The 72,089-nt window shown below is 39.7% G+C and overlaps 14 non-coding genes across 14 annotated transcripts; 9 read left to right on the top strand and 5 right to left on the bottom strand.

The window, feature by feature from the left end:
• Positions 1–23,159: 23,159 nt before the first annotated feature.
• TRNAG-UCC (transfer RNA glycine (anticodon UCC)) lies at positions 23,160–23,231 on the top strand. Its single transcript has one exon. It is a non-coding gene; the product is annotated as a tRNA-Gly (tRNA).
• Positions 23,232–26,443: 3,212 nt separating this feature from the next.
• On the top strand, positions 26,444–26,515 carry TRNAG-UCC (transfer RNA glycine (anticodon UCC)). The gene has a single exon. It is a non-coding gene; the product is annotated as a tRNA-Gly (tRNA).
• Positions 26,516–28,733: 2,218 nt separating this feature from the next.
• On the bottom strand, positions 28,734–28,805 carry TRNAG-UCC (transfer RNA glycine (anticodon UCC)). The gene has a single exon. It is a non-coding gene; the product is annotated as a tRNA-Gly (tRNA).
• A 3,269-nt stretch (positions 28,806–32,074) lies between these two features.
• On the top strand, positions 32,075–32,146 carry TRNAQ-CUG (transfer RNA glutamine (anticodon CUG)). Its single transcript has one exon. It is a non-coding gene; the product is annotated as a tRNA-Gln (tRNA).
• A 1,091-nt stretch (positions 32,147–33,237) lies between these two features.
• Positions 33,238–33,309, top strand: TRNAQ-CUG (transfer RNA glutamine (anticodon CUG)). Its single transcript has one exon. It is a non-coding gene; the product is annotated as a tRNA-Gln (tRNA).
• Positions 33,310–34,531: 1,222 nt separating this feature from the next.
• Positions 34,532–34,603, top strand: TRNAE-UUC (transfer RNA glutamic acid (anticodon UUC)). Its single transcript has one exon. It is a non-coding gene; the product is annotated as a tRNA-Glu (tRNA).
• A 3,881-nt stretch (positions 34,604–38,484) lies between these two features.
• TRNAG-UCC (transfer RNA glycine (anticodon UCC)) lies at positions 38,485–38,556 on the top strand. Its single transcript has one exon. It is a non-coding gene; the product is annotated as a tRNA-Gly (tRNA).
• A 3,207-nt stretch (positions 38,557–41,763) lies between these two features.
• On the top strand, positions 41,764–41,835 carry TRNAG-UCC (transfer RNA glycine (anticodon UCC)). Its single transcript has one exon. It is a non-coding gene; the product is annotated as a tRNA-Gly (tRNA).
• A 7,509-nt stretch (positions 41,836–49,344) lies between these two features.
• Positions 49,345–49,416, top strand: TRNAE-UUC (transfer RNA glutamic acid (anticodon UUC)). The gene has a single exon. It is a non-coding gene; the product is annotated as a tRNA-Glu (tRNA).
• Positions 49,417–51,002: 1,586 nt separating this feature from the next.
• On the bottom strand, positions 51,003–51,074 carry TRNAQ-CUG (transfer RNA glutamine (anticodon CUG)). Its single transcript has one exon. It is a non-coding gene; the product is annotated as a tRNA-Gln (tRNA).
• A 1,091-nt stretch (positions 51,075–52,165) lies between these two features.
• On the bottom strand, positions 52,166–52,237 carry TRNAQ-CUG (transfer RNA glutamine (anticodon CUG)). Its single transcript has one exon. It is a non-coding gene; the product is annotated as a tRNA-Gln (tRNA).
• Positions 52,238–55,506: 3,269 nt separating this feature from the next.
• On the top strand, positions 55,507–55,578 carry TRNAG-UCC (transfer RNA glycine (anticodon UCC)). Its single transcript has one exon. It is a non-coding gene; the product is annotated as a tRNA-Gly (tRNA).
• A 2,221-nt stretch (positions 55,579–57,799) lies between these two features.
• Positions 57,800–57,871, bottom strand: TRNAG-UCC (transfer RNA glycine (anticodon UCC)). Its single transcript has one exon. It is a non-coding gene; the product is annotated as a tRNA-Gly (tRNA).
• A 3,214-nt stretch (positions 57,872–61,085) lies between these two features.
• Positions 61,086–61,157, bottom strand: TRNAG-UCC (transfer RNA glycine (anticodon UCC)). Its single transcript has one exon. It is a non-coding gene; the product is annotated as a tRNA-Gly (tRNA).
• Between the last annotated feature and the right edge of the window lie 10,932 nt (positions 61,158–72,089).

Here is a 72,089-nt window from a genome sequence, read left to right on the forward strand (position 1 = left end):
CCACGTTTCCGCGCCGTACATAGCTACGCTCCATATCAAAGTTTTTACGAGTCTTTTCTTAATGTCCTTACTCAACGTCCCTGTCATCAACTCCCTCCTCCTTGTGAAAGCCTCTTTGCCTAGCGAAATTCTTCTCCTTACGTCCTTACTACTTTGACCGTGTTGGTGCAAAACACTTCCAAGATACGTAAACAGTTCTACCTGCTCTGGTTTTCCTCTAGCACATGAACTTCTATTTAATTCCAAAGAAACTGCGGGAGATGCCGGAACAGTAACTTTTAACGGAGTCATCCGCCAATGTGCATTTCAATGCAACAGTTTCAGAGTGTAAAAATCATTCGCCTTGACTGGGATTCGAACCCAGATTGCAACAATTTCAGAGTGTAAAAATCATTCGCCTTGACTGGGATTCGAACCCAGATAGCTCGAGCAATTTCAGAGTTTAAGGGGACGCCTCGGTAGCTTAAGTGGCTAAAGCACTCGACCGGATATTGAGGAATCTGGGTTCGAATCCCAGTCAAGGCGAATGATTTTTACACTCTGAAACTGTTGCACTCCTATTTAATATTTAAATTATATTTCCTATTTCTCCGACTCGCTACTTCACTACTAATTAATTAACTCCTTCAACCATTTCGAATATGAAAAATGTGAATTATATCAGTATCCTTCCAGAAGCTTGGGGTGATAATTAATTATATGTCACCAACGTGTGCCATAGCGAGGGCGGAGCATTAAAAAAAAGAGGACTATAAAGCGATCGTCCCTTCGTCATCCGCGAGTAAATGGGAATTGACTTTATTAGCCCGATAAATCGGCGCAAAATAAATATTTTCGGAATGAATTTCATCATCTATTCATCATAATTACTTCGCTCGGTATAAACGGCGAAGTTGATTAATTAATCATTTTGCATATTCACCTGAGGAACGTGCGAATAAACAACTTCATTCGAAAGGATGCTGTTGTGCTGTTGCGCAGCTGCGCGTCTCGCCGATATCCGCAGACTATTACGCATATATCACGCCGTGAGTGGGAAAGGGATTCAGAAGTTGGATCGGGCGGATAGTATGCAAGCACCCAAGCTATTATTATTATTATTATATAAATCTCGTAGCAATAAGGCAATTGTCCTGGTGGAAACGGTCACGTCTGGTCAACGGGCACTCTTACAATGCAAATACATAGGAGTACACACACAAGGAGAACAGATAAGAGACAAAATTCTCTTCAAGCCAATGACAATTTTAGATTACCAACCCCACATTTACCATCACCCATGGGCTAGGTTCACACCATACCTACAGCGTTCCGTCCATCGCCGCACTCCGTCCATAAACATACACTCATCAATTTCAGATACCGTTCAAAACCACGCACCGTCAACACATTATTCACTTTTGCAATACAAATTCTAACGCCGTCCACATCACATACAAATATATTTTTACTAAGTACAATAGCATAACAGTAATCACTGATCAATGAAGTTTATCACCCATTGGCTGCCTTAGACCTATTCTCAAAACTCCTCAAATTGGATGGAAAGGGCTCAAACACAAACCTCCAGGCAGCTGGTTACAATCAACAATAGTTCTGTTTAAAAAAAAAGAGTATTTTTTCTTATTTTTTTTGCGTTCTTTCTTTTATTTTAAAACTGGGGTGATTTTTTTCCTTTAAAGTTAGATTTATCTATCTCTTTCCATTCATAAATCTCCCCACGCTTCGTCATTTTTAACAATTCTATAGTACATCGCGCCTAAACAACCTACTCTTTTTTTCTTATATTTTTCAAACTCTCCCATTTCAGAATATCGAACATTTCCGTGACACTCTCTGTTCTGTGGGACATGTAGCAGTGTGTACTCCCTCTTTCCATTGCAATGGAACAATATGCGCTTAGCAAAAACAGACACATACAAACACCGGAAACTCGTAAACATTCACGTCGAGGCGCCGATTCAATAGCTCATAAATCAAGGGAAAGAATACATGCGTCAGGCACAAACGATGACACTAATGAGGAATGCGAAGAGAAATAACAAAACCTGGAAAATAAAAACAAGTCTAACGACCTTAAATGCCTAGAGGTCAAAGGAGAATATATTGGAGAATATACACTGGAGGACTATATATAAAGGAGAATATACACTGTTATAACTATTGGCTTTTCTTTAAAGGAAACCATGAATCCGTAATGACAGTGACTTTTAAAATGGACGAAATTTGTGCATCAAATCAAGGGTACAAGGGTCTCGGCGATTTGACGATTCATGGAAATTTACTGAGTTCGTTTTTATATATCTTATGACACTTATGGTTTGTCCTGCGAGAAAAATCGATGCTTGGGTGAACTGAAGAGAATCGATACATATATGTGTTAATACATATATGTGTGTGTATGGGTTTGAATACGTGTGTGTATATAGTATACAGAGTGCGTTCCGAAAGTAATGCAATTAAATTTCCCGCGCCGCTCCTATTGGTCGGAGTGGAATTGAACTATTTGAAGTAGGTGGGGGAGGACGCTAAGTTTTGCCGCAAATCCGGTCTCAGTGCTCTCCAAGCTGTGAAAGCGGCAGTTATACTCAGTTATTGTAAACCTCTGCGCGCCGACCGTGGCACGAAAAAAATGGAATCGACAATCGAGCAACGTCACTCGATTATTAAGTTTTGTGCTAAACTGTAAAAATATCTTGAGAAGACTAACAAAATGATTTGTGAGGCTTACGGAGACCTGCTCTGCCTTGCTCACAAGTTTCGAGGTGGTTAAAGGTCTTTGAAGGAAAGGGGGGCTCTGGGCGGGCGTCAATCAGCAAAACCGACTACAATGTGGCTCGTGTTCGACAATTGTTGGAGTCTGACCGTCGATTGAGTATCAAGATGGTTGCCAATGAACTGAACTTGACGTCTAATGTTGTGTTTCACATTATTTCTGAAGATTTAGCGATAAGGAAAGTGTGCGCCGAGCTCGTGCCCAAGGTGTTTGCCGCAACACGCCACGAGTCCGTGAGTTCGTGGCCAAACACCAGGTGCCAACGCTGCCTTACCCTTCTTTAGTCCTGAAGTCGCCCCAACAGACTTCTTTTTGTGCCCTCGGATCAAGCAAGCCCTGAAAGGAACCCGTTTTTCGTCCACAGAAAAGTTCCTATCAGCCGTGACGAAGACCTTGCGAGAGGTCCACGAAGACGCCTTCCAGGGCGCGTACCGGTCATGGCAGAGTCGCTGGAAAATATGTGTAGAGGTCAAAGGACAGTACTTTGAAGAATTTAAAGTGTTTGCGCAAATCTGTTCAATAAATTAATTTAAAAAATAAATTCATTAATTTCGGCAAGCACCCTGTGTATACACATTTATTTATACAAAATGATGGGAATAAAAAAGAAACAATGAAATCTGCCCATTTGTTTTTAAAATAACATTACCATTACCGAAGAACTCTATAAATTGAATTAAACAAGAAATATATATCCACGACGAAGAAATTCACGCACACTAGAATCTCTGCAGCAGAAATAAATTAAGTATTGAATAATCAAAACGATGCCATGGTTAACTCAAGGGAAAAAAGCCATTTAAATATAAAACAAAATCGCTTTTTCAAAGAATTTACTCTATTCAAATTTTCGATAAAGAACCCAAAAAATAAGATGTTTAAATAAGCAAAAAAATAAAATCTCAGCTCTAAATTCAGTGTTTTTCACATGGACTCTTTCTTGTGTATGGCCTCAAAAACGCATCAGCTTTCGATCTGAGCACTAGTAATTGGTCATAACGTAACGATAAGTACGTGATTCAGTATTGGCAATTAAATTCATTAAAAATTTGAAGAATGAAAAGTTGTCAAATAAATTATCCAACAGATAATTTATCGTCCATCGCCTCTTCCAATCCAGAAGTTACGAGTTCGATTCCCACCTAAATGGCTTTTCCTCTATGAATAGAGCTTAGGCATTTGTAATTTTGCCTATTTTTGCATGTACAGGGTGCGTTGCAGATTTTTTTATAATTTAAAAAGACAAAAGTTATATGTTTACGACTAACTTACGACATCTTTCAGTAAAATCAATTGTCCTTATTGATTTTCACGAGTAATGAATCATAATTTCTTTCCATAAACGCAGAAATTCCTTCGCAATGGTGAGACATGTTCCATAATAAAAATCATTAACACGATCGTATTTCATAAGTCACTTTTCAGCAACATTAATAATAATGTTAGTAATTTCAGCACATTTAGCATTCAGCACAATCAGTTGTGGAAGTGCGAGGTGCCTACAGGGTCTAAGGGTCTACAAATGTTTCCTGACAAATTAATTAAAAGAAAAAGTTGATAATTCTGTTACTTCCCAACATAACATCCCTTTTGTGGCAACCATCCATATTTCACAAATTAGACGCCATTCAATTCAATTCGGCTTTTCCACGACTGACAAGAGCGTTTCTGTAGTAAGGGTCCCTCACGTCAACTGGAAAATTGCTGATCCTTCTGCAATCACACCCTTCCATCTAACCTCGTTCCCTGGAATACATCAGCATGTCGTCTTAAGACTTGAATATGAGTGTTATATTATTAATCTATACAAATATAAACGTTGTTGCACCGGGAAAACCTTTGTGAAAATGATTCACAGATAGATCACTTTTCATGGCCCATATCATTTTAAATTGTTCGATGTAAAGGCCAAAAGGGTGCTGTTTTCGGATTAATTCTATATAAAAAAGGTATTAAGAAGTATGCATTCGGGTAACTATGTAATGAAGGGACGTGGCCCTTGGCATTTTGTATCGATAGGAGTGTGCTCGTAGGACTGATTCGATAGCACAGAAATGCGACCGGGCACCTACATCTGCCCTTCGTAGTGACTTGAGGGGGGGCGGGAGGGGCGGGGGGTGGCTCCGGTAAATAATAACTGAAGAGGCCGGGGTGTGTGGGGACAAGGGAGAAGGACAAATGAAGTGCGCTAACGCCTGGAATCTGTGTACACATCGCCTAGTCTCCGGAAAGATGCGACCTTGGGGCCATATCCTGCGCACTGAGCACATATTTGAATGAACGAAGTCCTCCCAGTTGTGTCGACAAACCTATTGGCCAACTGCACACCCAACACCGTAATATCCCGGTAACCATAGGACAAATATTTTAGTCGAATCAAGGCAAGCAATGTTTGCTGACGCTAAGAATAATTTAACGGGACTTTTGTTTGTGCATGACGGTTGAACTGCATGCACTTTTAATTTTACTCAAGTTCTAGAAAAGGAACAACGATACGTAACACCTCAAACTATTGTAATAAATGCTGACCTAACCCGGTAAATTGTAAAGAAACCTGGCAATATAAAGTAAAATTTCACAGAGTACAAAACACATTAAATGCGATAGAGTGTAAACGTTGACCTATCACCCCCCGCAACACGCCCTTGCGGTGGCTTGCGGGGTACTGTGTAGATGTAGATGTAGCACTGAAATATTTTGTGTAGAGATGCAGGAAATAGAGAAAACAATCCAAGCTATTGCTTCAGAGGTAGGCAGGCAGAGGCAGAGGTTTGTTAGTCTATTTTATGTAACATATATTTGAACGATTAAAACCGGCAATTAATTCACAATCATTAAAGACTGTGACATACCAGTAGGACTAGCGGTGAATTGATGAGAATTGTTCAGGAAAGTGAGGTAACAAGTTTTATAATCACATAATGTACGATTCAAGTATTGTTTGCTTTAATACCAGTTTAATAAATAATTCACAACTCGTCTGTACAATAAATGCGCGAACTGGTGCACTCTGGCGGCCATGATGCGGACTATAGCCCCGCCCACTAGCGGCGCTAGTTGCCTATGACCCAATGAGCCGTCTGTGCTTAGCGGATCGTCGAGCTGTGCGTATGGTGCCAGTTATGTTAGTTTCTGTTGTCCTTGTTTTTACTGTTTGTCGAAAATGGAAATTGACGAAATCACGGAGCAACGAATCTACATCAAGTTTTTAAGTAGAAGTGCGGTAAAAGTTATGAAGAAATTACTGAAATGTAGACAGCTGTTTACGGTGATAATGCGCTGAAGAAAACATCCGTTTTCAAGTGAATTAAGCGTTTTAAAGATGGCCGAAAAGACGCCACGGATGATGCAAGACCGGGATGACCTTCAAACACCTGTATTGACGACAACATTGATCGTGTGCGGTCCCTTGTTCTTACCGATCGTTGAAAAACTGTCCGAATAATACGAGCTGATGAACTGTATTAAGGAAAATCAGCAGTGCAAACTATTTTAACCGAACATTTGGGTTTAAAAATGTGTGCAAAAAAAGGGCACAATCTTTATTGATTGTTCGCCTGTTTCTGGCAAAAAATCATTCAGTCATCATCCTTGATCATGCCCCTTATTCGACAGATCTCGCCCCCTGGGACTTCATCCTATTCCCGATGTCCCGATGAGGGGACATCACTGGGAAGATGTGGACACGAAAAAGCAACCCTAAACTGGACAACTAAAAATCCTAACTGCCGAGGACTTCCAAGGGTGCTTTAATAAACAGTGGAAAAGAAGATGGGATAAGTGCAGAGTAACAACAAATGGAGAGTACTTTGTAGGGGAAAAAATCGATGCAGACTAAATTTTGAAAATAATGTTTTTATTGCCTCAGTTCGCGTCAGAGGTGTGTCGATAAAAATTTATTGACAGACCTCTGATAGGGAACACATTTAATTGATTGGACTCAAGTACTACGTCAAGGGCAGCAGTTGTAAGTTTGAACCTGTTCAGTTCACCCGCGGGAAAAATGGAGGTGGCGCTGCTTTGACATATTGCGTTAGTCTGAATAAATTCTTAATTTCTGGTGCCTTTATTTAATGGTACGTGAAGATATACGGAGAGTCTTTTCTTACCTGCACAATAGCTGAAAGGTTTTTAATTATGCAATTATGAAATGGCTGAAGAGGGTAGAAATTCAATTTAAAAAAAAGGAACGTTGGTCCGGAACTCTCATTAAGAATACTCCTGCCATTGTGAGGGAATATCGTCGAATAACATTGAGGGCCTAATAGAAAATATTGCAGATTACACCGAGTGCTACTCGTGGTTGTCTATGGAAAAATCAGTAAAATATAATCATTCAAATTCGCTGTAGTATCATACTATTTCCCACAAAAATATAGGCAGAGAAAAAAGAAATGGGCGATATAATTTATATCTATTTAATTGATATGCTTATTCTTCACTAAAAATGTATTATTCAAGTGTTCTAAAAAATTCTACACACTCGACTGATAAATACCTCTCAATTGGTTATAATGTAAGTGGTATAAAAAATTTCCTACTAATATTGAAGCACATTGTAGAACTGCATAATGTCCTATCGCAAATCACTTTGATACATAGTACATGGACCGCAGTTGTCTATTACACTTTTTATATTCTGATCATATATTTTAATGATAGTCCTGAATTCCTGATTTACACATGTGCTCTGATTAAATCAAGAAAAATTGAAAAACGATACTCTCCTTTAAATGAACTGCACTTAAAATCTTGCGCATTCCCCCTTCCATCCCATTCATCAACATCACCACACGGTAATATATTTCCTTTACCTTTTTCGACTTCTTGGGTATTTCCTCCGAAAGGGCCCTTTTTCCATATTGTGAAAAAAGCTATAAATGCCTAATATAAGGATGAATAAGAGGAGGTAACGCGAATGAGATCGAGGGGAAAATTTGTGGGTCAAATTATGACAGATATAAGACAGAGGTGTAGTCAAGTGTTTATGGAATTAGCTTCGCACAGAAAAGACAGGCGCGGGGTGCAATCAAATTACATCTTCAATTTGAAAAGCTCATCGATCAATATAAGATGAGACCTGAATAGCTTTCAAGGTTTATGAATTTTCTATTTTATGTTCACCGTGAGCTGTTTAAATACTAAAAATCCTTATTCTTAAAAGGATTTATTGACCTTTAAAAGCATTAATACTCGTTAATTTTTAATTAAAACTCCACGCATACCAATTTTCAACCTTTATGTTTGAACGTCAGAGTCATTTTATCATGACTTGTTCTGCACACATTTTAGCTTACTTATTTTATGAAGTCCACGCGTGGAAGGCATTCATTACATTCTCTTGAGCAAATTCATTGTACCAACAAGGGGCATAACCCAGACTAATGTTTTTTTCTAAATTTCAAGGGGTTACTCAGCAAACGCTTTAATGAGAACAATTAGTCCCACAATTGGACAAGTGTAACAGCTCCACTTATTTTAATAGCTTCTGAGCTTGAGTAGGCTGGCTACCGCAAAGAAGAGATGTCCCAACTGGTATGAAATATTTCCCTTTGGTTTAACCTACTTTTTGCCTTCTCCTCATCGTCCGAAGTGTAATGATTACCCTTGGGGTTTCTCTAGAGTTGAGGAAAAAATCAAAATCGCAAGGCGCAAGATCGAGGGAATGAGGAGGGTTTTATTTGTTTTCGTCTGTGGTATCTATCGTGCACAGAATCTATGGTATCCCAATTGTTCAATAATGATATTCCAATATGGTTTGCGATACGCTTTGGAGTGATTCGCCGGTCATTTTGAATCAAATCTTCGACAATTTTGCGATGTTTATCGCCTGCGGCAGTGATCGGACGTCCTCGGCGTGTTTCATCAACAAACACGAAATTTTACCACCCATCAATTTGCAGTGGACCTATCAACAGCATCGTCACCATAAAAAGCCTTTAAACGACGATAGCTCTCAGTAGGAGTCACTTTTTCAGCTGTTGTATATTTCGATAAGAGCACGCAGTTTAACTCGCGTTGACATAGCACTAGAACGCATCTCCATGCTTCCGCTTCTCAAAATACACTGGATGGATGTAACGACCTCAAACCTTCGCATGAATGTTGAGTGGGGAATGTTACTTCCACGTGCCATCAGGATTGCTTCTGAAGGTCTTCATTTTGTTTGTGGTCTACAAGCAGCACGTGTGCATTAGTTTTCAGCCTACCCTCGTGCTATATCTGTGTGTACACATTTATTTATTCGAAATGATGGGAATAAAAAAAAACAAAAAAATCTGCCTATTTGTTATTAAAACAACATTACCATTACCGAAGAACCGTAAAAATTGGATTAAACAAGAATTATATCTACGACGAAGGCTTTCACGCACACTGGAATCTCTGCAGCAGAAATACATTCAGTAGTGAATAATCAAAGCGATGCCATGGTTAACTTAAGGCAAAAAAGCCATTTAAATATAAAACAAATTGCTTTTTCAAAGTATTTACTGCATTCAAATTTTCGATAAAGAAGCCAAAAAAATATGCGGTTTAAAAAAGCAAAAAAGTAGAGCATTCTCTTAAGCAAATGTAATTAATCAATGGGGCCTATCCGGCGCAATGTTTTTTTATCTAAATTTTAAGGGATTACTCAGCAAACGCTTTAATGAGAACAATTAGTCCCATAAATGGACAATTTTAACAGCTCCACTTATTTTAATAGCTTCTGAGCTTGAGTAGGTTGGCTACCGCAAGGAAGGGAAGAATGTCCCAGCTGTTATGAAATATTCCCCTTTGGTTTAACTTCCGCCTGAAGTATATTATTCCATTAATAGCTGTTGAATATTCATGGGTCATATTTGGTTCTCGGGGCGAATAGCATCGCCTGGAAGCTTTTGGAAATTGCCTACCGGGATTTCCGTTTCCTTTTTGACAAGCGTAAAAATATTACGCAACTGAATGGGAATTAATTTTTTATAACTGATTGAATGTCCTGAGGTAAACGTATGATTAATTTCCGAAATCCGATAAGAATGAATGAAACCAGATTCGTCGCTCATTTAGACATCTGTCACATAATGCTTACTCGGCTGCCCGCATCCCATGCCGTGTCAATAAAAAGAGGAAAATCAATGAAGTGTACAACGATAAGTATACCATAAGTGCACTTCATCAGGACATTATAAGATGATAGAAAGCAAGCGGCTTATCGAAGACGTCGGAGGCGAGTGATACAATCTGTGCATCATACTACTCAGGAAATATTTCCCCAATTTTGGATAATATACATATTATTGTTGGTATTCTACCTATCAGGGTAGGTTTTGATTGGCTGACAACCTACACAAATGGTACAGAGAAAATCTTTCTTACTTCTTCTGGGAAAAAAGGACAACATTAAGCCATTAAAATACTGTAGGTCCCTCTTAAATTCCATATATTTCTTCGCTCCCTTCATCACATCCAACACCCCTATCTATCCTATTCCCACACTGTCCTCGTTTGCCTAACATTCTCCCCTCTACGTATCACAATCTTCAACATCTCATTCCAAATAAAAACGCTCTGCCTCTGCATCTTTCCTGCCTCCTTAGGATTTCTCCCAACAATTGCCTCTCCTCCCTTTTCACCACACATAGCACTTCCTCGTTTGCTTTCCTTTCTGTCCACTTCACTTTTTCAGGGAATTGGAGGGAATATAAATAAAAGAATTTAGTTCTCTTAAAAAACAGCAATAAAATATTACTTCAATTAGCATCAAATTCATGCGAAGTGCCATCATCCATGTTCAAACATCAGCGTTCATAGTCCCGGTTTTGCAGCAATTTCAGCTACCACCACGTGATATCAGAGCACTTGATTGCTAACCTTAAGAATAAACTGTAGACATGAAAATCGTCATATGCTGATTTGCAGGCCACTTCAGAAACAATTGAATATGACAATGCGCTTGGAAAACCTACGGTATGTATCGATTCAATTTCAGGTTGTTTAACTTAGACAATGGAATACGTCAATGTTAAGAGGCACAAATTCTTTTTTTTTAATTTTTTTGCAGAACATATATTAAAATTGATGTATTACTGCCATGGGGTTATCATATCATCGCATTTGTAGTCATTCAAACCCAGAAGGTCCGGTCCTATATATAAGTATGTATGTGGACGGGAAATCCTGCGATGGGCTGGAACTCTTTCGGTGCTCTGATATCACGTGGTGGTAGCTGAAATTGCTGCAAAACCGAGACTATGAACATTCCGCTGATATTTGAAGTTGGATGATGACACTTCGCATGAATTTGATGCTAATTGAAGTAATATTTTATTGCTGTTTTTTAAGAAAACTAAATTCTTTTATTTATATTCTTTCCAATTCCCTGAAAAAGTGAAGTGGACAGAAAGTAAAGCAAACGAGGAAGTGCTATGTGTGGTGAAAAGGGAGGAGAGGGAATTGTTGGGACAAATCCTCAGTTTATTAAGTAAGGATAGACCTTACTGCTGGAATGGTATGATTTCAAAGTATTCTTCCATTTATATTGGCATAATGTGAAACCTGACTCGCCCTTGCTGTTGCAAGTTCTACGATTTTGGAAATAGTACAATTTTTCTTACTCGTAAAAAACCAAAGATTTATTTGCCATTGATATACGTCAACGGTTTAGCCCTAATGCCTGTACTTTTCGTCTTATTTAACTGTGGTGATGTGAGCGACGGCCCGAGTACACACATAAGTCAGCCCTTTCCCCGCCCCCTCCTCCCCCTCCGTGAGGGGGAGGAGGGGGGTGCAGAGGTGTCAGTGCGACCGCCATCCCATTTCTTCTGTCGACCGTGAAAAATGAGCCTCGGGATATCGTTGCTTTCTTATGTTTGGCAGAAGAGAAAGTCATTCTTTTCTTGCTTCGTTTCTTATCCTCTGGCGTAAGTTCTTGAGAAAAACTATTGAGAGGAAAAAACAGCTTCCGCTTTCTGCCATAGAGACACACACTTTTCGCGAGCATTCATCCAGTTAAAGAGTGAAAAAAAAAGACCAACCAGTTTAAGTTACATGCTTGCCTAACTAGAAAGAAGAACCCTTGCTGCTACCCCATTGGGTTATCGTACTGTGCGCACCTAAAATCACTCTCCAGCAATGGGTGTCTAACTCATATCCTTCAGAATATCCACTATCAGTTCAACGGACTTATTCTCCAGTGGATTTATGTGCAAATTTGGACTTGGCTTAGCTTCGGTTACGAAAAACTCATTTGGTAGTTGTTTACCTCGCCGACCGTTTAATAATTTGATCACTGTGAATTTCATCAACAAAAATAATCCGCATTCAGCAGTAAGATTGTCGCCATAATCATTATAGGAATACGTGTTCCATCAAGTCAACAACTGATGGTAATTGAATAATATTATGATTGAATGTAAATGAAAATTAATTAACGAAAAGTTATCATTGTTGATCAAATGATTTAGGATCAACGAGGAGTTGGTGAAAATGATAATGTTTTGACAAGTTGTGGTGTCCAATCCGTTTGCTTTCCTACAGTTCAGTGAGCACTTACTGAAGAACTGTCCTGCTCATTTCCGGCCCTCAGCCTCCGTAGAGCAGTCAAGCGAAAGACATGTCCGACTCTCAAAGTGAGTTCATAGTCCCCCCTCCTCCTGGGGGACTCGAGGGTACTGAACAGCTAAGTCCTATCTCAGCCTGCGGGCAATCCACCCTACCTCTACCGCCGTGGCCCTTTCTTCCCCTCGAACTTCAACGCCCGCCCTCTCTCCCCCCCTTTCGCTGCCTCGCTTCCCCTTTGGAACTGGGGCAGCGTGCCTCTTTCGCTCTTTGCCTTCGACCTATCGAGCGAGGAAAAGTGCACCGACCAATTAAAAATCTGGCGCGCAGGGCATTTTTAAGGGTGCCCGTGGTTTATACCAAATGCCAATATTCTTTAAAAAAAACTCCATATTCATTCCGTAAATGACTGCATATTAAAAGCCTTACATAGCTTAAGGGAGACGACTCCTTGATTGCAAAAATCCCCTAATTTCCTCCCCTGCGGTCTTCCTCCCTCCCAATGGGGAAAACCAAATATCCCCGACAACTCCAAAAATCAGTCCCTATAATACCTGTCAAAAAAAAAGATACTAAACTTCTTAAATCTACCACCCTTCACCCTAAACTAAATAAACCAAATGTACACTTCCCGCAAAAATTAAAATGCAATAAAAGCAAAACATCTTCAAAAAAGAAGAAAGCTGGTCCTGGCTCATCTGAACTCCCTCACCTTAAACCACCCAACCCTGCCTGACTTACTGACCCAATTAACTTCAACCCAAACACACCCACCGTCCAACCACCTTCCCAAACAATCCCAACTTGTCATTAAAAAAAGGGAAAATATTGTAAAAAATAATTTAAAAAATGAATGAATAATATAATTTGTGCGTCGCCGAAGAGCGTTCCATATATATATATAATTATATATATATATATGTATGTATATATATGTATATATATGTGTATATATATATATATATATATATATATATATATATATATATAATGAGGAAGGCAACGGGAAACCACCTCAATTATCATTCCCTAGAAAAATATGATGGACAATAGAGATAATTTGAGTCCTGCCAACCACGGGGCTCGGCCCAATCGGCCGTGTGTCGTGCCCGGCAGCGGGGGAGGCAAGGCTTCCGCGGTCGTCATCCCACGAAACCCTTGCAAGGGAAAACCAGCAGCAGCAGGACAGAAGACGCAGGAGAAGAAAACCAAATTAGTTAGAATAGGAACGTGGAATGTTAGGACAATGATGAGGACAGGGAAATTGGAGAATGTTAAGCGAGAGATGGAAAGGGGAAATATAGATATTTTAGGTCTATGCGAGGTGAGATGGAAAGATAGCGGGGATTACTGGAGTGATAAGTGTAGAATAATATACAGCGGTGGGGACGAGAGCCAACGAGGGGTTGCCATAGTATTAAATGAAGAGGTAGGAAGAAGCGTAGTCAACATAGAGCAGGTAACGGATAGAATACTACTAGTGGAGATAAAAGCAGAACCGACGAACTTAGTTATTATTCAGGTATACATGCCACCGAGCAACCATAAGGAAGAAGAGGTCGATAGGATATACGATCAGTTAGAGGACATGATCGCGTGTGTTCCTGCAGGGAAACATTTGATAGTGATGGGGGATTGGAATGCGACGGTAGGCGAAGGAAGAGATGGTGATGAGGTGGGCGACTACGGTTTAGGCACGAGGAATGACCGCGGGGAGAAAGCAGTTGAGTTCTGCAGGAGACAGGGGTTAGTCATCACCAACACTTGGTTTAGACACCACAAAAGACGCAGGTATACATGGAAAATGCCAGGTGACTCAGGAAGATATCAGCTAGATTATATCCTGGTTAGACACAGGTTTAGGAACAGTGTGATAAATTCGCACAGCTTCCCGGGAGCGGATGCGGACTCAGACCACAATTTAGTTGTTATGAAATGTAGCGTACGTTTCAAAAAGATAAGGCAGGGGCGGCGAGTTAGAAAATGGAATGTAGAAGCATTAAATGGGTTGAAAAGGAAGGAATACAAACAGGCGGTAGAGAAAATCATGGAGGATGGTAAAGAGCTAAGTACTATCGAAGAAAAATGGGAAATGATCAAAAAAGGGTTGTCTAAAGCCGCAAAAGACACTATTGGAACCGTTAACGCTAAAAGGACTAGGAAACCATGGATCACGGATGAGATGATTACAAATATGGATGAGCGGCGAAAATGGAAGAATATAAATACAGAATTAGGCAAAATGAAGTACAAAGAATTGAACAATAAATTGAGGCGGGCAACAAATAAGGCAAAAGACGCATGGTGGAAGACGCAGTGCGAGGATATGGAAAGTCTGCAGAGGAAGGGTGAAATCGGTGCGCTGTACAGCAAAGTTAAATCGTTATCGGGAAGTAAGAAAGGAAGAGCTACGCTAAGAGTTACAGATAAGGCGGGTAAGGTAATAGTTGACGCAGGAAAGATCCAAGAGAGATGGAAGGAGTATATAGAAGAACTGTATAGTAAAGAACTCAGACCAACAAAGTTAGACATTGAAAAAGAAAATGACGTAGAGGAAGACAGCTTAGGTCCAGGCATACTAGACAATGAGATAGAAAGGCCATTAAGGGAGATGAAACTAAATAAGGCCGTGGGGGTAGATAACATTCCCGTGGAACTTTTAAAATGCTTAGGAAAATGTGAAAGGAAGAGGCTATATGGGCTGATCCGTAGCATTTATGTGGAGGGAATCTGGCCGGAAGACTTTGTGAGAGCAGTTTTAGTTCCGATTCCGAAAAAGGTAAAGGCCACATCATGTGAGGACTATAGGACAATTAGTTTGATATCCCACGCAGCTAAAGTTGTTCTCAGGATCATAAACAAAAGGACAGAGAGTAGGGCAAATGATTACTTAGGGGATGATCAGTTTGGGTTTAGGAAGGGGAGAGGTACGCGTGATGCCATTGCAGTAATGAGATTATTAATCGAGAGGAATATAGAACACAACCAGGAGGTATTTGCCTGTTTCGTAGATTTCGAAAAAGCGTTTGATAGAGTGAATTGGGAAAAACTAATGAGTATATTGCAGAAAATAGGAATAGATTGGAGGGAAAGGAGGCTAATCCGCAACCTGTACATGTCTCAGACTGCTCAGGTGCGGGTGGGAAACGGGGAGTCAGGATGGGCAGTGTTAGGAAGGCGTGTAAGGCAGGGTTGCCCATTATCACCATTGCTGTTCAACCTGTATGCAGAGGAAATGATCAAAGAGGCATGGGAAGAACTCGAGGTAGGAATGAAAGTGGGCGGGGGATTCGTAAAATCAGTTAGGTTTGCTGATGACCAAGCTTTAGTTTGTCAGTCAGCCAAGGGGCTGCAAGCATTGTTGAGTGAATTGGAAATTCAGTGCGACAGGTATGGGATGAGAATCAATATTAATAAAACAAAGGTTATGCGATTTTCTAGAAAGAAAAAGGCCAAGCTTAACATTAAAATAGGAGGGCAAAAACTAGAGCAGGTAGAACAGTTTACGTATCTCGGTAGTGTTTTGGACCAACACGGTCAAAGTAGTAGGGACGTAAAGAGAAGAATTGCGCTAGGCAAAGAGGCTTTCACAAGGAGGAGGGAGTTGATGACGGGGACTTTGAGTAAGGATGTTAAGAAAAGACTCGTAAAAACTTTGATATGGAGCGTAGCTATGTACGGCGCGGAAACGTGGTCATTGAAGCAGGAGGATAGACGTAGACTGGAGGCTTTTGAAATGTGGGTGTGGAGAAGAATGGAGAAGGTGAAATGGACAGAGAAGAAAACAAATGAGGAAGTACTTGGTATGGTGGGCGAAGAGAGGGGTTTGTTGGGAGCAATCCTATGGAGGCAGGAAAAGTGGATGAAGGGGGTATTGACCGGCAGTGGGATGTTGAAGACTGTGATAGAGGTTAGAATGTTGGGCAAAAGAGGAAAGGGAAGGAACAGGATAGGGATGTTGGACGGGATGAAGGGAGGAAGAAAGTACTCAGAGATGAAGAGGGACCTGATATAGAGTAGGATGATGGATTTTGTGTTTTGTTAGGAGTAATAAAATATTTGTTTGGTAGTTGTGTCCATCGAAAAACCTACCTTGACCGGTAGATTACCTAAAAAAAAAATATATAAATATACGAGGGTCATCCGGAAAGTAGTACCCGTTCGTGAAATAAAGACACAAAAGTAAATATTAACAAACATAAAAAATTTTATTTGAAAGAGGATACTTTAAACTACTTCTCAACATAATCTCCAAGCAAATTAAGGCATTTGTCATAACGTGTGACAAGTTTCTGTATTCCTGCTGCATAGTCCTTCGCCGCCAGCTCATTGAGATACGCGAGGGACCCATCTTGCACAAATTTTTGCATAATGCAGATGGTGTTTAACAATTTCATGAACAATTGTTCGAGAAACATTGGGAAAATGCTCACAGATGTCATCAATTGTGACGCGCCGATCGTTCCTCACGAATTCGTCAACTGAGCTCACCAGTTGGTCTGTAATGACAGACGGTCTCCCCTAACGCTCATCGTTGTGTGTGTTCCCCCTCCCCATGTTGAAGTTGCGACACCACCGCCGAACAGACGACTCGTCCATTACATTGTCTCCATACACCTCCTTTAATTGGCGATGAATATCACATGGGCGAACGTTTCTTGCATTGAGGAATTTAATCACTGCCCTCACTTCACAACTGGCGGCGTTCTCAATTTTTTTAAACATTGTAAACAATCACAGAAACAACACAGGCAATGTTGCAGGCAACGCAACTTGGCTCAGAGAAGGCAGACAAGCCACTGAAGCTATCTGACCTCGTCCAGCGGCTACTCGCGTCGTGTGCACTTCATGCGGCACGAACGGGTACTACTTTCCGGATGACCATCGTGTGTGTGTGTGTATATATATATATATATATATATATATATATATATATATATATATATATATATATATATATATATATATATATATATATATATATATATATATATATATATATATATATATATGTATATATATATATATATATATATATATATATATATATATATATATATATGTATATATATATATATATATATATGCTTTCATAGACGTAACACGGAAGTGCCGAATAGTACAATACACAGTAACACATAATATAGAAACACAAAAAAAAGAGAACACTCACACGTATTTTCTTGATATTTCGATGGAAACAATCCGTCTTCCTCGATATAGAAGTAATGCATTACTTCTATATCTTCAGAGGAAGACGGATTGTTTCCGTCGAAATATCAAGAAAATACGTGTGAGTGTTCTCTTTTTTTGTGTTTCTATATTATATATATATATATATATATATATACATACTACCTTGATCAAAAAGTTCCCGGAATAACCACCGTGTGGCGCTCCCATTGTTCCGATTTGAGTTCTGTTTTTTTTTGTTAAATTGGTACATCTGTTGTTGATATTCCCTTTAAATCTTAGTGTCATAACTTGACATTTGCAAAAGTTACGTAGCCAAGAGTACATCTATCTCTGTGTGTGTTGGCGATTTTTTACAATTTCAGAAATGGATTTAAATTTGCAACAACGAACTTGTATTAAATTTTGCGTAAAAAACGGATTTAGTGGCGCACGGACGTTGGAAATGTTGGAAAAGTGTTTCGGCAACGATTCTCTAAAAAAAACGGTCGTTTACCAGTGGCACGAGCGGTTCAGAAGTGGTCGTGAGTCAATCGAAGATGATGAACGCAGTGGCAGACCATCGACATCGAAAGTCGGTGAAAAAATTGATAAAGTAAAAGAAATGTTGGTCAATAACCGCAAATTAACCATCAGAGAAATAGCGGAGGACTTGAACATTGCCTATGGATCCGCCCAAGACATTGTGGTTAATGATTTGGGTTTCCGTCGTGTAGCAGCAAAGTTGGTGCCAAAAGACCTCAATTTCATGCAAAAAAGAGACCGTGTTGACGTCGCAAAAGACATGATTTGCGAGGCTGAATCCCATCCCACATTCATCAAAAGGATCATTACTGGAGACGAGACGTGGGTTTATGAGTACGACACGCAATCCAGACATCAGGCAAGTGAATGGCGTTCACCAAATGAGCCGAGACCAAAAAAACCACGTCGTTTTCAGTCAAAAAAGAAGGCAATGCTGACGGTTTTCATGGATTACAACGGTGTAGTGCATCATGAATTTTTGCCAGAAGGCCAGACAGTAAACAAAGAGTATTATTTGGGCGTTATGAGACGTTTGCGTGAAGCAATTCGCCGAAAGAGACCAGAAATGTGGGCAGAAAACTCGTGGATTTTGCACCATGATAACGCACCGTCGCACAGTGCTATCATTATTCGTAATTTTTTGACGAAAAATGCAACAAATACCATCCAACAGCCACCGAATTCACCTGATTTGGCTCCCTGTGACTTCTTTCTGTTCAATCGAGTTAAAAAACCATTACGGGGAACGCGTTTTAGCAGCCGAGAGGAAGTAATGGAAAAATCGCAGGAAGCACTGATGGACATACCGAAAACCGAATATAAAAAATGTTTCGAGGATTGGATCAAGCGCTGGCATAAGTGTGTTGCAGTCGATGGGGATTACTTTGAAGGGGACAATATAGATTTAGATGAATAAACTTGTATTTTTAATTTTCTGAATAAATTCCGGGAAATTTTTGATCAAGGTAGTATATATAATTATATATAATAATATTTATACTTATATATACAAGTGCGTGTATATTTATATAATTTTAAGTATATATTTATATGAACAAAATAAAAAAACAAAAAACATCCATTAAACAAAATAATCCCTGAAACAAAACGAAATAATTACAATTTAAAATCAAATATATATATAGAAAATAATAATAATTAAAAAAACAACACTCCTAATAATCAAGATCACTGGGCCCATCTATTAACACTTCTAAATGCACTCCATGCCTCCGGTGGAGTCTGGTCCCGAGGGAGTAGAAAAAGTAACGCTAACTTCGCTCTGGCTCCGGCGTAGGAGGGTGTGGTAGGTCCAGTGGCTTTGGTGCTCGACTCTCGGCCAGAGGAGGCTCTAGGTTGAATTCTGCTGGACGCCTATTCCCGAAAGCTACGGGGCAATTCACAATACCTTGATCTACTGCCATCACAGTGAAGCATGTTGTCATTTCAATCATCATTTAGATCCCTACGATATATCGACCGCAAGCGGACCACTATTTCAATGTTGGCTACATTGAATTGCAAAGTAGCCAGGGTTAAAATTTGACAAGTTTCACAAAGGTCGGTGAGCGGTCACTGGCTCGCTGAGAATAATGTAAAGGTGATATTTTGGCATTCAGTGATTGGCAGGCACTGCGGTCCTTTAGAGCGAGAAACCTCACTCTCAGTGCCCAACTGCCGTGAATGTCAGTGCGACTAATGCCTTTGCCAAAATCTCAGCGTTTAGCTGACAGTGTCAGACTTTGGTAATTTACATGTTTTCCGTATAAATTATCGGGAAAAATTTAGGAAAATTAGATTCATTTCAGATATTGCTACAATGCCTCATATTTCTTCAAATTACATCCCTTGAGTGCCAACACACTTATGCCGGCGGCTTTTCCACGAGTCGAAGGTTCTCTGGCAAGCGGATTATTCCGGAAGGTCCTTAAGGATACACGTGCTAACCTCTTTGACAGCTTGACTCAGGGTGCCATGGTGGTGTCCTTGGAGGGAGAATTTCACTTTTATACAGAATAAGAAATACTATGCTGGTGCCAATTGGGGACTTTTAGGGAGTTGGGGAATCGTCGCGATACCGTAGCAGAATGACTTCGCAAGCAGGTACTCGACTCTGTTACTTTGGTCCTCCGTCAAGACCTTGGGGATGAGTGTATCGCAGATCTTTCGCATCGCCAAATTTTCAGGGATAATGGTGTGTGCACTGCCATCTTATCAATGTTAATATTATATTTGCAATAATACGCTAACTTAACCGACGATCTGAATTCTGCACTTCACGCACACGTTGCACGTTGTCGTCCGTTCTTGGCATCGACAGCCATCTAGAATGGGGCTCGTCCTCCACACTCTCTCGGCCATCTCTGAAGAGCTTGTGCCACTTAAAAATTGCAGTTTTTTGACATGCTTTCATTCTGGAACACTTGGTAAATCATGCCCAACATTTCCGTACCCAATTTCTTTAGTCTGACACAAAATTTGATGGCATACCACTGTTCAATCGTTCGTTGCACCGAGTCGCTCGACACAGGTTCACTAAAAATACGATCTAGGATGAACGAACTCTCGCAGGCGATTGGCGCTTGGCGCGTGTTTTAGGTCAGACTGTCCACCACCGAGTCCGCGTGGTGCGAGCGCACTGCATCATACTATTTACTTGGATTGAATTGTTTTAATTGGTCTCTTGGTCCTTCCCTACCCTACCAAACCCTGCCTTGCCGGCCTCGGTGGCGGCGGGGTAACGTCCTCGCCTACCAACCCAGAGTTCGTGGGTTCGATTCCCACCTAGGTGGATTTCCCTCCATCTAGGGCTTGGTTGTATGTGATTGTCGTCAAATGTCTGTAATGTAGGGTTAGGTGGAAGAAGGGACTAATAGTCCCAACATCGCCCAAATAAGTCGATATTAATAATAATATGAAAATAATAATAATACCATACCACCCTCTGCCATGGTGATAACACATACAATTCGCCTCAAAATGTGGCCAAGCGATCCGGTTATTGCTTCGCAACTCGTACACCACTACGCATTCTTATCAATACACTTCTTTATTCAATTGTAGATTTTTGAAGTTCCAAAACTACAAATTGAGTATCTTCAGGCATGAAGTGGTGGAAGTCGAACATAGTGAATAACTGATCAAAGCACTTGATAAAGTGGAAAAGTTCTACGATCAGTTATTCATTCCAAAACTACTATTTGTATCGCGATAACTTTCTTCCTTCCTTCCGTCTTCATTTGTTTTTCTTCAACGCACAATGTTTCTGCCCTCGTATTTCGTGTCAACATGTTCCTCAGGAGGATATGTTTTCGCATCTTACATTTTAGAGGAAGAACATTTTTGTTAATTGGCGGTTTTCTTTTTAGCACCATATAACTACTTTTCAACGCTTTTAAAGACAATTCATGGATTCGCCTTCTTGTATTTAACTCGAAATAATAATAATTATTATTATTATTATCATTATTACAGAGATTTCGACGAATACGGTCGAACAAATTTTTCTCAAATGGCGTGCATCCTTAATTATTCATTTTTATTCCCGAGGTCACATTTGTTTTTGTTGACATTCGGTCTCCCTCTGCATTCCCCCCCCCCCCCGCCTCGGGATGGGCTTACGTGATACTCTCACCCCAATCCCACGGACGCGGCCCACCCCCCCCACCCCAAACCACTCTCGCCACACCCTCTCCCCCACCCCATCCCCGTTTCATCCCCCATGTTTACCGGCTCTGGGGAGGGGCGGGAGGAGGGGAGAGGGCGGGAGATGGAGCCGTCTCCTCCTCCCCAGTGCAAAGCGGGATGCAAGGCGCCCAGGGGGGGTTGGGAAGAGGGGGTTGGAGGGGTCGAGAGTCGAGGCCCCTTCATCACATCCTTTCGACCCCTCCGACCGACCCCATCTCCTCTCGCCCCCGCCCTCCTTCCGTGGGCGTGGATTTAAAGTGGCCCCGCCGCGAACCGACAGCAGACTGATGCCGACGCTGGGTTTCTCTCCACCCTATTATTATCATTATTATTGCATAGCACCCGTCAAGCCACCACTAGGGTGTGTGGCAGGGAATGATTACACACCAGACTAATTTGACGCAAAACACTTTTCTCCCATGCAGGTCGGACAACATCATTCTGATTCCTTCTCGTTCGTGGGAAAAATTAAATTTTAAATCTGATCTACGCTTAATCCCTCCATTTTTATTGACATGGTCGCTCCTGCCTTAATGCGATGGGGCTAATAATGATTTCCCATATTACTACTGAAGACTTCCTTCCACTTTATGCATGATATTGAATCTGTACTTAACCTTTGTTCCATTGATTGATTCCAATCCTAGCTCCCCTGATATTTTGGATATGCTACTAAGTTTATCAACACATGGCTTTGAAAACCTGACTCCTCTCGGCTGAACGCGATCCAATTCGAAATATCTTTTAATTTTAGTATCTTCTTTCGTGTGAGTGCATGTACGAACTGATATCTCCGCCCTGCAACGGCTTTTGTATTATGGAGATGCATGTAGATGAGAGAATTTTGAAGCATATTTACGGGGCATCCAAAACAAATCAGTTATTTCCTTCGATGGAACGTTTTATCTGTCGTTGAATCTTGTGACAAGAAGGTAACTACTGGACCCTTTCAACGCATTATAATTCCCTCCTACGTATGATTACCCCCATATACTGCGTGTCAGTTTTCTTCCATATTAACTCTTAATTTTTTTAAATAACAAGTTTCTTTCTCTTCTTAAGTTACTATGTTGAAAAATCACTTTATATACAAAAATACTTTAATCGAAGAAATGTTTATCGTCCAAACCATGAATAACTGTCAACCCTAAAGTGAATATGGCGCCGTGAAGGGAGTGCGTGATAACATTCACGAAGTGTGTGGAACCCCGTGCATTAGAAATGTGAGCAGTGAACATTTGAATTCATTCGTCACTCATTCTTTCGGAAGAGCACTCCCTTTTGGCGACGGAGCCTCAATGACCCGAGCACCCTCTCTTGAAAAGTTACGATTTTCTGAAATTGGAAAATAATCGCGATTTTTCTCCTCACTGAACAGGAATATACGCACTACTAGTGGGAAACATGAAACTCTAATGTAATTTGTTACTTGGTCACCACGGCGTCGGTGGTGTAATGGTCAGCATAGTTGCCTTCCAAGCAGTTGATCCGGGTTCGATTCCCGGCCGACGCACTTTTTTGCAACATTGGGCTTCTATTGGAGTTTTTAGATTGACTATTTGAAAACATTTTTCTTTTGACCGTAAAGGGTTTCCCAGAACGTTCTATAAGGAAGGTGAAAAAATTAAACTGGACGTGGTGATTAATCCCTCGTCAGTGATCAAGTGACCAAGTGTGGTATTTCTTGAGTCACAGAAAAGCACCTATCAATATTCAGAAATTCGGTTTACTCAAATTAAAGAGCGTAAAAAATTTACATAGATATTTCTTGCATTCATATAAAAGCAACAGAGGTCAAATAAGCCAATGCAAATGACAACTGATGTTAGTTGACCTAACTTACTACACATGTAGGCAAAGTCAGTAATGTACTACTGATGTGCGTAATGTCAGTATAGCTAATGTCAAAAGGCCTAAATGTCAATTACTTCAAGTAATTAGTGACTTTAAATTAAATTATGAAGAGTCAGTTCAAAACTTCTTTCGAGATAAGGAAATAGGAACTTCATGATGAGGGAAACCGATTGGATGTAGCAATTTGTTTTGTACAAATTTTCTTAAGCTCCATATGCCGACCAAAATAAAATAGCTTTATTGAAAAAACCCCAGCTCCAGTCATAACATTCGAAAATATAGTCTGGCGCCCATCCTGGAATGAACATACAAGTATTTATTGCGTAAACCGAGGTGCAAAAGTTTAATAAGTAATAATTTTTAAATTTATATTTGAAAATCACTACGAGAGAGTCGTTATTCAACCACGCCCTCGTGTTTATTTGAAATTTCATATTTTATGGACATTGCTGCCATCCAAGCAACTGGGAGCAATCATTAAAAAAAAGGAAAAAAAGTTTTCCTGATGGAAATACATTACTAATTCCACAAATAAAATAAATACACTGAATTTTTGAGAGATCAGTTATCTATCAGTTTAATATCCCATCCCCGAATCATTTTAATATGATGAATTAGATGATTCATTTACAAAATGTGTATTGAACCCTGTATACAAGAGTTCAAAAATTAAATTAACCTTTTCCTTGCACTTTGAACCTTTTGTGAATATTAATACATTCTTATATTCTTCTTGAATAATGATCTGGGGCGGGAAACAAATAGAGCGAAAGAGCGAGATGGAACTCTCCTTTTTAGAGTATGGGAAATTCACCGTGGATTGATGAAATCGATGCGCTTGATACGAATGTATGAAGCGCATCGATTGTTAGTAAGTAAGGATAGACTGTTAGGAAGTAAGCAGTGATGACAAGCAAAAAGATTATTCAGGAAAATTATCGGTGGAGTAAAAGAAAATTGAAGAGAGATGGAAGGAATATATAGAAGAACGTTATGTTATGAACTTAGACCAACAAAGTTAGACATAGAAAAGGAAAAAGACGTAGAGGAAGATAGCTTAGGTCCGGGCATACTCGACGATGAGATGGAAGGGGTATTCAGAGAGAATAAATCACATAATGCCGGTGGGTGGATAACAATCCTGTGGAACTATCAAAATGTTTAGGAAAATGTGGGAAGAAGAGGCTATATGGGCTGATCCGTAGTATTTATGAGGAAGGAATCTGGCCGGAAGACTTCATGAGATCAGTTTTAGTTCCTATTCCGAAAAAGGCAAAGGCTACATCATGTGAGGACTATAGGACAATTAGTTTGATATCCCACGCAGCTAAAGTTTTTCTCAGTACCATAAATAAAAGGATAGAGATTAGGGCAAATGATTACTTAGGGGATGATCAGTTTGGGTTTAGGAAGGGAAGAGGTACGCGTGATGCCATTGCAGTAATGAGATTATTAATCGAGAGGAATGTAGAACACAACCGAGAGGTATTTGCCTGTTTCGTAGATTTCGAAAAAGCGTTTGATAGAGTGAATTGGGAAAAACTAATGAGTATATTGCAGAAAATAGGAATAGATTGGAGGGAAAGGAGGCTAATCCGCAAACTGTGCTTTATAATCGGTTATGGATATGTGGAGGAAACTGTTGTTTTAGAACTAGAGATAGAAATGATTTTCGGTGGGAAATGTATTAAATTAGGTTTTCTCATGATCAACCTTTAGTTTATCAGTCAGCCAAGGGTTTGCAATATATAGGCAATGGGTCATTATCATTTATTGGTCGTTCAATCCTAAGATTGGTTGACTGCAGCCCTCCACATCCTATCCTATATGATTCCAATTGGCTTACTTCCTGGTATTTTTTGCAATGTACTTTCTTCTTTATTGGTCTCATGCATTTATCACTTGGCCTTCCTCTTGGGAGTTTTCTCTCTATTTTTCCTTCTATTATATTCTTCACGAAACCATTGTGCCTCAGGGTGCGGCCAATCCATCTGGTTCTTCTTTCCTCTATGGTAGTCCATAAGGTCCGTTATTCGTCTGTTCTTCAGTGTACTTCTTCATTTCTTATTTCTTCAAGTGCGCTAGTAATGGGATTTGAATAAATGCCAGCGAGATGAAAGTAATGCGGTTCTATAGGAAGAGAAACTCTGAATAACTATTAAAATAAGAGTTTATAAATTATAGTATGTGTAACAGTTCATCTATCTCGGAAGAGGTCTGGACCAAAACGATCAAAGTAAAAAGAGATACGACGAAGAATTACGTTGCCACATGTGAGGGCTACAGAATAATTAGTGTGATTTAGACACAAAATTAAAGAAGTCATCAACAAAGGATAGAGGAGTGGGCAAATGTTTGTTAGGGTTATAATCAGTTTCAATTGAGGAAGGCGAAGGGCATGCGTGATGCCATAGCAGTATTTACGAGACTAATAGACAGGAATATAGCACACAATCAGTATGTAGTTCTTTTTTTCGGTTTGGAAGAGGCGTTCAATAGGGGGAATAGGAAAAGGACAAAGGGGAAGTTAAGAAGAACGAAAACAGGGAAGCTATTGGGGGGGTGGGTGTGGGAATTAGTATGAAATGAATGATCGCATCAAACCAATCTTAGGAATGGAATGCTGATGATGTTGACAAGAAATTATGGTGTGTGTTGGACGTAATTTATTGCAGTTACATATTCGCCCCTGCTTCTACATCTAGCGGAGCTAATTACCTCAATGGATGGATGAGACAGCGCACGTCGCCTTAATTAGGTGATGGACTCCACACAAATCGGCTTTCCCAGAAAGCAATTGCTTCCTCGAAAAAATCACGCCTCTCTCAAGATATGATGCAGAGAGCATAGACTATGGCATTAAGGCGTGCAGCGTCGGTGGTGTAATGGTCAGCATAGTTGCCTTCCAAGCAGTTGATCCGGGTTCGATTCCCGGGCGACGCACATTTTTATACATAGTTATTTCAATTCTTAGTTGTTATGATTTGCTCGCAGATATACGCGTCTGAGACATAAAAGGAACACGATGGCATTAGTCGGTTTATGATTAGTTAATAGGGGAAGTGTGTACTGTATCATTTTTACCTAATATGTGACGACGGTATTTCATCAAAAAATTCGGAAAAAACTGAATTCAGAATGACTACAGAAGCATAATTTGTACAATAGCAACGAATATTGTAACACTCGTGACTTTGTCACAGCTGAACCTCTTTAAAAAGTCAGGCACTGATAACTTTGAGATGTGAGACATTGATTCAAAGAATTGAAATTCGAACTTTTTGACAACTTATTCGCTATGGTACTGGAAAATATTTCGTTTCGTTTTCATCACCCGTACTGTCGTAATAATGCTCGCTTTTGGCGACGGAGCCTTAATGTCTCGAGGAAGCTCTCTTAAAAAGTTAAGGTTTTCCGAAATCGGAAAATAATCACGATATGTCTCCTCACTCAACGGGGCTATGCGAGCTGGGTATAGTCCTGGGCGAGCTGGGGACTATGAGAAATAGGTCGTAACAAAAAATACTCCATGCGGTAAAGCAAAGTGTCTTCTTTCATAATTAATGCATTAAAATTAACAATAAATCAACGTCATTAACCTGGGATCACTTAAAATGTAATGCAACTCCTGACTATTGACCAAGTACATGTGGAAACGTCAAAAACCTGGCGCGCTGACCTGACCGCGCTCAAGCAAAAACGTAAGAAAATCGGTCGTGATCATTTGGAGCGTCACCGTGACAGTAAGAGTGGAGCGAGCGGCTGTCGAAGACCTCCCCACACCCCTCCCCTCTTTTCGATCGACGGGATAAGTATCCATCTCATGCGTGGGGGGGGGTCATTCTCTACTTAGCCTGATCAACACTTTGACACCTTCGATGGTACCTCAAGCGACATATGCTTCGGATATTCATTGCTGAGCTGTAATCATTCGCTCGGTGGAATTGCCGGCTATCACTTTACGTGGCGGATTCGTCCTCCTACGATGAACGCGCATATTTCATCCGAGAAATCGTCGAATCATAGCTTTTGTGGCGATCGAGCTATCTATAATTAGACTGCTGGTAATGTACTCTTTCTTTCCCATTTCATACCGCAATCAAGAGAGAGAGTGAGAGAGAGAGTACGCCGTCAGAAAAAAATGTTATTTTTAATTTTATAATAATATGGCCTGGAGGAATCACGAATGCGTTGTGGATAAATTACCACCGTGTTGTTTTTCAAATAAGTAAATGACGATTCACGCGGGATTAATCCTTCAACTCCCCTCTGGGCTAAAGCGCCGTTTCCAGGGTTACCTACTTCAGCCGCGATGTCATCTGTGGCATCGTAATATTAGCAAAATGTCAATTTGATATTTTCGCGAATTGAGAACCGGATAACTTTTGTTTTTACCACCGTGAACTTTTACCAGCAAAAGGCTTTCCATCCCTTCCTTGCAAGGAAGTTTTAAGTAGAGACACATTTAATGACATAAAAGGAGGAATAAATATGTATGGTTAAAAAGATCTAGACGTTGGGAAATTTAGTGTGTGGTGTCTCAGCAATAGTGGATCTAGATAACCTCTAAGACGGTGCTATTTTCATTTACGAACACATAATTGAATTAATATTGTTCCTGCGGAGAATATTGAAATTCTTTATCGTAAACCTATGTGCACCGACCGTGCCACCGAAGACGCCTTCCAGTGTGCGTACCGGTCACGGCAGAATCTATGGTAAAAATGTGTAGAGGCCCAAGGACAGTACTTTGAAGAACTTTAAGTGTTTGTGCAATTCTGTTCAATAAATTACTTTAAAGAAACAATTGCATTACTTTTGGAACGCACCCTGTATGTAAGCAGACTTTGGAACGAGTAACCTGCTAGCAGTACAATATTCGTCTCATCTATTATTTTTCCCCATTTTTTTCGTCTTGTTCAGGGGGACCTTGCAGAATAGGGTTAAGTAATAGATTTTTATAATTTTATCACTTTCTAATCTTGATTATCTGTCAAATTCGCATTGCTGATTAGTATTTATAAAAAAAATGATACGAACGGTATCATATTTCAAGAGCAACCTGCATAATCAATCGCTAATGGATGCATAAAAATGACAGCAAGGAGGAGTTCGTGGACATTCCCCAAAAATTAATTTTTTTTAATTCCGGAAAAAAGTGTGCGTCGGCCGGGAATCGAACCCGGATCAACTGCTTGGAAGGCAACTATGCTGACCATTACACCACCGACGCATGAATGTATATCGGCGAGAGATATTTATTGATAGCACTTTCTACCTCTTCAAAAATCCTTACTATCCCTGTTATTCATCGTTCCGTTAAATACCGTCTATGCTATACGGTATACTATATATCGCATCGGAGGCACATTAAGTTAAAACAGCATTTTAATGGCAGAAGTTGAAAGTTTTTATTTTTACCATAACTTTTCTTCTCTTGATTAATAGAAAAAAGAGGTTACATACTAGAGAAAGAGTATTTTAGAGGGAAACCCGGCTCTATAGGCAATGACAGGTATCAGGATATCTTTTGCAGTATTATATTTTAACATATTCACCCTATGTTTCATCACATTATACGATGTAAGTATTATCTTAGGGACAATGTACCATGTGAAAACGGCGCTTTATTATACAATGACATATATAAAAATTTCGATTTTGAAATTTTTTTTCATCTTATCGATTAGTTGAATTTGAGTTATGGGTGCATAAAATAGATTGAACATTTGAGGAGGGAAACGCAGCTCGAGAGTAATGACGTGTATAAACGGCACGGAAAGGTAAACAAATCTAATTCAGGGAGTGTCTTGGCTTTAGGAAGCCAATTCAATCCCTTATCTTATAACTTTTAATATGGGGATCGAGATGGTGCGGGGGCTAACGTACTGGCTTCCCACCATGAGGGCGCGGGTTCAAATCCCGGCGGTGTTGAATATTTTTCAGAGGTATCTCGATCCCTACTTGAGGTGCTTTGTGGAGGGCACTTTGAGTGAGTACGCCGTCCGTCGGATGGGACGTTAAACTGCGGACCCCTTGGCGCCTTTCGTAAAGAGTAGGCTAATGCCGACGCCGGGTTTCTCTCCACCCTTCATCCTTTCCTATCCATCCCCTATGGCGCAAATGACCTTAGCTGTCGGTCGCCTCCCCTCAAAACTACTACTACTACTACTACTACTAACTTTTAATATGACCTTCGTCAAATAGCTAAGCGAAAAATAATAACAGCCTAAATATATTGCCTATTTTCTAAACACAAAACTCTTTAAAATAGAAGCACACCAAGTCCACTGAAGAATTGCTCATGCCCTGTCCAACAGAGAAAAATACAAATGTAACCGTCCTAACTCCTCCAATACCATTCTCTGGAGGACTTCGTTTTCCTCCAGCGCCCATATTATTTTCTTTTTGCTGCCATACACCTTATGCATAGAAGCACCTGTTCGATTGTATTCCGTTTGATCCATTTTATTTTCTTCGCTCATACCAACCAATCAGCATCCATTCTACGCCAATCCCTTCGCATTAAGGATTGAGTCTCGGAGCCAAGGAACACCCCCATCAAACAGGGTTCGTCTTAAAATTAATTCAATTAATTTCTAAAAGTAATATTTTGATAAAATGTCCACAAACACTTGAAATTCTTCAAAGTACTGTCCTTTGACCTCATTTACACATTTTTTCCAGCGACTCTGCCATGACCGGTACGCGCCCTGGAAGGCATCTTCGGGGACCTCTCGCAAGGTCTTCGTTACGGCTGATTGGATCACTTCTGTGGACGAAAAACGGGTTCCTTTCAGGGCTGACTAAATCCGAAGGAACAAAAAGAAGTCTGCTGGGACGACATCAGGACTATAGGGGGGTTGGGCAGCGTTGGCAATTGTTATTTAGCCAGGAACTCGCGGACTCGTTGAGCGTTGTGGCAAACAAACACCTTGGGCACGAGCTCGGCACACACTTTCCTCATCGCTGAATCTTCAGCAAAAATACAATATAAAAAAGTAGACGAAAAGTTCAGTTCATTGGCAACCATCTTAATACTCAATGGACGGTCAGAGTCCAACAATTGTCGAACACGAGCCACATTGTTGTCGGTTTTGCTAGTAAACGGCGTCATTCGTCGTGAACCTCTTCCCGGCCCTCCTTTAAGGCCTTAAACACCTCGAAATTTGTGAGTGGGACAGAGCAGAGTCCTCGTTATCCTCAAAAATCATTTGATTAGTCTTCTAAAGATATTCCTGACATCCTGCAGCTTTCAAAGCTTGGAGAGCACTGAGACCGGTTTTGCGGCAAAGCTTAGCGCCCCTACCCACCTACTCCAAGCAGTTTGATTCCACTCCAACCAATAGGAGCAGCGCGGGAAATTTAATTGCGCGACTTATGGAACGCACCCTGTAGATAGCGCCTGCAGAGTCCATAAAAAAATCTGGAGAATGGGCAAGAAATGCACTCAAAACACCGATTCAACTACAACACGAGTATGATCTTCAATTCCGCATAATTTCCATCTCCCTTCATTCCGTCCACACGCATATTACGTTTCAACCCCTTCCTCGCCTTCTCCCCTCCATCAGATTCTTCAGAATTCCATCGCAAATCAAAATGATTTTCATCCACTGCCTACGAATTATTAGAGATTCAGTTCCTCCACCGAATTGGCGTCGTAAGCGTGCAAGTATGAAGACTCTCGCACTGCAAGCTTAATTCTTCATGCATCCAAATTAAAGTGTTGAATTTTGGACAAAACTTTTAGAAAGTAAAATTGACGAACAGCTGACCAAATCCCTGTTTTAATTGAGGCGAGGTAAAGGAGTTATTACAGCACAATCAGCATTGAACCTCATACTAGAAAAGGAAATGAAACTTCTGTTCAGGAGAAGGAGGCGTAGAGAAAATTAAAGGGGTGGTAAGAGGGTAGGTCAAAAGATAATTTAAAAAATGAAAAAAATTTTATCTCGTCACTTCTTGAATACTTAAGGCTATCACTCATACAATTTATATGTGTATTCTTCTTGACGTACAATAGAAGTACTTAAAGGCTTCGAAAGTTCACGAATATCTCTGGATAAACCAGGTCTTCAACTTCTCCAAGAGCCTCTGCTGTCACAACATGGTGTGTGCCTGACCTATTTAAGGGGAACCTTATACGGAAATAGCACAGTTTATGAACTATTGGCCCAGACTTCATCGCTCAAGTGAGATAGGGGAAATCACATTTATGAACTTTTATTCGTCGATGAATTTAAATATGTTTAACCCTCCTTAATACTGAATGAACAAATGACAAATCGCTGTTTCTTCTTGCTACATGTTAAAGGTGGAGTGGCCATGTTTACAATATTGTTGCAATGTAATTCTTGGTTCTGGTATCATGCTGCAAGTTGTAGGCCACTCGTCAAACTATGGCTATTACTGTGAGAAACGAAAATTGGTTTGGTACGTTGTTTCGTAAGTTTTTTTCGTATTTTTAAGGTTCTCAATTAACTCATCCTCATACATTGAGGTCCCATGGTGTAACGGTTAGCACTCTGGACTCTGAATCCAGCGATCCGAGTTCAAATCTCGGTGGGACCTCGCATCAATATTTTTGCCGACCCCGATGGCGGCGGGGTAGGACCTCGAAAATTGGTTTGGTACGTTGTTTCGCAAGTTTTTTTCGTATTTTTTAAGGTTCTCAAATAACTCACCCTCGTACATTGGAACATGATTCGACCAGCGGAAGATAATGCGCTTTGGGCAAAGAATGACAGAGAGACCACAAGATTCCATTTCGTTTCAAATATATATTGTTGAACTAAATAAGGAACGGGCAAAGAATTTTGACAAGACACAAAGAGATGGAAATCCAAAAGCTTCACAAGGCCATATCACGATGCCTGAAGGACCTAAGGAGACTTAGAAAGCTTAAAATTATTAAAACTTTCTCATTAATACCTTATATTTATATATTATTAAAATGTTTTCCAATGTAGTGATGGCTAACTCTGCATATCGGAAAAATCTGATTCAAATGACAACAGAAAATATTCTTAACGAGAGTCGTACGCCATATTCACGTTTGAAACTAATTTTGTATGGACTCTTATGGAGTATTCAATTGAAAGATGAGCAGTTCAAACATTGAAAATATCGTAAATACCATAATTGGAGAGAAAACAGTGGCATGCATAAAGATTTAAAATATAAAAGACTAGCCTTAGATCACTGATATAATTTATGAAGTGCAAAGTAATATGGGCAGAATTTTGAAATATTATGCTCGATCCCGCTCTGTGGGGCTTCCATCTCTAAAATATTTGCCACCCTTATTCCTTATCGCGTAACTTATTGAACAGACTCTCTTGCCGAAACTCAAGTTGCTTATAATATTATTGGGATAAAATAAAAGAATGAATGAGATTATACATAGATAAATAAATAAATATATGAGCAAAGAAAATTAAAAAGGTCCGAAAAAGGACAAAGACCTTCAAGATATGGCACAAGGAGCAGCGATAGAATTAACTACGTCAGTAGGATATCATAAACCGACAGTCATCCCTTCGGACTTAAAATGGTGCCGTGTTTCACATGAAAGTTTCTTCTGTGAATAACTTAAAGTAAAATAAGGAAGTGTGTACTAGGAGACCATTCTATACATATTTCATCATCTAGAGACTTACGTCGGTCCCATGGTGTAACGGTTAGCACTCTGGACTCTGAATCCAGCGATCCGAGTTCAAATCTCGGTGGGACCTTACGTTTATATTTTTGCCGACCCCGATGGCGGCGGGGTAGGACCTCCCATTGTAGGGACCGCGGGTTCGATTCCCAACTAGGTGCTTGTATCACTACGTAGTGGGTAGGTTCTTGTAATTGTCATTAATGTAAAATCTAAAGATTAGTTGGGAGACGGAAATCTAAAGTCTCAATCTTGCCCCAATAAAGTTTTTTAAACAAATACAATGCAATGTAAACAACAATTTCTTACGTTTACACTTATAACTACACAACTCCGATTCCCTTCAAATATAGGAAGGATGGAAATGATCTGGATAAACGCTTTTACGTATTCTGTATCACTTTGCAGCATCCTGCCATTTCTGGGAAGGTTTCATTATTATTGTTAGTTACATTTGCTACAATTAGGCAAATGGCCCAGTGGTAACGGTCTAGTAATGCACACTTTTGATGCAAAAGATGGAATACACACCAGGCTAATCTAGACCCGAATATTGTTCTTTATTTTTTCTACATCTTTGTTTAAACCTTATCCTTTATACTTGCAGAGTATTCTAAATGAGTCATAACCCTATCCCCGCTTCCCCGGACCAGCCTCTCTACGTAAGGGTTCGGTCCCTTCCTCACCGATACCTTCAGACCAGCTCGCTCGAGTTACCGGTCTACATCCCATCCCCCGGCCGGTTCCTTCCGACGACTCGACGCCGACGACGCCTCTGGTCACCCTTCAGCCCGGTCAATCCTCTTGTCCTCCTGTAAGTACCTACCCAAGTCTTCCCTTCACTTCCTACTCTCTCGCGGCATTGTCTCATGAGCTGTGTACCGCCATACTGTCAAACCTTCTGTTACGCACATAAAAATACCCGTACCGAAGACCGCTCTTGTTATTTAATTAATACCCTCAACCCTTGTTGTCGCGGATTCGGAGCGCTGCGACAATACCTTTATTTGCCGATGATATAGTGGTTTACCGTGACATCCGTGATATTGAGGATACAGCAGCTCCGTTAGAAAACCTTAATACTATTCAACGCTGGTGCGACACTTGGGAATTAGAATTAAACTTAAAAAAGTTTGTAGTGATGAGTTTTTGGAAAAAAGCAAATCCCACCAGAACGATTACTGCATCGGGAACTTCGGGAATGGCATGTGTAGACTCGATTAAATACCTAGGCGTTACCCTCATTCACGATCTCTCCTGGGTGAAACACATACGGGGAATATGTGGTCATTATTCATGCGTCGGTGGTGTAATGGTCAGCATAGTTGCCTTTCAAGTAGTTGATCCGGGTTCGATTCCCGGCCGACGCACGTTTTTTCCGGGATTTTAGAAAAATTAATTTTCGGCGAATGTCCATGAGGTCCTTTTTGCTGTTATTTTTATGCATATATTAGCGATTGATTATGCAGGTTGCTCTTGAAATATTCGTATCAATTTTTTTATAAATACTAATAAGCAAATGCGAATTTGACTGATAATCAAGATTAGAAAGTGATAAAATAATAAAAATCTATTACGTAGCCCTATTCTGCAAAGCCCCTCTAAGAATGACGATTAAATAGGGAAGAATAATAGATGAGACAGAGTTTGTATTCCTAGTGGATTACTCGTTCCAACGTCTGCTAACACACAGGGTGAGTTCCAAAATTAATGCAATTAAACAGTCCGCGGCCCTCCTTATTGGTTGATAAAGGGTCAAATCACTCAGAGTATGCGGGGATAACACAAAGCTTTGCCGCAAAACCGGTCTCAGTGATCTCCAAACTGTGGACGCGACAGGATACTGCGCGCCGACCGCATCACGAAAACAATGGAATCGACGATCCATGTCGGCTACGAAGACTAGTGATAGATGTAATTAGCTCAAATGCAGTAGAAGTTACTTCCGGTGTTTCCCAGGGATGTGTCAATGGACCCCTTTTATTCCCACTCTACGTTAACGGTAGACGGTGTAGACTCGATTAAATACCTAGGCGTTACTCTCACTCCTCATGTCTCTCCTGGGTGAAACACATACGGGGAATGTGTGGACAAGCTAACAAAAAATTAGGATTGATTAGAAAAGCACTTGTTAAATGTGATGAAAAAGTCAAAGAGAAATGTTATCTGTCGTTGGTTATGACTCATTTAGAATACTCTGCAAGTATAAAGGATAAGGTTTAAACAAAGATGTAGAAAAAATAAAGAACAATATTCGGGTCTAGATTAGTCTGGTGTGTATTCCATCTTTTGCATCAAAAGTGTGCATTACTAGACCGTTACCACTGGGCCATTTGCCTAATTGTAGCAAATGTAACTAATAATAATAATTAAACCTTCCCAAAAATGGCAGGATGCTGCAAAATGATGCGTAATACGTAAAAGCGTTTATTCAATTCATTTCCATCCTTCCTATATTTGAAGGGAATCGGAATTGTGCAGTTATAAATGTAAACGTAAGAAATTGTTGTTTACATTGCATTACATTTGTTTAATAAAACTTTATTGGGGCAAGATTGTGACTTTAGATTTCCGTCTCCCAACTAATCTTTAGATTTTACATTAATGACAATTACAAGAACCTACCCACTACGTAGTGATACAAGCACCTAGTTTGGAATCGAACCCGCGGTCCCTGCAATGGGAGGCCCTACCCCGTCGCCATCGGGGTCGGCAAAAATATTGATGCGAGGTCCCACCGAGATTTGAACTCGGATCGCTGGATTTAGAGTACAGAGTGCTAACCGTTACACCATGGGACCGCAACGTACGAACCTTACAAAATTCGAAAAAACTTACGAAACAACGTACCAAACCAATTTTCGTTTCTCACAGTAATAGCCATAGTTTGACGAGTGGCCTACAACTGGCAGCATGATACCAGAACCAAGAATTACATTGCAACAATATTGTAAACATGGCCATTCCACCTTTAACATATGGAGCAAGAAGAAACAGCGATCTTTCATTTGTTCATTCAGTATTAAGGAGGGTTAAACATATTTAAATGCATCGACGAATGAAAGTTCATAAATGTGATTTCTCCTATCTCACTTGAGCGATGAAGTCTGGGCCAATAGTTCATAAACTGTGTTATTTCCGTTTAAGGTTCCCCTTAACTTGGTCAGGCACACACCATGTTGTGACAGCAGAGGCTCTTGGGGAAGTTGAAGACCTGGTTTATCCAGAGATATTCGTGGACTTTCGAAGCGTTTAAGTACTTCTATTGTACGTCAAGAAGAATACACATATAAATTGTATGAGTGATAGCCTTAAGTATTCAAGAAATGACGAGATAAAAAATTTTTTTCAGTTTTAAAATTTATCATTTGACCTACCCTCTTACCACCCCTTTAATTTTCCACACGCTTCCTTCTCCTGAATAGAAGTTTCGTTTCATTTTCTAGTATGAGGTTCAATGCAGATTGTGTTGTTATAACTCCTTTACCTCGCCTCAATTAAAACAGGGATTTGGTCAGCTGTTCGTCAATTATATTTTCTAAAATTTTAAGTTTTATCCAAAATTCAACACTTTAATTTGGATGCATGAAAAATTAAGCTTGCAGTGCGAGAGTCTTCATACTTGCACGCTTACGACGCCAATTCGGTGGAGGAACTCTGAATCTCTAATAATTCGTAGGCAGTGGATGAAAATAATTTTGATTGGCGATGGAATTCTGAAGAATGTGATGGAGGGGAGAAGGCGAGGAAGGGGTAGACACGTAATATGCGTGTGGACGGAATGAAGGGAGATGGAAATTATGCTGAATTGAAGATCATACTCGTGGAGTAGTTTGAATCGGTGTTTTGAGAGCATTTCTTGCCCAGCCGCCAGATATTTTATGGACTCTGTAGGCGCTATCAACAGGGTGCATTCCAAAGGTAATGAAATTATATTGTCCGCGAAGCTCCTATTGGTTGAATTTAACGTAATAGTTATTTGTAGTTGCAGCTTTAATATTCTCTGACGCGTACCTACCCTATGGGATGGATTGATTGTTAACGGTTTTTTTCATCGGATGTTTACGAATTTGCGCCCCCCGCCAAGAAAACAAAACCACTCCTCCAGTCAGATTTTTTTTTTCGGTCCACTTTGTCCGACTGATTCCTTTCATTGCCTCTGGAGCTGGGTTTCCCTCTCAAATACCGTTCATCTAGTAAGCAACCTCTTTTTTCTATGAATCAAGATAGCAAAAGTTATGGTGAAAACTAAAATTTTCAACTTCTACCAGTAAAATGCTCTTTTCACATAATACGTCTCCGATGCGATGCATAGTACATCGTCGGTGGTGTAATGGTCAGCATAGTTGGCTTTGAAGTAGTTGATTTGGGTTCGTCTACCGGCCGACGCGGTTTTTTTCGATCATATTTTATTTATTAAGCGTCAAGTAATCCCCGAGACTCGAAAACATTAATGACCGTGAACAGGTAGAAACGGAAATATATTTTAGACGGCAAATTTGTGTTTTTCTTGATCTTAAAATATTTCTTTAATCTTAAAACCTTGCATGACTCTAAGATATTTTTTCTTAAAATGTATCCTTGGTATCAATTTACTAAGGAATCATAAATAGTCATTGAAATATATGCAAAAATCTGTGTCTTCTAATAAGCTCATACTAAGAATGTTTCTTCCGCTTATTGAAATAGTAATGATTGTGAATTGAGACGGTTTGTAATTTTCTATTTGTCATTATATTTGTTTTTTTTCCTATTAAAACAAACTACCGGATTTACCCAAAACGATATGACCACTGAAGCGTCATATTTCATTTTCTACAATATTTAACAAAAACCGTGACAGTTAATATATCGCCGGTTTACGCTGGTATCACCATTTTTGCCTCAGGAGAATTGGACCCTGGCGCGATTCTCTGCCATATTATGTTCTTTACGAGGAACGTTTTATTTATTTATTCATATTATTTCATCTTGTTATTTTACATTGGTTAAATGCATCGTATAAAACATATTAACAAAAAATGTATTCATGAATTTTGAGAAGTGGTTATGAGAAACGGTTTGCCATACCTCGACGAAAAATATGCATATGGAGCCTCAATGACCCGAGCACCCTCTCTTGAAAAGTTACGATTTTCTGCAATTGGAAAATAATAATAAATATAATAAATTTCTCCTCACTGAACAGGAATATACGCACTCCTAGTGGGAAACATGAAACTCTAATGTAATTTGTTACTTATTCATAACGGCGTCGGTGGTGTAATGGTCAGCATAGTTGCCTTCCAAGCAGTTGATCCGGGTTCGATTCCCGGCCGACGCACTTTTTTGCAACATTGGGCTTCTATTGGAGTTTTTAGATTGACTATTTGAAAACATTTTTCTTTTGACCGTAAAGGGTTTCCCAGAACGTTCTATAAGGAAGGTGAAAAAATTAAACTGGGCGTGGTGATTAATCCCTCGTCAGTGATCAAGTGACCAAGTGTGGTATTTTTTGAGTCACAGAAAAGCACCTAGCAATATTCAGAAATTCGGTTTACTCAAATTAAAGAGCGTAAAAAATTTACATAGATATTTCTTGCATTCATATAAAAGCAACAGAGGTCAAATAAGCCAATGCAAATGACAACTGATGTTAGTTGACCTAACTTACTACACATGTAGGCAAAGTCAGTAATGTACTACTGATGTGCGTAATGTCAGTATAGCTAATGTCAAAAGGCCTAAATGTCAATTACTTCAAGTAATTAGTGACTTTAAATTAAATTATGAAGAGTCAGTTCAAAACTTCTTTCGAGATAAGGAAATAGGAACTTCATGATGAGGGAAACCGATTGGATGTAGCAATTTGTTTTGTACAAATTTTCTTAAGCTCCATATGCCGACCAAAATAAAATAGCTTTATTGAAAAAACCCCAGCTCCAGTCATAACATTCGAAAATATAGTCTGGCGCCCATCCTGGAATGAACATACAAGTATTTATTGCGTAAACCGAGGTGCAAAAGTTTAATAAGTAATAATTTTTAAATTTATATTTGAAAATCACTACGAGAGAGTCGTTATTCAACCACGCCCTCGTGTTTATTTGAAATTTCATATTTTATGGACATTGCTGCCATCCAAGCAACTGGGAGCAATCATTAAAAAAAAGGAAAAAAAGTTTTCCTGATGGAAATACATTACTAATTCCACAAATAAAATAAATACACTGAATTTTTGAGAGATCAGTTATCTATCAGTTTAATATCCCATCCCCGAATCATTTTAATATGATGAATTAGATGATTCATTTACAAAATGTGTATTGAACCCTGTATACAAGAGTTCAAAAATTAAATTAAGCTTTTCCTTGCACTTTGAACCTTTTGTGAATATTAATGCATTCTTATATTCTTCTTGAATAATGATCTGGGGCGGGAAACAAATAGAGCGAAACAGCGAGATGGAAGTCTTCGTTTTAGGGCATGGGAAATTCACCGTGGATTGATGAAATTGATGCGCTTGATAGAAATGTGAAAGCACTGTTAGGAAGTAAGCAGTGATGACAAACAAAAAGATAATTCAGGAAAATTATCGGTAGAGTAAAAGAAAATTGAAGAGAGATGGATAGAATGTATAGAGGAACTGTATGGTTAAGAAATTAGGCCAGCAAGTTTGGACATAGAAAGAGAATATGGTGTAGCTAAGGAATGCTTAGGTCCAGGCATACTTGACGATGAGATGGAAGGGACAATAAGAGAGTTGAAATCAAATAATGCCGGTGGGTGGATATAAATCCTGTGTAACTACCAAAAGGTTTAGGAAAATATGGGAGGAAGAGGCTATATGGGCTGATCCGTAGTATCTACGAGGAAGAAATCTGGCCGGAAGACTTTGTGAGATCAATTTTAGTTCCTATTCCGAAAAAGGTAAAGGCCACGTCATGTGAGGATTACAGGACAATTAGTTTGATATCCCACATAGCTAAAGTTGTTCTTAGGATCATAAACAAAAGGATAGAGAGCAGGGCAAATGATTACTTAGGGGATGATCAGTTTGGGTTTAGGAAGGGGAGAGGTACGCGTGATGCCGTTGCAGTAATGAGATTATTAATCGAGAGGATTATAGAACACAATCAGGAGGTATTTGCCTGTTTCGTAGATGTCGAAAAAGCGTTTGATAGAGTGAATTGGGAAAAACTAATGAGTATTCTGCAGAAAATAGGAATAGATTGGAGGGACAGGAGGCTAATTCGCAACCTGTGCCGTATAACCGGTTACGCATATGTGGAGGAAACCGTTGAATTTGAACTAGAAATGGAAATGATTTTCGGTGGGGAATGTATTAAATTAGATTTTCTCATGATCTAGCTTTAGTTTATCAATCAGCCAAGGGCTTACGATATTTGCCGAGCGTATTTAGTCAGTGCTATGGGTCATTATCATTTATTGGCTGTTCAATGTTGGATTGGTTGACAGCAGCCCTCCACATCCTATCCTATATGATTACAATTGGCAGTTCACTTCCTGGTATTTTTTGCAATGTACTTTCTTCTTTGTTGGTCTCATGTATTTATCACTTGGCCTTCCTCTTGGGAGTTTTCTCTCTATTTTTGCTTCTATTATATTCTTCACGTAACCATTGTGCCTCAGGGTGCGGCCAATCCATCTGGTTCTTCTTTTCTCTATGGTATTCCATAAGGTCCGTTCTTCGTCTGTTCTTCTGTGTACTTCTTCATTTCTTATTTCTTCAAGTGCGCTAGTTATGGGATTTGAATAAATGCCAGCGAGATGAAAGTAATGCGGTTCTATAGGAAGAGAAACTCTGAATAACTATTAAAATAAGAGTTTATAAATTATAGTATGTGTAACAGTTCATCTATCTCGGAAGAGGTCTGGACCGAAACGATCAAAGTAAAAAGAGATACGACGAAGAATTACGTTGCCACATGTGAGGGCTACAGAAAAATAATTTTGATTTAAACGCATAAATAAAGTGGTAATTAATAAAGGATAGAGGAGTGGGCAAATGTTTGGTAGGGTTATAATCAGTTTCAATTGAGGAAGGCGAAGGGCATGCGTGATGCCATAGCAGTATTTACGAGACTAATAGACAGGAATATAGCACACAATCAGTATGTAGTTCTTTTTTTTCGGTTTGGAAGAGGCGTTCAATAGGGGGAATAGGAAAAGGACAAAGGGGAAGTTAAGAAGAACGAAAACAGGGAAGCTATTGGGGGGGTGGGTGTGGGAATTAGTATGAAATGAATGATCGCATCAAACCAATCTTAGGAATGGAATGCTGATGATGTTGACAAGAAATTATGGCGTGCGTTGGATGTAATTTATTGCAGTTACATATTCGCCCCTGCTTCTACATCTAGCGGAGCTAATTACCTCAATGGATGGATGAGACAGCGCACGCCGCCTTAATTAGGTGATGGACTCCACACAAATCGGCTTTCCCAGAAAGCAATTGCTTCCTCGAAAAAAATCGCCCCTCTCTCAAGATATGATGCAGACAGCATAGACTATAACAATAATTCGTGCAGCGTCGGTGGTGTAATGGTCAGCATAGTTGCCTTCCAAGCAGTTGATCCGGGTTCGATTCACGGCCGACGCCCTATTTTATGTACAGTTATTTTAATTCTTAGTTGTTATGATTTGCTCGCAGATATCCGCGTCTGAGACATAAAAGGAACACGATGGAATTAGTCGAGTTATGATTAGTTAATAGGGGAAGTGGTTACTGTATCATTTTTACTTAATATGTGACGAAGGTATTTTCATAAAAAAATTCACATAAAACTGATTTTAGAATGACTGCAGAAACACAATTTGTACAATAGCAACGAAATTTTTAACACTCGCGACTGTTTGACAGCTTAACCTCTTTAAAAAGTCAGACACTAATAACTTTGAAATGTGAGACATTGATTCAAAGAATTGAAATTCAAACTTTTTGACAACTTATTCGCCACGGAACTGGAAAATATTTCGTTTTAATTTAGAGAAATGGAGTTCAAGGCTATTCAACGAAGTCAATTTTCATTTTTAGTAAAAAAAGAAAAAAACGAACTTAACTTATGAACAAAAATGCTTCGAAAAAGTACATCGACGCCGTTGAAAGCCAAGCAAACTGCTTTTCAATCTAAGGAACTGGTAAAAAAGCGGAAAGACAAAAAAAATAGAAACTCACTACCTATTTATTGTGCATTCCGACACAATAAAATCGCAGTTAACCTTTCGCGAGGATGGCATTGTTGGGCGCGGAAGAAAACAAAACACTCACGGTGGGCGGTAAATGTTTTCTGGAGCGGCGATAAGTGTGTCGCGAAGCGCCGGACAAGTCGTCGAGAGAGGCCGGAAAGTGATGGTCTGATCTTACAAACAGACTTTAACCAAAAAGAAAATAAAAATTCCCCCTCGACCGATTTGCCATTTCCAGACTCTGACCGCGGGACGGACATCGACTCTCAGCGCCGCGACTGGATTACTATTTTAAATTTTTTTTCAAAAAAGACTACACAGTCCCTCATTTTCCACAAAAGGGTGGAAAAATCCTTCACTCCCTCTCCCTCCCCACCTTCTTCGAAAATCCCCCCCTTCCCCCTCCGTACGCTATAGTATTTCAGAAATAGCGGGTCGCGATGTTGTTTTTTTTTCTCTCCCCCTCGTGATATTTCGGAAAATCGTGCCCTCATCGCAGAAGGAGCGAGAGGAGTTTCAAGGTCGCAATCTGATTTGTAGTGCGGTCCATGTCGATCGGAATCAATTCTCTACGAACGAGATAGAGTTCCGGGAATCGTTTATGAGGAATAACACCCATCCAAGTCTTAAAAAAAGAAACGAGCCAACAGTAATTTCAGATTCATAGCACAGCAAAAAGTGACATGTTCGCAACCAACAGGGACTGTGTGGTATTGCCGGGATTACTATGATTCCCGTCTTCACTATTTTAAATAAATAGTCAATGATATTGTAGTAAAAAACATATTCCACTTGAAAATCGATGTTTTCTTCAGAGCATTATCATCGTTAACAGCTGTCAACATTTCAGTGATTTCTTGATAACTTGTACCGTGCTTCACCAAAAAACTTGATGTTGATTCGTTGCTCCGTGATTTCGCCATTTTCCATTTTCGACAAACAGTAAAAACAAGGGCAATAGAGACTAATATAAGCGGCACCATACGCACAGCTCGACGATCCGCCAAGCAAAGACAGCTCATTGGATCTCAGGCAACTAGCGCCGCAAGTGGGTGGGGCTATAGTCCGCGCCATGGTCACCAGATTGCACCAGTTCGCGTATTTATCGGGCAGACCACAAGCCTTCCGATCCTTTTCCCTAAAAAATGATAAAACAGAAACCAATACCGAAATCAAGGCATTTAGGACTGTTCATGGTGTTTATACGTGAAATATTTTTTAAGCCCAAAATGGACGGCGTATGATATCATATTTACCCCTTCCATGATTAAAAGGCTGTGAATTAAAACACACAATATGCCGCAAAAAACGTTTTAGGTCCGTAATTCTCTTATTAAATATTTTCAAAAGGAAATAATAGTTCAATTGTGAATAAAAATTTGTCGCCTTTGAGAAGTTACCATCGTTTGGAGATTTTCGCATATGAGATGTTTTACTGTACCGTTTTAGGGTATTTCGAAAGGTGATATTGGAGCGCAGTCCATTATTACAAATTATCCATTTCAGGAACCGTAAGTACACTGTCTATACTGTAATAAGGTAGGGTAAATGTGACGTAAATTCATTAAGTAAAATTTGCCTGATTTTTTAGGCACTATGATATTGTGTTTCTAGGTATTTCATTCCGAGTGCTTATTTAGGGAGATTACTGATAAACGACTGTGCTCAGGAGAAATTCAAATCTTTATGGCCTCGCAAATAGACGATGCCCAGTGCCCATAAAACTGTTGGCCATAAAAATTGCAAGTGCGCAATAAAGCGATAAATCACAAATATACGGAAAAATTTAGACGATTAATACTCGCCATTAGTTTGCCGAGGTATTCCGACGACACCGAGGTCATTTCGCTCGTAAACTCAACCCGAAAAAAAATCCATAACAGGAAAGCAGAGCATCCGAACTACCAACCTTCGAAATGGCCAAGAAGAATGGTTTACTACTAAACTTCTCGGGTTAGAAAGTTACAAGAATTCATACTACCATCTTGTGTTTTTAGCATGGAGTACTTTTCCGTTGTTTTAAATCCTGGTGACTGAGCAAAAAGGAAAAACTCCTTGAAATATTGCCCGTGAGCTCCTAAAAAAATTACTATAATACCCATAGACTCAATAAAATGTCTACATTCAGAAGGCAATAGACGGTATCAAGGAAAAAATAAGTGATTTATGAATGCGAGGAGAAAAGAAAAGAAAGCACCTATTTTCTAAGGAAGTATAGGCAGAGAAATAAAAATAACTTACAAGAATATTAGTAAAAATTGAAATAAAAAAGTATAATCACAAGATGATTATGATTTATTTATTAAAATCCTTCGATTCCTTTATCTATCTACGTGTCACGATAAGATTACAGTCATAACTCGAGAACAGCGACAGATACGGAGATGAGGTTTTCAAGGGGCGTTTTCAAATTTTGCTTATATTTTCCCATTTTAATTCAATGGGTGCATAATTTCCCATTTTCCCACCAAAAGTGGGCAAAATACTCGGTTTACATAGCGAGAACAAATATCCTCGCCATTTAAAATGTATTGAGAAGGGTGAAAATGCAAAATGTTGTGAGCGGAAACGGTTTTTATTTCACTGCCTTGATGTTCTAACGCAGAGATTGATTTAGTTCTAACGCTCATAATACGTACCTGCGATTTTTGTTGGCCCCTCGTGAGAAATATTAGAGTTTAAAACGACTGAAAATGTTATCAATTCTCATTGAGAATCTATGATTGCGATATTTTTAATAGTCTGATATAATTTTTTTCCATGAAGTTTTCTCGGGTCTTCCATCGGGTCAGGGGTTCCATATATTTCATCTACCCTGCGGATGATGCCCGAGTCGGGCATCGAAACGTCGGCCAACATGGAACCCCTGATCCGGTGGAAGACCCGAGAAGTCTTACTTCAGTCTGATATAAGTTCTGTGAAAACGTCTACAGTGACATTGAACGAATTATTTTGGAACTTAGAAAGCATATAAATAAGGAAGCGATTCTTTAAATATTGCACATCGGATCTACTTTTCAACGGCTGTGAATGCTGGAAGGATGGAAGAAGTATAGCGAAGAATTTAGCTGCCTATGGCAAGGGGATTTAAGGACAGAATAAAATTGAAAAAATAAGTCGAATGATGAAGTACCTCGATGGACGCTTGCAGAGATAAGCCTATGGAGGACACTTTCTAGAAAAAGAAGGAAATTGATTGGAAATATCCTGTAGCATGATATTTTACTGAAGATCATAGCTGAAGTACAAGGTAAGGCCAAGGAGGAGTCAAAGTTTTACTTAATTTCCTGAGTATTTATTCATGTCTGTGAGGTACAGTTTATAAAATAATAGATATTGCGTCAAAGAAATCAGGAATCAAAATGATAAGAAACCAAAGTCACTATAGATATGCATTCAATTTGCAAGTCAGGACATAATTAAACGTTGCGCAACCATAAGGTACATTCGTTGGTGCCTGTGTATATTAAGTGATAACATACCTGTATGTATTTCTATGCGTGTGAGTTATAAAATGTTTTTCGTAAATATATGCGCCTCTGTGGGGGTAGGTTTGCATGAGTTGGTTGGTTTTGCGTGTGGTTTTATTCTCTTTAATGGTTGATGATCCAACGCCCCCGCTACACGCTCTTTTGGGGTATTTTGCAGATGCATACCAGTTTGGGAGGAATGATTGGATCGATAAATTTGCGATGGTCGAAGGAACTGCCGAGACATGGAATATAAAAAGTATCAGGAAAATAAAAAAGGGTGTATCAAATAAAAGATATGACTGAAAGGAAAGGAGAACTTTAGTCAGAGAGGAAGAGAGAGTTCTCCACGAACGATCAAAGATTACGCCTGTTTTGACAACACTGTGCTGGAATGAGACAAGGGACAAGGACTAGGTCCTTTTGTTTGAATTTTTGACTCGTTCAACATCTAATGCATATTTTTTATGATAACAGAGTTATCAATCCAAAGGTTGGTTTGATAGGTAATGGTAGAGCTCCCCCATTACTATACCATCATGCCATAAGTCCTTTACGGCGTGTGAAATTCGCACATTGGCAGGGTAGGGGGGGCAGTTCCTTTCACTGTGCCAGTTACAGTTTCTCAGGAAGATCCGGTACCCGAAACACCACGCAGCTGGTGTGAACCCGAGGGTACACAGAGGTTTCTTCGGAATCCAAACCTGAATCCTCCGGTCAGTAGTCCAGCGCTATACCCACAGAAATAACATATAGTATTCTCTATTTAGCATAATTATTATGTATAATTTTTATGGACGGTCAAGGAGGCAGGCAGTGTGAGCAACTGAAAAACGTGAGAAAAAAGGCTCCAAAAAAGTGTTTTTAAGCCCACGAATAATGCGGATGGATGATCAAATAACCTTCCGAAAGGTAAATCTCATTATTAGTGCGATTATACTAATGGTGATTCGATGCGATCCCCAAGAACCATCGCAATTTTTCGACGCTTGCCACTCACTAATGTACAGGTATTTCTGTTTTTAAAACGGGAATATAATTAGACCCCAATGTTATAGTATGATAAACTAATTTTATTCTAATCGCAAGTACCCTTTCAGAGTACTCCCGGTTGGCCGACGCAAACGACGGGCCATTCGGCGCCAGGAGAGACAACAGAGATGTTAGAAGCGCTCCGTAGTTAGGGGAACACAAAGCACATCGTATTGTACCGCTATAAATTTATATAATCCATGCTAAAGGCTTTTTCCAACTGTAATTACATTTGCTAACGATGAAATATGAGCGAAAAATAAACTTACGGCGAGAAAGGCTGAAGTTTACTTGATTCATCCAACGAATGAAAAAAAAACAGATAAAACGCACTTCGGTATCGGGATGTCCCTTCGAAAAGACAATGCGCGGAGAGTTGGCGAGAAACATTTATTAACCAATTTAGTCACAGCACATCGATCACTTAGTTTTTTTTATAGGATAAAGCAACATCACAATTTTTTAGCTACCAACTTTATTTTTTTCTTAATTTCTGGATTTGTTTGACAAAAGCTTCATAAGAGTGTTGCAAATATTCATCAGATTCCCTAATAACTTGTCAATGGCTATTAATCGCTCAAAAACCTGGCAAAAAGAAAATTATTTCCTTGAATTCATTCGCCTATAGGATCGCGAATACAGAATTAGAGTGACGGATTCACTAACCATGTGTGGGGGTTGATCCTTAACCGTTCACCTAAATTTTTTGCACTTGTCAGTCAAAAAAGTGAAGTACTCTTCGGAGCATTTTCATAATTACATTCAATATCGTTCACACGTCAAGTCCCTTTGTCAATTCTCGACCATCAGTTGTCCTGTTTTAATCACATTAGGAGAAATGGACCGAAAACTAAATGAAAATCCGCTCGTGTAACTATAAGCGGAAACTCTACGGGAGATGAGTCTTTATTTCCTTACGTCATTAGATGACTTGTGACTGCGTTGATTCCTCAAGACTCGAATCACGACGGCGTCATCACTCTGCAGTGCATTCTGGGATGGTCTCACGCGGACGTGTCTCCGGAGACCACAAGGGGTGAGAAAGGGAAAGAGAGAGAGAGAGAGAGAAAGAGTGTGCGTGTCTTTTAATCCAACCCCTTCGCGAGGTCCTCACGTGTGCTCGCGGCAACCGCAGACTCATGCGAGGGTGTTGAAGAGAGAGGGGAATAGGGAAGGGGGAGAGGGATGTCAGGGGTTCGAGGATGCTCCATAGAGGGGGGGGGGGGAGAGCGGAACACTCGTGGAGTTCCACACCAGGGGATGTGCAAGGAGAACACCCTCGAGATGAGAAAGGTAAGGAAAGAATAACGAGGGGTGGAAAAAACACAATCGAGGCGAGGCAAAGGGGAATGGTGGGGTGAGGTAGTGGATGGGGGGGGTGGAGAGAGAGAGAAGGGGTCACGAGTGTGTCCTGGACCAAGGCACACTGCCAGAGCAGGTGCAGGCGATGCGCAGTTGCCATGGCGATGACCGCGTTGCAATTAAGGCGCAGCAGCGTCTCGCGAGAGAGAGGGGGGGAGGGAAGGAGGCTTCTTTAATGAAACCGTCGGAACACACACACAACGGCGCCCCTGATAACGCCAAGGCAATTATCTGCGAGGGGCATCTGCACGTGTGCTATACGAAGGTGCACGGTGAATGTAGTGCGAAGAACGGCGCCAAAGGGCCGGGAATGCAGGGACCGCTTCAGGGATCTCTTCAGGACGGGGGAAGGTTAAAGTTGCTAAATATATTGTTCAGTTCTAAAAGAAAAAAAATAAAAATATTCGCAAAACTTTTATCTCAGGAAAAATTAAAAACACTTCATTCTTTTGAGAGGCACGTAGGTATTTTAGATAAAAAAATACCCAGGGTCTATGTTTATAAGTATACACAATGCTATGGGTATCCAATTCTCTAACTCTATGCACTCTCGTGGTCCCATTGGAAGGTGCAATTAATAAATATCTCTCGCCCAATTGTATTAATGCACTCTCTCGCGGCATTGTCTCATGAGCTGTGTACCGCCATACTGTCAAACCTTCTGTTACGCACATAAAAATACCCGTACCGAAGACCGCTCTTGTTATTTAATTAATACCCTCAACCCTTGTTGTCGCGGATTCGGAGCGCTGCGACAATACCTTTATTTGCCGATGATATAGTGGTTTACCGTGACATCCGTGATATTGAGGATACAGCAGCTCCGTTAGAAAACCTTAATACTATTCAACGCTGGTGCGACACTTGGGAATTAGAATTAAACTTAAAAAAGTTTGTAGTGATGAGTTTTTGGAAAAAAGCAAATCCCACCAGAACGATTACTGCATCGGGAACTTCGGGAATGGCATGTGTAGACTCGATTAAATACCTAGGCGTTACCCTCATTCACGATCTCTCCTGGGTGAAACACATACGGGGAATATGTGGACATTATTCATGCGTCGGTGGTGTAATGGTCAGCATAGTTGCCTTTCAAGTAGTTGATCCGGGTTCGATTCCCGGCCGACGCACGTTTTTTCCGGGATTTTAGAAAAATTAATTTTCGGCGAATGTCCATGAGGTCCTTTTTGCTGTTATTTTTATGCATATATTAGCGATTGATTATGCAGGTTGCTCTTGAAATATTCGTATCAATTTTTTTATAAATACTAATAAGCAAATGCGAATTTGACTGATAATCAAGATTAGAAAGTGATAAAATAATAAAAATCTATTACGTAGCCCTATTCTGCAAAGCCCCTCTAAGAATGACGATTAAATAGGGAAGAATAATAGATGAGACAGAGTTTGTATTCCTAGTGGATTACTCGTTCCAACGTCTGCTAACACACAGGGTGAGTTCCAAAATTAATGCAATTAAACAGTCCGCGGCCCTCCTTATTGGTTGATAAAGGGTCAAATCACTCAGAGTATGCGGGGATAACACAAAGCTTTGCCGCAAAACCGGTCTCAGTGATCTCCAAACTGTGGACGCGACAGGATACTGCGCGCCGACCGCATCACGAAAACAATGGAATCGACGATCCATGTCGGCTACGAAGACTAGTGATAGATGTAATTAGCTCAAATGCAGTAGAAGTTACTTCCGGTGTTTCCCAGGGATGTGTCAATGGACCCCTTTTATTCCCACTCTACGTTAACGGCATTGACTCCGTAGTCACTAGAAAGATACCTTTATTTACCGATGATATAGTGGTTTACATTGACATCCGTGATATTGAGGACACAGCAGCTCCGTTAGATAACCTTAATGCTATTCAACGCTGGTGCACTTGGCAATTAGAATTAAACTTCAAAAAGTGTGTAGTGATGAGTTTTTGGAAAAAAAGCGATTACCACCCGAACGCGTACTGCATCCGGAACTTCGGGAGTGGCATGTGTAGACTCGATTAAATACCTAGGCGTTACTCTCACTCCTCCTGTCTCTCCTGGGTGAAACACATACGGGGAATATGTGGACAAGCTAACAAAAAATTAGGATTGATTAGAAAAGTACTTGTTAAATGTGATGAAAAACTCAAAGAGAAATGTTATCTGTCGTTGGTTATGACTCATTTAGAATACTCTGCAAGTATAAAGGATAAGGTATAAACAAAGATGTAAAAAAAATAAAGAACAATATTCGGGTCTAGATTAGTCTGGTGTGTATTCCATCTTTTGCATCAAAAGTGTGCATTACTAGACCGTTACCACTGGGCCATTTGCCTAATTGTAGCAAATGTAACTAACAATAATAATGAAACCTTCCCAGAAATGGCAGGATGCTGCAAAGTGATACAGAATACGTAAAAGCGTTTATCCAGATCATTTCCATCCTTCCTATATTTGAAGGGAATCGGAGTTGTGTAGTTATAAGTGTAAACGTAAGAAATTGTTGTTTACATTGCATTGTATTTGTTTAAAAAACTTTATTGGGGCAAGATTGAGACTTTAGATTTCCGTCTCCCAACTAATCTTTAGATTTTACATTAATGACAATTACAAGAACCTACCCACTACGTAGTGATACAAGCACCTAGTTGGGAATCGAACCCGCGGTCCCTACAATGGGAGGTCCTACCCCGCCGCCATCGGGGTCGGCAAAAATATAAACGTAAGGTCCCACCGAGATTTGAACTCGGATCGCTGGATTCAGAGTCCAGAGTGCTAACCGTTACACCATGGGACCGACGTAAGTCTCTAGATGATGAAATATGTATAGAATGGTCTCCTAGTACACACTTCCTTATTTTACTTTAAGTTATTCACAGAAGAAACTTTCATGTGAAACACGGCACCATTTTAAGTCCGAAGGGATGACTGTCGGTTTATGATATCCTACTGACGTAGTTAATTCTATCGCTGCTCCTTGTGCCATATCTTGAAGGTCTTTGTCCTTTTTCGGACCTTTTTAATTTTCTTTGCTCATATATTTATTTATTTATCTATGTATAATCTCATTCATTCTTTTATTTTATCCCAATAATATTATAAGCAACTTGAGTTTCGGCAAGAGAGTCTGTTCAATAAGTTACGCGATAAGGAATAAGGGTGGCAAATATTTTAGAGATGGAAGCCCCACAGAGCGGGATCGAGCATAATATTTCAAAATTCTGCCCATATTACTTTGCACTTCATAAATTATATCAGTGATCTAAGGCTAGTCTTTTATATTTTAAATCTTTATGCATGCCACTGTTTTCTCTCCAATTATGGTATTTACGATATTTTCAATGTTTGAACTGCTCATCTTTCAATTGAATACTCCATAAGAGTCCATACAAAATTAGTTTCAAACGTGAATATGGCGTACGACTCTCGTTAAGAATATTTTCTGTTGTCATTTGAATCAGATTTTTCCGATATGCAGAGTTAGCCATCACTACATTGGAAAACATTTTAATAATATATAAATATAAGGTATTAATGAGAAAGTTTTAATAATTTTAAGCTTTCTAAGTCTCCTTAGGTCCTTCAGGCATCGTGATATGGCCTTGTGAAGCTTTTGGATTTCCATCTCTTTGTGTCTTGTCAAAATTCTTTGCCCGTTCCTTATTTAGTTCAACAATATATATTTGAAACGAAATGGAATCTTGTGGTCTCTCTGTCATTCTTTGCCCAAAGCGCATTATCTTCCGCTGGTCGAATCATGTTCCAATGTACGAGGGTGAGTTATTTGAGAACCTTAAAAAATACGAAAAAAACTTGCGAAACAACGTACCAAACCAATTTTCGAGGTCCTACCCCGCCGCCATCGGGGTCGGCAAAAATATTGATGCGAGGTCCCACCGAGATTTGAACTCGGATCGCTGGATTCAGAGTCCAGAGTGCTAACCGTTACACCATGGGACCTCAATGTATGAGGATGAGTTAATTGAGAACCTTAAAAATACGAAAAAAACTTACGAAACAACGTACCAAACCAATTTTCGTTTCTCACAGTAATAGCCATAGTTTGACGAGTGGCCTACAACTTGCAGCATGATACCAGAACCAAGAATTACATTGCAACAATATTGTAAACATGGCCACTCCACCTTTAACATGTAGCAAGAAGAAACAGCGATTTGTCATTTGTTCATTCAGTATTAAGGAGGGTTAAACATATTTAAATTCATCGACGAATAAAAGTTCATAAATGTGATTTCCCCTATCTCACTTGAGCGATGAAGTCTGGGCCAATAGTTCATAAACTGTGCTATTTCCGTATAAGGTTCCCCTTAAATAGGTCAGGCACACACCATGTTGTGACAGCAGAGGCTCTTGGAGAAGTTGAAGACCTGGTTTATCCAGAGATATTCGTGAACTTTCGAAGCCTTTAAGTACTTCTATTGTACGTCAAGAAGAATACACATATAAATTGTATGAGTGATAGCCTTAAGTATTCAAGAAGTGACGAGATAAAATTTTTTTCATTTTTTAAATTATCTTTTGACCTACCCTCTTACCACCCCTTTAATTTTCTCTACGCCTCCTTCTCCTGAACAGAAGTTTCATTTCCTTTTCTAGTATGAGGTTCAATGCTGATTGTGCTGTTATAACTCCTTTACCTCGCCTCAATTAAAACAGGGATTTGGTCAGCTGTTCGTCAATTTTACTTTCTAAAAGTTTTGTCCAAAATTCAACACTTTAATTTGGATGCATGAAGAATTAAGCTTGCAGTGCGAGAGTCTTCATACTTGCACGCTTACGACGCCAATTCGGTGGAGGAACTGAATCTCTAATAATTCGTAGGCAGTGGATGAAAATCATTTTGATTTGCGATGGAATTCTGAAGAATCTGATGGAGGGGAGAAGGCGAGGAAGGGGTTGAAACGTAATATGCGTGTGGACGGAATGAAGGGAGATGGAAATTATGCGGAATTGAAGATCATACTCGTGTTGTAGTTGAATCGGTGTTTTGAGTGCATTTCTTGCCCATTCTCCAGATTTTTTTATGGACTCTGCAGGCGCTATCTACAGGGTGCGTTCCATAAGTCGCGCAATTAAATTTCCCGCGCTGCTCCTATTGGTTGGAGTGGAATCAAACTGCTTGGAGTAGGTGGGTAGGGGCGCTAAGCTTTGCCGCAAAACCGGTCTCAGTGCTCTCCAAGCTTTGAAAGCTGCAGGATGTCAGGAATATCTTTAGAAGACTAATCAAATGATTTTTGAGGATAACGAGGACTCTGCTCTGTCCCACTCACAAATTTCGAGGTGTTTAAGGCCTTAAAGGAGGGCCGGGAAGAGGTTCACGACGAATGACGCCGTTTACTAGCAAAACCGACAACAATGTGGCTCGTGTTCGACAATTGTTGGACTCTGACCGTCCATTGAGTATTAAGATGGTTGCCAATGAACTGAACTTTTCGTCTACTTTTTTATATTGTATTTTTGCTGAAGATTCAGCGATGAGGAAAGTGTGTGCCGAGCTCGTGCCCAAGGTGTTTGTTTGCCACAACGCTCAACGAGTCCGCGAGTTCCTGGCTAAATAACAATTGCCAACGCTGCCCAACCCCCCTATAGTCCTGATGTCGTCCCAGCAGACTTCTTTTTGTTCCTTCGGATTTAGTCAGCCCTGAAAGGAACCCGTTTTTCGTCCACAGAAGTGATCCAATCAGCCGTAACGAAGACCTTGCGAGAGGTCCCCGAAGATGCCTTCCAGGGCGCGTACCGGTCATGGCAGAGTCGCTGGAAAAAATGTGTAAATGAGGTCAAAGGACAGTACTTTGAAGAATTTCAAGTGTTTGTGGACATTTTATCAAAATATTACTTTTAGAAATTAATTGAATTAATTTTAAGACGAACCCTGTTTGATGGGGGTGTTCCTTGGCTCCGAGACTCAATCCTTAATGCGAAGGGATTGGCGTAGAATGGATGCTGATTGGTTGGTATGAGCGAAGAAAATAAAATGGATCAAACGGAATACAATCGAACAGGTGCTTCTATGCATAAGGTGTATGGCAGCAAAAAGAAAATAATATGGGCGCTGGAGGAAAACGAAGTCCTCCAGAGAATGGTATTGGAGGAGTTAGGACGGTTACATTTGTATTTTTCTCTGTTGGACAGGGCATGAGCAATTCTTCAGTGGACTTGGTGTGCTTCTATTTTAAAGAGTTTTGTGTTTAGAAAATAGGCAATATATTTAGGCTGTTATTATTTTTCGCTTAGCTATTTGACGAAGGTCATATTAAAAGTTAGTAGTAGTAGTAGTAGTAGTAGTTTTGAGGGGAGGCGACCGACAGCTAAGGTCATTTGCGCCATAGGGGATGGATAGGAAAGGATGAAGGGTGGAGAGAAACCCGGCGTCGGCATTAGCCTACTCTTTACGAAAGGCGCCAAGGGGTCCGCAGTTTAACGTCCCATCCGACGGACGGCGTACTCACTCAAAGTGCCCTCCACAAAGCACCTCAAGTAGGGATCGAGATACCTCTGAAAAATATTCAACACCGCCGGGATTTGAACCCGCGCCCTCATGGTGGGAAGCCAGTACGTTAGCCCCCGCACCATCTCGATCCCCATATTAAAAGTTATAAGATAAGGGATTGAATTGGCTTCCTAAAGCCAAGACACTCCCTGAATTAGATTTGTTTACCTTTCCGTGCCGTTTATACACGTCATTACTCTCGAGCTGCGTTTCCCTCCTCAAATGTTCAATCTATTTTATGCACCCATAACTCAAATTCAACTAATCGATAAGATGAAAAAAAATTTCAAAATCGAAATTTTTATATATGTCATTGTATAATAAAGCGCCGTTTTCACATGGTACATTGTCCCTAAGATAATACTTACATCGTATAATGTGATGAAACATAGGGTGAATATGTTAAAATATAATACTGCAAAAGATATCCTGATACCTGTCATTGCCTATAGAGCCGGGTTTCCCTCTAAAATACTCTTTCTCTAGTATGTAACCTCTTTTTTCTATTAATCAAGAGAAGAAAAGTTATGGTAAAAATAAAAACTTTCAACTTCTGCCATTAAAATGCTGTTTTAACTTAATGTGCCTCCGATGCGATATATAGTATACCGTATAGCATAGACGGTATTTAACGGAACGATGAATAACAGGGATAGTAAGGATTTTTGAAGAGGTAGAAAGTGCTATCAATAAATATCTCTCGCCGATATACATTCATGCGTCGGTGGTGTAATGGTCAGCATAGTTGCCTTCCAAGCAGTTGATCCGGGTTCGATTCCCGGCCGACGCACACTTTTTTCCGGAATTAAAAAAAAATTAATTTTTGGGGAATGTCCACGAACTCCTCCTTGCTGTCATTTTTATGCATCCATTAGCGATTGATTATGCAGGTTGCTCTTGAAATATGATACCGTTCGTATCATTTTTTTTATAAATACTAATCAGCAATGCGAATTTGACAGATAATCAAGATTAGAAAGTGATAAAATTATAAAAATCTATTACTTAACCCTATTCTGCAAGGTCCCCCTGAACAAGACGAAAAAAATGGGGAAAAATAATAGATGAGACGAATATTGTACTGCTAGCAGGTTACTCGTTCCAAAGTCTGCTTACATACAGGGTGCGTTCCAAAAGTAATGCAATTGTTTCTTTAAAGTAATTTATTGAACAGAATTGCACAAACACTTAAAGTTCTTCAAAGTACTGTCCTTGGGCCTCTACACATTTTTACCATAGATTCTGCCGTGACCGGTACGCACACTGGAAGGCGTCTTCGGTGGCACGGTCGGTGCACATAGGTTTACGATAAAGAATTTCAATATTCTCCGCAGGAACAATATTAATTCAATTATGTGTTCGTAAATGAAAATAGCACCGTCTTAGAGGTTATCTAGATCCACTATTGCTGAGACACCACACACTAAATTTCCCAACGTCTAGATCTTTTTAACCATACATATTTATTCCTCCTTTTATGTCATTAAATGTGTCTCTACTTAAAACTTCCTTGCAAGGAAGGGATGGAAAGCCTTTTGCTGGTAAAAGTTCACGGTGGTAAAAACAAAAGTTATCCGGTTCTCAATTCGCGAAAATATCAAATTGACATTTTGCTAATATTACGATGCCACAGATGACATCGCGGCTGAAGTAGGTAACCCTGGAAACGGCGCTTTAGCCCAGAGGGGAGTTGAAGGACTAATCCCGCGTGAATCGTCATTTACTTATTTGAAAAACAACACGGTGGTAATTTATCCACAACGCATTCGTGATTCCTCCAGGCCATATTATTATAAAATTAAAAATAACATTTTTTTCTGACGGCGTACTCTCTCTCTCACTCTCTCTCTTGATTGCGGTGTGAAATGGGAAAGAAAGAGTACATTACCAGCAGTCTAATTATAGATAGCTCGATCGCCACAAAAGCTATGATTCGACGATTTCTCGGATGAAATATGCGCGTTCATCGCAGGAGGACGAATCCGCCACGTAAAGTGATAGCCGGCAATTCCACCGAGCGAATGATTACAGCTCAGCAATGAATATCCGAAGCATATGTCGCTTGAGGTACCATCGAAGGTGTCAAAGTGTTGATCAGGCTAAGTAGAGAATGACCCCCCCCCCCCCGCATGAGATGGATACTTATCCCGTCGATCGAAAAGAGGGGAGGGGGGTGGGGAGGTCTTCGACAGCCGCTCGCTCCACTCTTACTGTCACGGTGACGCTCCAAATGATCACGACCGATTTTCTTACGTTTTTGCTTGAGCGCGGTCAGGTCAGCGCGCCAGGTTTTTGACGTTTCCACATGTACTTGGTCAATAGTCAGGAGTTGCATTACATTTTAAGTGATCCCAGGTTAATGACGTTGATTTATTGTTAATTTTAATGCATTAATTATGAAAGAAGACACTTTGCTTTACCGCATGGAGTATTTTTTGTTACGACCTATTTCTCATAGTCCCCAGCTCGCCCAGGACTATACCCAGCTCGCATAGCCCCGTTGAGTGAGGAGACATATCGTGATTATTTTCCGATTTCGGAAAACCTTAACTTTTTAAGAGAGCTTCCTCGAGACATTAAGGCTCCGTCGCCAAAAGCGAGCATTATTACGACAGTACGGGTGATGAAAACGAAACGAAATATTTTCCAGTACCATAGCGAATAAGTTGTCAAAAAGTTCGAATTTCAATTCTTTGAATCAATGTCTCACATCTCAAAGTTATCAGTGCCTGACTTTTTAAAGAGGTTCAGCTGTGACAAAGTCACGAGTGTTACAATATTCGTTGCTATTGTACAAATTATGCTTCTGTAGTCATTCTGAATTCAGTTTTTTCCGAATTTTTTGATGAAATACCGTCGTCACATATTAGGTAAAAAGGATACAGTACAAACTTCCCCTATTAACTAATCATAAACCGACTAATGCCATCGTGTTCCTTTTATGTCTCAGACGCGTATATCTGCGAGCAAATCATAACAACTAAGAATTAAAATAACTATGTATAAAAATGTGCGTCGGCCGGGAATCGAACCCGGATCAACTGCTTGGAAGGCAACTATGCTGACCATTACACCACCGACGCTGCACGAATTATTGTTATAGTCTATGCTGTCTGCATCATATCTTGAGAGAGGGGCGATTTTTTTCGAGGAAGCAATTGCTTTCTGGGAAAGCCGATTTGTGTGGAGTCCATCACCTAATTAAGGCGACGTGCGCTGTCTCATCCATCCATTGAGGTAATTAGCTCCGCTAGATGTAGAAGCAGGGGCGAATATGTAACTGCAATAAATTACGTCCAACACACACCATAATTTCTTGTCAACATCATCAGCATTCCATTCCTAAGATTGGTTTGATGCGATCATTCATTTCATACTAATTCCCACCCCCACCCCCCCAATAGCTTCCCTGTTTTCGTTCTTCTTAACTTCCCCTTTGTCCTTTTCCTATTCCCCCTATTGAACGCCTCTTCCAAACCGAAAAAAAAGAACTACATACTGATTGTGTGCTATATTCCTGTCTATTAGTCTCGTAAATACTGCTATGGCATCACGCATGCCCTTCGCCTTCCTCAATTGAAACTGATTATAACCCTAACAAACATTTGCCCACTCCTCTATCCTTTGTTGATGACTTCTTTAATTTTGTGTCTAAATCACACTAATTATTCTGTAGCCCTCACATGTGGCAACGTAATTCTTCGTCGTATCTCTTTTTACTTTGATCGTTTTGGTCCAGACCTCTTCCGAGATAGATGAACTGTTACACATACTATAATTTATAAACTCTTATTTTAATAGTTATTCAGAGTTTCTCTTCCTATAGAACCGCATTACTTTCATCTCGCTGGCATTTATTCAAATCCCATTACTAGCGCACTTGAAGAAATAAGAAATGAAGAAGTACACTGAAGAACAGACGAATAACGGACCTTATGGACTACCATAGAGGAAAGAAGAACCAGATGGATTGGCCGCACCCTGAGGCACAATGGTTTCGTGAAGAATATAATAGAAGGAAAAATAGAGAGAAAACTCCCAAGAGGAAGGCCAAGTGATAAATGCATGAGACCAATAAAGAAGAAAGTACATTGCAAAAAATACCAGGAAGTAAGCCAATTGGAATCATATAGGATAGGATGTGGAGGGCTGCAGTCAACCAATCTTAGGATTGAACGACCAATAAATGATAATGACCCATTGCCTATATATTGCAAACCCTTGGCTGACTGATAAACTAAAGGTTGATCATGAGAAAACCTAATTTAATACATTTCCCACCGAAAATCATTTCTATCTCTAGTTCTAAAACAACAGTTTCCTCCACATATCCATAACCGATTATAAAGCACAGTTTGCGGATTAGCCTCCTTTCCCTCCAATCTATTCCTATTTTCTGCAATATACTCATTAGTTTTTCCCAATTCACTCTATCAAACGCTTTTTCGAAATCTACGAAACAGGCAAATACCTCTCGGTTGTGTTCTACATTCCTCTCGATTAATAATCTCATTACTGCAATGGCATCACGCGTTCCTCTTCCCTTCCTAAACCCAAACTGATCATCCCCTAAGTAATCATTTGCCCTAATCTCTATCCTTTTATTTATGGTACTGAGAAAAACTTTAGCTGCGTGGGATATCAAACTAATTGTCCTATAGTCCTCACATGATGTAGCCTTTGCCTTTTTCGGAATAGGAACTAAAACTGATCTCATGAAGTCTTCCGGCCAGATTCCTTCCTCATAAATACTACGGATCAGCCCATATAGCCTCTTCTTCCCACATTTTCCTAAACATTTTGATAGTTCCACAGGATTGTTATCCACCCACCGGCATTATGTGATTTATTCTCTCTGAATACCCCTTCCATCTCATCGTCGAGTATGCCCGGACCTAAGCTATCTTCCTCTACGCCTTTTTCCTTTTCTATGTCTAACTTTGTTGGTCTAAGTTCATAACATAACGTTCTTCTATATATTCCTTCCATCTCTCTTCAATTTTCTTTTACTCCACCGATAATTTTCCTGAATAATCTTTTTGCTTGTCATCACTGCTTACCTCCTAACAGTCTATCCTTACTTACTAACAATCGATGCGCTTCATACATTTGTATCAAGCGCATCGATTTCATCAATCCACGGTGAATTTCCCATACTCTAAAAAGGAGAGTTCCATCTCGCTCTTTCGCTCTATTTGTTTCCCGCCCCAGATCATTATTCAAGAAGAATATAAGAATGTATTAATATTCACAAAAGGTTCAAAGTGCAAGGAAAAGGTTAATTTAATTTTTGAACTCTTGTATACAGGGTTCAATACACATTTTGTAAATGAATCATCTAATTCATCATATTAAAATGATTCGGGGATGGGATATTAAACTGATAGATAACTGATCTCTCAAAAATTCAGTTTATTTATTTTATTTGTGGAATTAGTGCTGTATTTCCATCAGGAAAACTTTTTTTCGTTTTTTATTATGATTGCTTCCAGTTGCTTGGATGGCAGCAATGTCCATAAAATATGAAATTTCAAATAAACACGAGGGCGTGTTTGAATAACGACTCTCTCGTAGTGATTTTCAAATATAAATTTAAAAATTATTACTTATTAAACTTTTGCACCTCGGTTTACGCAATAAATACTTGTATGTTCATTCCAGGATGGGCGCCAGACTATATTTTCGAATGTTATGACTGGAGCTGGGGTTTTTTCAATAAAGCTATTTTATTTTGGTCGGCATATGGAGCTTAAGAAAATTTGTACAAAACAAATTGCTACATCCAATCGGTTTCCCTCATCATGAAGTTCCTATTTCCTTATCTCGAAAGAAGTTTTGAACTGACTCTTCATAATTTAATTTAAAGTCACTAATTACTTGAAGTAATTGACATTTAGGCCTTTTGACATTAGCTATACTGACATTACGCACATCAGTAGTACATTACTGACTTTGCCTACATGTGTAGTAAGTTAGGTCAACTAACATCAGTTGTCATTTGCATTGGCTTATTTGACCTCTGTTGCTTTTATATGAATGCAAGAAATATCTATGTAAATTTTTTACGCTCTTTAATTTGAGTAAACCGAATTTCTGAATATTGATAGGTGCTTTTCTGTGACTCAAGAAATACCACACTTGGTCACTTGATCACTGACGAGGGATTAATCACCACGTCCAGTTTAATTTTTTCACCTTCCTTATAGAACGTTCTGGGAAACCCTTTACGGTCAAAAGAAAAATGTTTTCAAATAGTCAATCTAAAAACTCCAATAGAAGCCCAATGTTGCAAAAAAGTGCGTCGGCCGGGAATCGAACCCGGATCAACTGCTTGGAAGGCAACTATGCTGACCATTACACCACCGACGCCGTGGTGACCAAGTAACAAATTACATTAGAGTTTCATGTTTCCCACTAGTAGTGCGTATATTCCTGTTCAGTGAGGAGAAAAATCGCGATTATTTTCCAATTTCAGAAAATCGTAACTTTTCAAGAGAGGGTGCTCGGGTCATTGAGGCTCCGTCGCCAAAAGGGAGTGCTCTTCCGAATGAATGAGTGACGAATGAATTCAAATGTTCACTGCTCACATTTCTAATGCACGGGGTTCCACGCACTGCGTGAATGTTATCACGCACTCCCTTCACGGCGCCATATTCACTTTAGGGTTGACAGTTTTATATGGTTTGGACTATAAACAGTTCTTTAAAGTAACTACAAGTGCATAAACAAACCATTTAAACTCAAAGCCATTTCACAAAATATTTGATAGACTTTTTATGCAATCGCCCAGGGAAAATGAAAGAAAAAGAAAAAATATATTTTTACAATCCGTATTTTCTTCCAAATTTTCTTTTCTTTAATTGCACTCGAGCTCTTTCTTCTTTAAAAAAATGCTGTAATGATTTGGATGGAGATTTCCCCCATCGTAATTATGAAAACACCATCCAACTTTTATACCAAACATCAACATTTTGTTAGCGTCCAAGATTCAAGAAGCAAGAGTAATCTATATTTTTAATTTGATGTATTGATGGATGATGAAGTCATCAATATAGGTTAGAGAAAGACGTTAATCGTACCTTAAGGACAATTCATATAAACTAAAAACATAGCAGAGCTCGTTATGCCGTATTATTTATTCAGAAGATTTTCCAGAATTCCAAGTGTCGTGATAAGCCTAGGGAAGTTTGCAGATGAAGTAGTTTTAAAAACAGCCAATTTGGTAATTGATACCATCTCGAGTGTGCTTCGGAATTATTTTTTAGGGTATTCATTAGGTAAGAAAGAGTAATTAGATATATGGCCAAAATTCCGAAATGATGAATGATGTTTATAAACATTGAAATCTTACCTGCAAACCTGTTTGTGCATAAATCGTAAATCATAAATCATTTAACTGGAGGCATAAAAGATAAGCAACTCATATAATATGTTTACATCTAGGTCAAAATCTCTTTTAATCAAGATTTGTTTGCATGACCTAAATGCATATTTTTCGTCGAGGTATGACAAACCGTTTCTCATAACCACTTCTCAAAATTCATGAATACATTTTTTGTAAATATGTTTTATACGATGCATTTAACCAATGTAAAATAACAAGATGAAATAATATGAATAAATAAATAAAACGTTCCTCGTAAAGAACATAATATGGCAGAGAATCGCGCCAGGGTCCAATTCTCCTGAGGCAAAAATGGTGATACCAGCGTAAACCGACGATATATTAACTGTCACGGTTTTTGTTAAATATTGTAGAAAATGAAATATGACGCTTCAGTGGTCATATCGTTTTGGGTAAATCCGGTAGTTTGTTTTAATAGGAAAAAAAACAAATATAATGACAAATAGAAAATTACAAACCGTCTCAATTGACAATCATTACTATTTCAATAAGCGGAAGAAACATTCTTAGTATGAGCTTATTAGAAGACACAGATTTTTGCATATATTTCAATGACTTTTTATGATTCCTTAGTAAATTGATACCAAGGATACATTTTAAGAAGAAATATCTTAGAGTCATGCAAGGTTTTAAGATTAAAGAAATATTTTAAGATCAAGATAAACACAAATTTGCCGTCTAAAATATATTTCCGTTTCTACCTGTTCACGGTCATTAATGTTTTCGAGTCTCGGGGATTACTTGACGCTTAATAAATAAAATATGATCGAAAAAAACCGCATCGGCCGGTAGACGAACCCAAATCAACTACTTCAAAGCCAACTATGCTGACCATTACACCACCGACGATGTACTATGCATCGCATCGGAGACGTATTATGTGAAAAGAGCATTTTACTGGTAGAAGTTGAAAATTTTAGTTTTCACCATAACTTTTGCTATCTTGATTCATAGAAAAAAGAGGTTGCTTACTAGATGAACGGTATTTGAGAGGGAAACCCAGCTCCAGAGGCAATGAAAGGAATCAGTCGGACAAAGTGGACCGAAAAAAAAAATCTGACTGGAGGAGTGGTTTTGTTTTCTTGGCGGGGGGCGCAAATTCGTAAACATCCGATGAAAAAAACCGTTAACAATCAATCCATCCCATAGGGTAGGTACGCGTCAGAGAATATTAAAGCTGCAACTACAAATAACTATTACGTTAAATTCAACCAATAGGAGCTTCGCGGACAATATAATTTCATTACCTTTGGAATGCACCCTGTTGATAGCGCCTACAGAGTCCATAAAATATCTGGCGGCTGGGCAAGAAATGCTCTCAAAACACCGATTCAAACTACTCCACGAGTATGATCTTCAATTCAGCATAATTTCCATCTCCCTTCATTCCGTCCACACGCATATTACGTGTCTACCCCTTCCTCGCCTTCTCCCCTCCATCACATTCTTCAGAATTCCATCGCCAATCAAAATTATTTTCATCCACTGCCTACGAATTATTAGAGATTCAGAGTTCCTCCACCGAATTGGCGTCGTAAGCGTGCAAGTATGAAGACTCTCGCACTGCAAGCTTAATTTTTCATGCATCCAAATTAAAGTGTTGAATTTTGGATAAAACTTAAAATTTTAGAAAATATAATTGACGAACAGCTGACCAAATCCCTGTTTTAATTGAGGCGAGGTAAAGGAGTTATAACAACACAATCTGCATTGAACCTCATACTAGAAAATGAAACGAAACTTCTATTCAGGAGAAGGAAGCGTGTGGAAAATTAAAGGGGTGGTAAGAGGGTAGGTCAAATGATAAATTTTAAAACTGAAAAAAATTTTATCTCGTCATTTCTTGAATACTTAAGGCTATCACTCATACAATTTATATGTGTATTCTTCTTGACGTACAATAGAAGTACTTAAACGCTTCGAAAGTTCACGAATATCTCTGGATAAACCAGGTCTTCAACTTCCCCAAGAGCCTCTGCTGTCACAACATGGTGTGTGCCTGACCAAGTTAAGGGGAACCTTAAACGGAAATAACACAGTTTATGAACTATTGGCCCAGACTTCATCGCTCAAGTGAGATAGGAGAAATCACATTTATGAACTTTCATTCGTCGATGCATTTAAATATGTTTAACCCTCCTTAATACTGAATGAACAAATGAAAGATCGCTGTTTCTTCTTGCTCCATATGTTAAAGGTGGAGTGGCCATGTTTACACTATTGTTGCAATGTAATTCTTGGTTCTGGTATCATGCTGCCAGTTGTAGGCCACTCGTCAAACTATGGCTATTACTGTGAGAAACGAAAATTGGTTGGGTACGTTGTTTCGTAAGTTTTTTCGAATTTTGTAAGGTTCGTACGTTGCGGTCCCATGGTGTAACGGTTAGCACTCTGTACTCTAAATCCAGCGATCCGAGTTCAAATCTCGGTGGGACCTTACGTATATATTTTTGCCGACCCCGATGGCGGCGGGGTAGGGCCTCCCATTGCAGGGACCGCGGGTTCGATTCCCAACTAGGTGCTTGTATCACTACGTAGTGGGTAGGTTCTTGTAATTGTCATTAATGTAAAATCTAAAGATTAGTTGGGAGACGGAAATCTAAAGTCACAATCTTGCCCCAATAAAGTTTTATTAAACAAATGTAATGCAATGTAAACAACAATTTCTTACGTTTACATTTATAACTACACAATTCCGATTTCCTTCAAATATAGGAAGGATGGAAATGAATTGGATAAAGGCTTTTACGTATTACGCATCATTTTGCAGCATCCTGCCATTTTTGGGAAGGTTTAATTATTATTATTAGTTACATTTGCTACAATTAGGCAAATGGCCCAGTGGTAACGGTCTAGTAATGCACACTTTTGATGCAAAAGATGGAATACACACCAGACTAATCTAGACCCGAATATTGTTCTTTATTTTTTTTACATCTTTGTTTATACCTTATCCTTTATACTTGCAGAGTATTCTAAATGAGTCATAACCAACGACAGATAACATTTCTCTTTGACATTTTCATCACATTTAACAAGTGCTTTTCTAATCAATCCTAATTTTTTGTTAGCTTGTCCACACATTCCCCGTATGTGTTTCACCCAGGAGAGACATGAGGAGTGAGGGTAACGCCTAGGTATTTAATCGAGTCTACACCGTCTACCGTTAACGTAGAGTGGGAATAAAAGGGGTCCATTGACACTTCCCTGGGAAATACCGGAAGTAACTTCTACTGCATTTGAGCTAATTACATCTATCACTAGTCTTCGTAGCCGACATGCATCGTCGATTCCATTGTTTTCGTGATGCGGTCGGCGCGCAGCATCCTGTCGCGTCCACAGTTTGGAGATCACTGAGACCGGTTTTGCGGCAAAGCTTTGTGTTATCCCCGCATACTCTGAGTGATTTGACCCTTAATCAACCAATAAGGACTGTTTATTTGCATTACTTTTGGAACTCACCCTGTGTGTTAGCAGACGTTGGAACGAGTAATCCGCTAGGAATACAAACTCTGTCTCATCTATTATTCTTCCCCATTTAATCGTCATTCTTAAAGGGGCTTTGCAGAATAGGGCTACGTAATAGATTTTTTACAATTTTATCACTTTCTAATCTCGATTATCAGTCAAATTCGCATTTGCTTATTAGTATTTATAAAAAAATTGATACGAATATTTCAAGAGCAGCCTGCATAATCAATCGCTAATAGATGCATAAAAATGACAGCAAAAAGGACCTCATGGACATTCCCCGAAAATTAATTTTCTCGCTCTGGAAGGCAACTATGCTGACCATTACACCACCGACGCATGAATATTGTTCACATATTCCCCATATGTGTTTCACCCAGGAGAGATCGTGAGTGAGGGTAACGCCTAGGTATTTAATCGAGTCTACACATGCCATTCCCGAAGTTCCCGATGCAGTAATCGTTCTGGTGGGATTCGCTTTTTTCCAAAAACTCATCACTACACACTTTTTTAAGTTTAATTCTAATTCCCAAGTGTCGCACCAGCGTTGAATAGTATTAAGGTTATCTAACGGAGCTGCTGTATCCTCAATTTCACGGATGTCACGGTAAACCACTATATCATCGGCAAATAAAGGTATCTTCCTAGTGACTACGGAGTCAATGCTGTTAACATAGAGTGGGAATAAAAGTGGTCCATTGACACTTCCCTGGGGAACACCGGAAGTAGCTTCTACCGCATTTGAGCTAACTACATCTATCACTACTCTTCGTAACAGACCTGATCGTCGATTCCATTGTTTTATCTAGCTCCATCTATCGCTACTCTTTGAGCCGACCATTCAAAAAGTATTTAATCCAACCACGTATATTTTTATCTATGCCATGGGCTTCTTGCTTTGCGAGTAGTTTACTATGAGGAACTATGTCGAAAGGTTTCTTAAAATCCAGAAAAAACACTTCCAATGGAAAATTGCTCTCTCCCGAAATAAGAATATCATGAACAAAAAGCGCAAGTTGTGTCTCACCGGATCTACCTTTTCGGAAAACGTGTTGATTTTTCATTAATAACTTCTGGTCAGCGAGGTTAAAGAACCTCGTATTTCCCATCCGCGCCTGTATGATCACATATGACCCAATTTCACACCGTCCAACATGACACACTTTTCTACATCATATTGCTTCCAAAATCACCCACCGCGATGACACCACACACTTTTACAATATAATCTTTCATGTCATCCACATCACGTACCGAACAATATTTTTAATAAATAAAATAATATAATAATCGCCGACAAAGAAAATTTATATCCAGTTCGTTGTCCCCTTCATTTAGCTGCTCCGTTGCAGCAATAATTTAGTTTAAAAATGAATATTTATTCGTGATTTTTTTTGGGTTCATATCTTCATTTTAAAACTGTGGTCGTTTTTTCTCTTAAAACTTGGTTTTTCTATATCCATCCTAATTTGCGATAGAAAATGGCGAGGCACTTCATACTTCTGTGCTCCTAAAAAACTATTTTTTTTATTTCAAACCTGAATCGGGTCTTCAATTGAAATCGTTCTTTCCCTGCGTTCGCGTATTGCAATTAGAGTACATATCCATGGAGTACAATCTAATGTGGTCTTACACACCGCACAGCATCCTATTTCATCACCAAACGTGCAGGTTTGGAAAACAGCATGAAATTTTCCCTCGGGAAGAAAGTTACGAGAAAGCTAGTATATCATGTCTTTCATAATTATTTGAAATTTTTAAGGATGTGATGAATGTCTTTGGGAAACTCATCGGTCACAAATTTACCTAATAGGTTCAATCTAAAAATTAATCTTTGTTTTTTGAGGGGATCCCACGCCAAACCTTTTGACTATTTTGTCACACATTTTTCTGTATCATAAGCTCGTTTGACACACCCTGCCTTGCCCTACGCTGCCCGCAATCTAATTCTTTTATTAAACCTGCCTCGTGAGGATCCCAGACACTGGCTGACAAGCGAGAATTAAAATTGCTAATTCAATTTCTCATCGATTTCCCAACACCCTCTTGCTCGAATATATATCTTCTTGAGAGATGTGTTCCAGAAATCCGTATTAATCAAACAGAATATAATTGCCGAAACTAAAATGGACGGTGGTAGTGACCAAGTACATGGTTTTTTATACAAAGTATTGGAAAATATTTTGGAAAAATTGATCTATTTCATATATTGCTACAATACCTCTCAAAATTCTTCAAAGTGTATCCCTTGAGCGTCGCTTAACTTTCGCCAACGGCTTATCCTCGACTCAAAGGGTCCCTGATTGGCGGATTCCGGAAGGTCCTTAAGGATACGCGTGCAAGCTCCTTTGACAGCACTTAGGATTCCATGGTGTTGTCCTTTGAGGGAGGACTCCACTTTTATGGGTAATAGGAAATAGTCTGCCAGTGCCAAGTCGAGACGACTGGGGAGTCGTCGCAATGCTGTTGCAGAAGGTCTTCGCAAGCACACACACACACTCGACACACTCGACTCAGATCTCTTGATCACCCGTCCAAAGACCTTCGGGAGGATGAGTTTAGCGCAGATCTTTCGTATCGAAAAATTATCAGTGATAATGGTGTGTGAACTGTCATCTTATCAATGTCAATACGATCTGTGTTCATGCGCACCCTTAACCGACGGTCTGAATTCAGCGCTTCACACACACGTCAGGAAAAAATTGCTACCGATACTTTTTATACAAACCTTGTACCGCCTTCTGTTCAGAAAGTTGCGGATTCTAATCCCGATTTCGATTGCATATGTTCAATTTTGGATTTCTCCAGACGCAACCAGTTTGGCTTTTCATGCCGGTGTCCAGGAACACTACACTGAGCCACGCTGCAATATTACTCCGAGCCAATACCAAACTACAACTCAACTATGTAGAAATCCCACTTTCCCATAGGGGGTGAAATAAAGATTCGAAAATGAAATCACCCACGTCACCGAGGAAGTCTGTTGATTTTTAATTAGACTTCCCGATTTCGCCATGCCGCCGCAAGTGAAAAGTCGCCGAGTGAATTTCCCGCCGGGACGATTTCTTCTTGGCGCAATCTCTCCAATGACGGAACAAGGGACTTTTTCCGGAAACTTGGGAAATTTTCATTGACATACTCGTTATAATGTGACGCACCGATTTCTCGACAATCAAATAATTCAATTTGAGCACCGCGTTTCTTTTCGCGTCCGGCGAACATTGACGTATCGTCCTCGACTCGCCGTGAAAGAGGGTGGAGGGAGGGAAGGGGGGGGGGACGGGGGGGGACGGGGGGGACAACGGATGCTTCCTCTCTGCCCGCCGTCCAGATGGGAACGAAGGGAGTTAATTCAAAGATAGAATGCATGACACCACAGCGCCCAATCCTCGGAGGCACTGCTGGTTAAAGTCCCGCACGTCACAAGATTGACCAAATGTGGACTAAGCGGAAATGCAGGAAGGAATAAAAAACAGGGCTAATATCCCTGCGAGACAGAAACCATATTTTTAATTTTTTTTTACATATACCCTGCAAGCCACCACCAGGGAGTGTGGCATGGGGTGAATATACACCAGAATAACTTTACCCGAACATGGCCCAACCGCGGTCGAACAATGCTATTATGATCCCTTATTGTTCGTGGAAAAAATTGGCATCCTAAATTTATCTGCTCCACACTTTATCTCTCTTAACTTTATTAAACTGATCTCTCCTACCGTATTAAGATGGGGGTAATAATAGATTTTCAATATCATTGCTAAAGAGACCTCCTTTCAATTTATGCAAGAGCTTCAATGTATAATTTCACCTTCGCTCCATTGAGTGATTCCCAGCCTGGCTGCTCTAATATTTTGGATACGCTATGCTAAGTTTATCATAACAACATTTTACAAATCTAGCTCATCTACGCTGCCCGCGATCCCATTCGACAATCAATCCAACTTCGTGAGGATCCCATACACTAGGAGCATATTCTAAATGGGGCCTAACCAGCGAAAGATAACATTTCTCTTTGACTTTTCAATCACATTTACCAAGTACTCTTTCAAAAATCCTAATTATTTGTCAGTTTGCCCACACACACACACACACACACACACACACACATATATATATATATATGTGTGTGTGTACGAGGGTCATCCGGAAAGTAGTACCCGTTCGTGCCGCATGAGGTGCTGACGACGCGAGTAGCCGCTGGACGAGGTCAGATAGCTTCAGTGGCTTGTCTGCCTTCTCTGAGCCAAGTTGCGTGACGCTAGCATTGCCTGTGTTGTTTCTGTGATTGTTTACAATGTTTAAAAAAATTGAGAACGCCGCCAGTTGTGAAGTGAGGGCAGTGATTAAATTCCTCAATGCAAGAAACGTTCGCCCATGTGATATTCATCGCCAATTAAAGGAGGTGTATGGAGACAATGTAATGGACGAGTCGTCTGTTCGGCGGTGGTGTCGCAACTTCAACATGGGGAGGGGGAACACACACGACGATGAGCGTTCGGAGAGACCGTCTGTCATTACAGACCAACTGGTGAGCTCAGTTGACGAATTCGTGAGGAACGATCGGCGCGTCACAATTGATGACATCTGTGAGCATTTTCCCAATGTTTCTCGAACAATTGTTCATGAAATTGTTAAACACCATCTGCATTATGCAAAAATTTGTGCAAGATGGGTCCCTCGCGTATCTCAATGAGCTGGCGGCGAAGGACTATGCAGCAGGAATACAGAAACTTGTCACACGTTATGACAAATGCCTTAATTTGCTTGGAGATTATGTTGAGAAGTAGTTTAAAGTATCCTCTTTCAAATAAAATTTTTTATGTTTGTTAATATTTACTTTTGTGTCTTTATTTCACGAACGGGTACTACTTTCCGGATGACCCTCGTATGTATATGTATGTGTGTGTGTGTATATATATATATATATATATATATATATATATATATATATATATATATATATATATATATATATATTTATATATATATATATATATACACATACATCACCCAGGAGAGATCGTGAGTGAGAGTGGCTCCCATTCGAGAGAGTCGAGGGATCCAGAACGATGGAAACCACCCTGATTAAGTATTTATTATTTCAAAGAAACTGCGGAAGATGACGCCAGATTAACTTTTAACGATGTCATCCTCTAATGTAAATTACAGTAAAACAATTTCAGAGTGCATAAAATCATTCGCGGTCACGAGAAATGATTTTTCTATTTTGAAATTGCTGCAAAGCCTATTACTGATTCATATTTTTCGGAAAAATACAAAGATGGAGGGAAAACGATATAATCTTTTGAAGGAGAGAAAAAATTAAGTTCCAAGGATACTTGTTAAAATGAGAATGGTAAACAATTTCATGTTTTAGTTAGGGTCACCAGGCGTATTCCTAATTTAATTGATATAATTCTCTGTTTACTGATTAAAATAGGGTTCAGGGTAATTTGACGTCAAATAGATTGAAAGAAATCTCACAAAAGTGAGGAGAGAATTTACATTTGACAACATTACGAAATAATCACACCAAGGAGAGCAATAAATATCAATTTGAATTATTTTACACACACATAAAATTGTGTCTAATAAATTAAGAAAAAAAACGTAATTAACTTGTAGCCCAGGTATTGAATCACCCTCTGCCAAACACCTTAACGGTGGCTTGCAGGGTATTATGTAGGAAATGGTAGAAAAATATAGCAAAACACCCATTTTAAAAAAACTTTTGAAATTATGTGTGATAATACCCCTTTCAGGTGATACGGACATCAAATTAGTCCCTCGGTGTTCTGCAAAAATTGAATAAATATTGATTATTGCCTTTCCTGTTCGGGTTTGGTAGTCCGGTGGGTAGAGCCCAGGGGTACAAACTAGGGAACCTGCGTTCGATTCCAGCTGATATCTCTGGGCACCCTCAGCTCTTCCTCGTTTTTTTTCAACCGGGCTACCAGATCTTTCACGAGAAAAACACAAGCGGCACATCAATACGAAGTGATATCCCTTATTACCCTGTTCATTAGTCCATTTCACACGCCGTACTGGGATAATTTATTAGGTGAGCTGTGCCCTCTCCCTTTAAGGCAGCCTTAGATTTGATTACTATTGTAGCAATACCTTTTCTGCAATTAGGTGGTCAAGACCTAATTAATTATTGTTAATTTTCTGCAATTACGTTGTCCAGGCGTAATTAATGTTGTCAAACCCCTTCTTTCCGCATGACCGAATTAGAATAGTATTAAATAATGTGCTGTACTCAACAGTATTGTTTGCTCTATCTTGTCAGTTTTTAAGTTTCCCCTTCGGTCCCTCTCAGTGGGGGGGGGGCCATCCCGCTACCTACAGCGTTGGGTCGCATTCCCTACCTGTGCCCTTGGGGAGGAGACCGTTGCAAGTCAATGTGGTGGTGGAATTCCGCC

Source organism: Hetaerina americana, unplaced genomic scaffold, assembly GCF_022747635.1.
Source record: "Hetaerina americana unplaced genomic scaffold, ioHetAmer1.1.p SCAF_7, whole genome shotgun sequence".
NCBI lineage: Eukaryota > Metazoa > Arthropoda > Insecta > Odonata > Calopterygidae > Hetaerina > Hetaerina americana.